The 60948-nt window shown below is 41.4% G+C and overlaps 3 protein-coding genes across 4 annotated transcripts; 2 read left to right on the forward strand and 1 right to left on the reverse strand.

Moving 5' to 3' along the window:
- Nucleotides 1–15188: 15188 nt before the first annotated feature.
- LOC119740428 (monocarboxylate transporter 12-like) lies at nucleotides 15189–18519 on the forward strand. Its single transcript, XM_038215736.1, has 4 exons — nucleotides 15189–15225; nucleotides 15372–16024; nucleotides 16314–16482; nucleotides 18392–18519. The coding sequence occupies exons 1-4, from the start codon at nucleotides 15189–15191 to the stop codon at nucleotides 18517–18519; spliced, it is 987 nt and encodes a 328-aa protein (XP_038071664.1).
- Nucleotides 18520–24148: 5629 nt separating this feature from the next.
- Nucleotides 24149–31293, reverse strand: LOC119736398 (serine/threonine-protein phosphatase 1 regulatory subunit 10-like). The gene is made up of 5 exons (XM_038210419.1): nucleotides 31153–31293; nucleotides 29311–29352; nucleotides 27479–27740; nucleotides 26625–26797; nucleotides 24149–25199 (listed from the first exon to the last, which is right to left on the reverse strand). The coding sequence occupies exons 1-5, from the start codon at nucleotides 31181–31183 to the stop codon at nucleotides 24625–24627; spliced, it is 1083 nt and encodes a 360-aa protein (XP_038066347.1). The 5' UTR covers nucleotides 31184–31293; the 3' UTR covers nucleotides 24149–24624.
- Nucleotides 31294–31501: 208 nt separating this feature from the next.
- Nucleotides 31502–60509, forward strand: LOC119736382 (neutral alpha-glucosidase AB-like). 2 transcript variants are annotated; one of them, XM_038210407.1, is made up of 26 exons: nucleotides 31502–31613; nucleotides 33642–33749; nucleotides 34749–34979; nucleotides 36763–36933; nucleotides 37162–37204; nucleotides 37861–37924; nucleotides 38574–38670; nucleotides 39945–40046; nucleotides 41520–41598; nucleotides 42384–42554; nucleotides 43390–43451; nucleotides 45201–45278; nucleotides 46079–46154; nucleotides 48139–48265; nucleotides 49058–49281; nucleotides 50405–50501; nucleotides 51791–51892; nucleotides 52409–52467; nucleotides 53666–53850; nucleotides 54244–54308; nucleotides 55329–55405; nucleotides 56160–56234; nucleotides 56924–57037; nucleotides 57685–57794; nucleotides 58586–58689; nucleotides 59720–60509. In XM_038210407.1, exons 1-26 carry the CDS (start codon nucleotides 31573–31575, stop codon nucleotides 59830–59832), a joined length of 2775 nt encoding a protein of 924 aa, XP_038066335.1. In that variant the 5' UTR covers nucleotides 31502–31572; the 3' UTR covers nucleotides 59833–60509. The 2 variants fall into 2 exon arrangements, with proteins under 2 accessions (XP_038066335.1, XP_038066328.1); XM_038210400.1 differs by lacking the exon at nucleotides 48139–48265 and adding an exon at nucleotides 47948–48074 and having other exon boundaries at nucleotides 59720–60508.
- The last annotated feature ends 439 nt before the right edge of the window (nucleotides 60510–60948 follow it).

The raw sequence follows: 60948 nt of genomic DNA on the forward strand, positions 1-60948 counted from the left end.
CATGATTTTAGATTCCTTGAGAGACCTATCGATTCTGCACTGCCTTAAGATTTGGAAAATACCTCCTCTTGATATTTTACAGTGTTGCTAGACGTTCGAAGCGCCGCGCTTAGCCGCGGCAAAACTAGAAACGAACCAAACGAAGGAGATATTTGTAGAGCAAGCAAAATCTTTAGCGTAACGGCGCAATTTTATCGTCCTTGAACACTGCTGGCTGGAACACATTACATTTTTTGCCCGGGAGAAGGGGGTGCTGAAGCATATTTCAGCACCCCAATCCAAAAAGTTGGGGGTGCTGCGGCACTCACAGCACCTCCCCCCCCCCCCCCCGTTCCCGCGGGTTTGCATTTTGGAGCTCCCTATGGCCAAGTAGTTAAGGTATAAGCAATGTCATCAAATAAAATTAACATTTCAACAAATATTAACATTGAGTAAAATAACACTGTCGGCAAAATGAATAAATCTTTAAAAAAAAAAGGAAAAAAAATAAATGTAATTGGTAAATTTTAAACAGTGACATCATTTTGACCTTTTCGTCTGTTGCATCTAGTACATATAAAGCTGATATGTCATTCCTGAGTCCAAGTGGCGGTCATTTAAAAAAAAAGCTGGCGGCCACCTTGAAAATTAGCCCCAACGGGCGGCCATTTTTGAAGAGAAAAAAGGGCCTCCTCCAGGACGCTAAATATGTTTTTTTTTTATTTGGCCTTAAAGGGAATGTACATCATTGGCTTTTGCTGTAATTTTCAGAAATGAAGTATTTGAGGGGTAAGTATAATAGATCAAATATTGTTACCCTGACATGTTTGAAGTTTTGTGTTCAAAAATGCTGGAAAAACCAAGAAAAACAAAAAATTTCAAGTAGTCTGGTTCCCTGACTCCACTGAGGATAAAATGGATCAATTTGTAGATGCCGGAAAATTGTAAGGTAAGGGAACCAGTGCAGCTGGCCTGCACCCGTTCATGACCATGTAACAAATAGCAAACAAAATTTGGACTGAAAAAATGGTAAATTTGGATCAGCTAAGTTGAAAAATAGTTAGGTTTTTCCAACGGTGGTCGGCCGACCATCGTAGGAAATGTATACAAAAATATCATTTTCTTGAAAATGACTTCACACCGTGTGCCATAATTTTACAGGATGCTTTAGACTGTCATTTACCATCATCCTAGTAAGGTATTTTGTAAAAACTTGATTGTTTTATCTTTCGATGTTTGCAAATGTTGTATATTCCCTTTAAAGGGAAAATACAACATTTGCAAACATCAAAAAATAAAACTAACAAATCATTTTGAAATACCTTGCTGGACTGTTAGTGAATGACAGTGTAAAGCATCCTGTAAAATCATGGCACCTGGTATACTGTCATTTTCAAGAAAAGTGGTATTTTTGTATCAATTTCCAACGCTGGTCGGCCGACCAGCGTTGGAAAAAACTGGCTTTTTTTCAAATACTGGCCCCAATTGACCATCGCACTTGTTTGCAATCGATTACACACCTATGAACGGGTACAAGCCAGCTAGACTGGTTCCCTGACCTTACAATTCCCCAATGTATGTAAACTGCTCTGTTTCTTCTTATATGGAGTCAGGAAACCAGACTACAGGAAAATGATTGTTTGTCTTGGTTTTTATAGCATTTTCGAACCCAAAACCTCAAAAAAGTCAGTGTAACTATATTTGCTATATATTTCCAACCCCCAAATCCATCCATTTCTGAAAATTACAGCAAAAGCAAATGATGTATTATTCCCTTTAAAGTAGTGAAAATAGTAGTACGTTGGAGACAGTAGAATCGGAATCGGAATGTAGAGTTGGAATGAGGGAGGAATCGGAATGTGAGCGGCGTCAGAATGTATGTGGTAGGGGGACTGGAAATGTGGGTGGAGTCGGAATATGTGGGTGGACAAAAATCTCATATCTACCAAACTCTTTTATAATTATGTCTACCAAATCTCAATAAGATCAACGACACTCTGACTTGCATTCAACAGCAAAACAACTTAACTACAAACCTCACTTTACGCATTGACTTCATGCGCAATCCTCATGAAGTGTTGCATGATGACACAAATGAATGGAAGCGATCCCCATTATGCCCTACTAACATTTTCAGCAAAGAGTGCAGTTCGTAGAGCCGAGGTGGGGAAACGAAAATATCAAAAACAACTCGTTCAGTTGAGGACATGAACGCAGTATTTATCCTTCAGTTATATGGCTGGATAGGCCTGCAAAACTATATTCTAACAATTGTAAAGTTCACAATAGATTCAATGGTGGATAGCCGGGTTACAGCCGGGTCAGAATATGACAAAACTGAGCAGCCTTTGAATTATTCCAAGTTATATGCACAATCAACGTGCATGCAGTACCCTTGGTCCAATAGAGCTGATTGGACTGCCATATAGTCCGCATACGCGAAGTTCAGCCCCAGTCACAAATTCACGGTTTGGAGCGCTACGCATATCCACGGTTTAAAATTCGTCAAACCATGGGAGTACCGTATTCATCCTTGGTACGGTACTCCCATGGTTTGACGAATTTTAAACCATGGATATGCGTAGCGTTCCAAACCGTGGTTATCCGACATCTTCCCGGGTATTTGTGGAGGGGCTACGGAAGTTTTCAACTGTTCCAAACTTCCGTGGTGAATCGTCATGAAAATCAATCCGTAGTGCAACCGTGGGACATCCGTAGGACAACCGTTCTGTTATTCGTGGCTACTCGTACATATTCTTGGAGATTCGTAGCTCATTCGTGGTAGAAATCTCAACGAATTCGCTACGAATGTCCTACAGGATACGGATATGCCCGAACTGCTAGGATTCTTCTAAGGTTGTAGGCATACTACGAATTATGTATGCTTTATTCGTAGGGGAACCCTGGTCATCCGTGGCCCAATCGCAGACAACCGTGGCGCTATAACGTCATTATTTAGTAATGCCGTCGATATCATTCACCAATCCGTCCATAATCTAGACAAACCGTGATGTATTCCGGTAGAGAAACCTTAGAACTGCCGTGGCTTATCCGTCCTGAAACCGTTAGTGCATTCTTTTAGAAAGTCGATTTGTCCAAGAAAGACTGATACGGTTCATCGTGATCGATTGATTCTTGGTTCGTAGCTCCCACCGTGAATGTGTCACTATGGCTTCAGTTAAGCCCCATGCAGTCACACACGGTTTGGAGCTACGGATATCCACGGTATATTCGTCATAAACTGTGGGAGTATATATGGAGGACGAAAAGTGGCCAGCTAGCAGAAAAGCAGAACAGCAGAGTTTACGTTTTTGTACAATGAATTTTTCGACTTTTCTACTTTTCTGCTACCTGAAAAGCACATTTTACTTTTCCTCCTTTTCCTGGCGGACGAAATGTAACCATCTGCTTTTCTGCTATCAGAAAAGTAGAAAAGTATTGAACGTTTTGTGACAATGCATTTTTCTGCTTTTCTGCCACCTAAAACGCAGATTTGACTTAGGTTGCCGAAAAGTGGCCATCTGCTTTTCTCCTTTCAGAAAAGCAGAAAAGTAGATCAAACCTTTTGACAACAACTGTGCATCCCACTTTTCTGCTTTTTGGATTCCGGAAAAGCAGATGTTACTAATAGGTGGCCGAAAAGTGGCCATCTGCTTTTCTGCTACAAACTGAGCAAATAATAACGTTCCCGAACGCATCTATGCCAGTCTAGTACCCACCAAACTGACTGCGTCTCCGTCGTACCGTACGTCATCACAGCTAGCGCCCGAATCTCCGTCCAAATTGCAGACCGTTTTACGCGCGACGAAGACAATGCTCACGCCTTACACATGGCAATTGTGATTGACACCATGGAGTTCAGGATACGGAACTCCACGGAGAAAGTCGGCTCACACAAAAGAAAACAAATTGGAGGGAAAATTCCTTTTGATTATGCGACTGCCGGTCCAGGCGAAGGAACACTTCCACGACTATATCTGGGACGGATGGGGATCGGAAAGATAAATCCCCCCTTTTTTAGGCTCAAAATCGGGAAGATTTCCCCAAACATGTAATTTTCAAGATAATACCTTCAAACTAACAAGCTGCCAATGGAAATTCCTCTAAAAGGGAAGCCACATATATCTTCTACATCATTCTCGACAGGCTTGTGGCATTGTTTTATGCTTAATTCAATAATACTTCTCTTTTATATGCAACTATTTTTTAAATTCTATTTTATTGGTGTTCATCGTATAATAGAAATAACATAACCAACCCCCAAAACAGTGAGGTTTTAAGCCTCAGGCTATGTAGACCGCGTATAGCCATTGTTCTCACCTTTGGGGGGGGGGGGGAGGGGCTGGATGTTACAATGGGCCGTGCCCATATTTCTGTTACGGCCGTTAATAAACCATGGTGAACAAAGGGGCGACTTGGGTGGGGACGATTTCTATGGGAGTGTAGAAAATCCACCCTTCCATTTTAGGGGGATTTGTATTTGCAGCTTGTAATATAATAAATGTTAGAATTGAAGGTATAATTATTGTGAAAATATGATTGGGAATTTTTTTCCTGTCTTTTCCGATTTCTTGAGCCTAATTAAGGGAGATTTTGTTCAATCTGATCCCCACCCGTTTCAGATTTATAGTCGTGGAAGATGTTCCTTCGCCTGGACAGCAGTAAATCTTAAGGAATTTTCCCTCCAATTTGGTATCATTTGTAAGCCCATTACTGGACCAAGCCCAGGGATTCCCGGGTTCGTATTTATGAGCCCCCTAGGTAAGCTACCTACATCTAAGCATGGAGGTCTAAGAAAGCCACATTAGACCGGGCTTGGTCCAGTAATGAGATGCAGCTTTATAACAAGGTCATCATAAGTTACCCACAATACCATCCCCACTTCCTTCACAAGATTCCGTGAAGCTCATCAGCCCACCCCTGCCCAGCGCCCTTGGGCCTGGTTGCAAGGGGGCCGCCGGAAGAGGTACCGGGTACCAGCGAAGCACCATACATAAAATAAAGATGGGCATGCATAAAACAGCGCCCCTAGTGTATTGGGCTGTCCTGGTTAATTTTGTTTTCGTCTACGTTTTATGTTGGTTTTTTTTTTAAATTAAGGATGAGAACGTACTGTTGACATTATTTTCCCATGAAAATACAGGCTGAAGATGGACTGTTGGGGACAGCGACGAACGTTGATTGCCGCAGGTGGTCCGCTGGCGGTTTTCGAGCGGTAGACTGCTTACCGCTGACTGCCGCTGATGGTCCGCCGGTGGTATACCGCTGACTGCCGCTGATGGTCCGCTGACAATTTTGGAGCGGCAGGCCACTTTCTGGCCTGGAGGCATGCCACTAGCCTACCACTGGCGGACCGCTAATGGTTTGGGTCGGCGTGCCGATGCCGACAAGCCGCTCCCCAGCCACCGGTGGTCCAACGTTGGCTTGCGGATTGGGGACTCCCACGGTTTTTTCACCCACAATATATTTATAATTATTATAACAATAACACGGTCCGCCTGTCTGCATCAATTGGATACAAACATCTGACGGGCCTGGACCCCCCCCCCTCCCCCCAGCAAAAGTTTTTGGATCTGCCCCTGAACGCACCTGATTCCTTTAAAAAAAATTAGCCTAATGGTGTTCCACACAGTGAATGTAATGCTTGTACACCATACGGGTACCCCCTATTGCCCCTCTTTTGTTTGTACTAACTTTTAAAGAAGACCTCCCATATGTTTTGTAAACGATCGCCAAATTTTGGACCTTCGGGAATTGGGGACCCTTGTCCTCTAATGTTTAACGTCCCCTGTTGAATGCAGAAACAATCTCACACTTGACACACATAATACTAATGTAGACCTTTGTTACACACACGTTTTGTGTTTATTTTCGATCAAGTTATGATTGCATTAAACAGAGGAGTAACAATGCAATATGTACTATCCAACTTGATGAATGAAAAGAATCAAATGTGACCTAACAAATATGATCTCTTTTGTGAGTCATGTAGATGTAATGTTATGCCATATACCACCTATCGTTGTCTGCCATAGACCTGAGACCTAATGACGTAACGGCTTTGTTTACATATGCGCTTTCCTATGGGAGCGAAGTCGGGACGCCAGACGAAGTAGGGACCGTTTACCACATAAACGCGCACATGTAAACAAAGCGTGACGTCATTAGGTCTCAGGCCTATAGATCAGTGGTGTATTTAGAATCCCGGGACATACCGTTATTTCGTTTTACCGTTTTGGATTTCCTCAAATGACGCACCGTTGACCGTTTTTTCGTTTTACAGTTTTGTAAAATGGTCAAATGGTATTAGGTCACAAAAAACAGTGACCTTTTTGTTGTTTTTCTTGATTGTTGAAAGCGATAAACGGTTAGTTGCTTCATTTCAGAGTGTTGTTTTACAAGAACATGACAATGAAAAACGGTCAATAGTCCTGTCGACCATTTTTTGATTTAGGCTCGGCAATTAAGCAATGCACCTAGGAATATTAATGCGTCCTCATGGGATCGAGTCATTGCCTGGGACCCAAATTACCCTCCTCACATTTCGTTCTCACGACATAGTTTTCGAACTGGCTATTGAAAAGCCGCGCCGAACTCCAATTTCCTTCAAATATCTGTAACTTCTTCAAACGTATTACCATCCTGTATCCATTGTAAAAAGTAATGTCCCCCCTTGAAGTTTTCCAGTGCCATTTTTGCTTGCAACCCTTAAGCCCCACCAACTGAATCGCGTGAGAAGGGTGTCAGGGTCACGCCAGGAATCACACCACGCATTATGCCGAGGTAACACTTTTTCATGTAAAGCATGGTCCCCCTCCATCCCCCTTGCCCAGCACCACAAAATGCACCACGGACTGCTCACTATGACACTGAAATAAAAAAAAAACAGTCTGTATTCAATACTGACCGTTTTGCTGTTTTTCAAAGTTATTTGTGTAAAACTGTAACACAAAAATCATTGATCGTTATGCTGTAATGAATTTTATTTAACTTATAAAACAGAGAAACCGTATTTTTCTTAATACCGTTTGACCGTTTACAAAACTGTAAAACGACAAAACGGTCAATGGTTTGTTTACTGTTTTTGTTTAGAGGAAATGCAAAACGGTAAAACGAAATAACGGTATGTCTCGGGATTGATATCGACGGCATTGCTAAATAATGACGTTATGGCGCCACGGTTGTCTGCATGCGATTGGGCCACGGATGACCAGGGTTCCCCTACGAAAAAAGCATACATATTCGTAGTAGGCCTACAACCTTAGAAGAATCCTTCGTAGCTACCACGAATGAGCTACGAATCTCCAAGAATAGGCCTATGTACGAATAGCCACGAATAACAGAACGGTTAAGGGCGATTTATAAAGGTTACTTAACACTTCATTTTGAATGAAACTACATGTGCCCACACATGTTCATGTTGGCGGGCGAAATCTTTGAAAATTGATTTCTCCCGTTTGGAAGACCGTATCTTCGTGCAACATATTAAGCTGAAATTCGGAATACTCAGATGATATAAGTGATTAACTACTCGTGAAATAACAATTTTGAGACATTCCTAGAAATAGATATGAATACAGAGATTTGGGGAAGTTTTGGAACGATTTCTTCCAGACTTGAAGGTCAGCTATACCAGTAACCAGTATTGACGTTTTGGCATTGATGACGGCGATTTTTTTCACTGACATGAAGCTAAGAATTTTCTTCTTCCGTAATAATTTAACTTTTCAATCATACTGTGCATATTTTCGGAGAAACCCAACGTTCAAAAGGCCATGTTTTTTGTGGTGCATGAATGTCACTGCTCTGCTATAGCATCTAAGTACGTAATCGGATTAGCTTTGCTTACAGGCGCGTACGCAGGGGGGGTGTTTTGGCTGTTAAACACCCCCCTTTGCCATGTAAAAATATGAGGGGAAAAGAGAGTTATGTGACCGAGCGCGGAACAATTACAAATTATGTGCATGTTCTCAACTTTAAGCTTTGAATACAGAAGACACTTAAGAGCAAGAGTATATAGGCCAATATGTATTTGAAACAAATGAAACAAAATATCCCCTTATAATTTAAAAAACTTCTGCTAAAAAAACAGGGGAAAGTGGCCAGAAAACGCCTCAGATTGCACCACAGATCATCTACGATCCAAAATTGCCCGGGGCCCTTAAGCGGGCCCCGGACCCCACGCCGTAAGTGCTTCGCGCTCCGCGCTCGCATTGGTCCTCCGGCCAAATTAATCACGGGACATACCGTTATTTCGTTTTACTGTTTTGGATTTCCTCAAAAACAAAAACAGTAAATGAACCATTGTCCGTTTTCTCGTTTTACAGTTTTGTAAAACGGTCAAACGGTATTAAGTCACACACACAAAATACTTTTTGTTGTTGTTTTTAATTGTAGAAAGCGATAAACGGTTAGTTGCTTTATTTTTAGAGTGTTGTTTTACAAAATCATGACAATGACAAAACGGTCAATAGTCTTACCGACCATTTTTTGATTTTAGGTTCGGCAATTAAGCAATGCACCGGAATGTTAATTAATGCGCCCTTGGGATCGACTCATTGCCTGGGCCCCGCTCCTTACATTTCGTTCTCACGACAAAATTTGCGAATTGGCTATTGAAGAGCCGCGTCGACTTGAACCCCAGTTTCCTTCAAAATGTCTGCAACTTCATCAAACGTCTTATTACCATCCTGTTTCCATTGTGAAAAGTAATGTCCTCCCTTGAAGTTTTCTAGCGCCATATTGCTTGGAACTCTTTAAGCCCCACCAACTTGACTGAATCGCATGAGAAAGGGGTCAGGGTCCGCGCCAGGAATCACATCACGCATTAATTATGCTGAGGTAACACTTCTTCGTGTAAAACATGTAATGGTCCCCCTCCACCCCCTTGCCCACCGCCACAAAATGCACCACGGACTGTTAACCATGACACTGGAATAAAAAAACAGTCTGTATTTGTGTAATCTGTAAAACAAAAATCATTGATCGTTATGCTATAATGAATTTTACTAAACTTATAAAACGGAGAAACCGTATTTATCTTAATACCGCTTGTCGTCTTATAACACTATAAAACGACAAAACGGTCGATGATTCGTTTACTGTTTTTGTTTTTGAGGAAATCCAAAACGGTAAAACGAAATAACGGTATGTCCCGGGATTCAAATTCCCTCTATGCTATAATTTCACCCTAGCGGTGCCCCCACCATTTTGTACCTTAAGTGGCATAAATCCCTTTCCAAAATAGAAAATTGTGAAAAAATACGGAGATGGAACATGGTTCTCAACTTTGAGTACGTAACAAACTTTATAAACAACAAAAAAAACATAACAAATTTAAATGGAATTTTCGATGTTTAAAACGTTTTCTAAACGGTGGAAGTGGCCAGGAATCGCCTCAGATTGCACCACAGAGCATCTAAAATCCCATTTTTTTCCCGGGGCCCTTAAGCGGGCCCCGGACCCCACGCCGTAAGGGCTTCGCAGGTCCTGGACCCTTCATTACAATAATTCTAGGCCCCCCGGCAAATGGCAGTCTGAATCCGCTCCTGTGACCAGAGCGCATATGTATCCTGTATCTGAAGTTTGGCCTTAGGGGTGGGGGCGGTTTACACAAAGATTCCCAACGGATGAGAATCATGAGATCCAGGGGACGAAGCTGAGTGATTTTAGACAATAACAAGAACAGATCCTAGCACTTCCGCAGCCCGTGTCACTTTTTTTCTTGAATTTCTTCTTTTTTTGGTTTAAATGCTGTTGAGGGAGGGGACTGCCCACATTGACCCCTTTACTCATATGTTCATCATACTCTAAAGACACAGAACATTTTTTTTCCCGATTTACTATGCTTTAGCTCAAAAAGATAACTGATGGTCGTGGGTTCCCGGCCCTTCGAGTTTAACCCGTCCAAATATACCCTCTTTTATTTCTGGCGCCAACACAAACTCCTGACTTTTATTTAAGCGTAAAGTTTAGCCCACTGATACTATTTTATATTTCTGGTGCCAACACAATTTACCATCTTCATTTCTAGCGTCATAAATGACGACATCCAATTTTGAAACACCCCCCTTGAAAAAATCCTGCGTACGCCACTGTTTGCTTAATAACGGCAGACGCTTTGCCTTAGCAACCACATGACTGTACGGATTGATTTTTAAGACGATTCACCACCAAAGTTTGGAACAGTTGAAAACTTCCGTAGCCCCTCCACGAATACCCAAGGAAGATGACGGATAACCACGGAGGTACTAAGGATGAATACGGTACTCCCATGGTTTGACGAATTTTAAACCGTGGATATGCGTAGCGCTCCAAACCGTGAATTTGTGACTGGGGCTTAACTTCGCGTATGCGGACAGTATGGCAGTCCAATCAGCTTTGGCCAAGTTCGGGCAAGGACCATTAGTCGACTAGTGGTTGATTTGTGACGTACCTTACGCCTGCGCACTGATAGCAACGTGCGAACGTCTCTAGTCAAACGCTGGTCAAAATGTCATCGCAAAACTTCTGGTTCCTGGCTCTCTGCTAGCGTTATGAATGCGCGCGGCTATTGGTTACCAGCGAAGCAACCAACCCCAGTAGGCTGGTTCCAAATAGTCGACTAGCGTAGTCAACCACCGTTGACCGTGAGACAGAGTTCGGGCAAACATTAGTTAACCATTGGTCAACTATAGTCCTTGCGCGAACTTGGCCATAATTGGTCCACGGGTACTGCATGCACGTTGATTGTGCATATAACTTGGCATAATTCCAAGGCTGCTCAGCTTTGTCATATTCTGACCCGGCTGTAATCCGGCTGTCCACTATTGAATCTATTGTGAACTTTACAATTGTTAGAATATAGTTATGCAGGCCAATCCAGCCACTTTACACAATAGCTGATCGCGGGGCGGGAGCTGATATAACTGAAGGATAAATACCTCATATGGACAGGTTGTTTTTGATGTTCTCGTTTCCCACCTCGGCTCTATGAACTTCACTCTTTGCTGAAATGTTAGTAGAACATGTACGTGGTTCGCTTCCATTCATTTTGTGTCATCATGCAACACTTCGTGAGGATTGCGCATGAAGTCAATGCGTAAAGTGAGGTTGGTAATTAAGTTGTTTTGCTGTTGAATGCAAGTCAGAGTGTCATTGATCTTATTGAGATTTGGTAGACATAATTATTAAAGAGTTTGTTAGATATGAGATTTTTGTCCACCCACATATTCCGACTCCACCAACATTTCCAGTCCCCCATCCACATACATTCTGACGCCACTCACATTCCGATTCCTCCCTCATTCCAACTCTACATTCCGATTCCGATTCTACTGTCTCCACTCTCCAACGTACTATCTTCATTTACACTACTTTAATGCCAAGTTAAAAAAAAAAAAAAAAGCATGTTAAGGCCAAAAAAAAAAGGCTCCGGTTTCTGGTATGCGCGCGTCGCCGTAGCCATGCGCGTCGGCAAAATGAAAAATTGTTTTTTCAATAAAAGATGATGTCTCAAAACCGCCAAACTCACTGGATTGACTGGAATCCTGCTGCTGCACAATTTTAACGTGTTTTTAGATGGGGTTATGATCGAGAATAACCTTTATGTGGCCTCTCCGGATTCCCATATATTTGCACTAGGTTTAGTCGGGCACCATTTGCAGTCATCAGCCGACATTTGAAGCAAAAAATAAAACAGGTAAAAAGAAAAAAGCCGCGTCGCCGCACCACTTTTTGGGCAAGCGCCATACCAGAAACCGGAGACTTTTTTTTGGCCTTAGCGTCCTGCCTTTTTTTAAAAAGGAAGGAGGAGGCCCTTTTTTCTCTTCCAAAATGGCCGCCCGTTGGGGCTGTTTTTCAAGGTGGCTGCCAGCTTTTTTTTTAAATGGCCGCCACTTGGACTCAGGAATGACATATCAGCTTTATATGTACTAGATGCAACAGACTAAGAGGTCAAAATGATGTCACTGTTTAAAATTTACCAATTAGTCTTCTTTTTTTTAAGATTTATTCATTTTGCCGACAGTGTTATTTTACTCGATGTTAATATTTGTTGAAATATTAATTTTATTTGATGACATTGCTTATACCTTAACTACTTGGCCATAGGGAGCTCCAAAATGAAAACCCGCTGGAACGGGGGGGGGGGGTGCTGTGAGCGCTGCAGCACCCCCAACTTTTTGGATTGGGGTGCTGAAATATGCTTCAGCACGCCCCCCCCCCCCTTTCTCCAGGGGAAAAAATGTGTTCCAGCCAGCAGTGTTCAATTTAAGGACGATGAAATTGCGCCGTCGTTACGCTAAACATTATGCTTGCTCTATAAATATCTCCTTCGTTTTGTTCGTTTCTAGTTTTGCCGCGGCTAAGCGGGGTGCTTTGAACGTCCAGCAACACTGTAAAATATCAAGAGGAGGTATTTTTCAAATCTTCAGGCAGTGCAGAATCGATAGGTCTCTCAAGGTATCTAAAATCATGACATGTCTATGATATTTCCGCATGGAAGCTTTGACCCGAAGCAATAATCTCGGCCATGACAATGGTGGCAAAGTTGATTATGCTTGCCAGGTTTTTTATTCATTCGATCTTTCAATAGGGGCAAATGTTCATACCTTTCCTCTGAAGGTTTTTTTTTTTCATTCAAAAGTTTCATTGACCTTGCTATCATTCTGTACTCAACATTAACAAATAGCAAGGTTCACACACATCCCAAACCTAATGGGGGGGGGGGACTGTTACCATATTTCAATAGTGGGCGCTGTTCAAATTCAACGATTATTCAATTTTTTCAATTTCAATTTCAAGAACATTTATTTCGATCTTTTCACAACATTTGATTATAATACAAAATAATGAAAAATTATACTGATGGAGGCATGCTAACAAAAGCCGAAGCTTATAACATATAACATGCCTGTACACAAACATAACAACTCACACGGTAGATGAACGTTTATAATAAAAAAACAAGCACAAACAAACAAACAATTCACTTTCTTAGAGTTTAGGCACTCTCCTGAAGACGGTCAGAGCATACTGACTGGAACGTCGAGTTTATACCTCTGGTTCTTTTCAGAACCATTCTCTTAGTTGAGAAATTATTCGCACATGGTGTTTCCGCAAACCTTTCATTATTTAGTATCTCCACCATGCAAAGCCTCAAATCTTATTTAACAAACAATTAGAGAAAAGGACAAACAAATGTGATAAACATTACAAAAGTGCAATAATAATAACGGAAGCGTATTGAACAATAGAGGAGCAGCGGCAGAGATGACAATTAAGATAAATAAAAAGCAAAGCAAAAGGTAAAAAGCAGGCAAATTAAACTGAGAGAAACGAAGAAGCGGAGAAGCTATGTAATATAATGGGCGAGCATGCAGATGCATCTTGTAATGATTTTTAAATCTGCCTACAGAGGATTGAGATTTGATAAGTGGGTCAAATCCATTCCAGAGACGTGGTCCATAGAAGCGTAGAGTATTCATCGAGTAGGAAGTGCGAGTGAATGGTACATACAGGTTTTAGTGAGATCTGGTGTGATATTGGTGAATATTATTAACAGAGGTAAAGTACGATGAGAATGTGCAGGGAAGGAGATTATTGGTAAATGTATACATTATGATACCTGTTTGAAGTTTATTAATATCGATGAGTGTTAGTGTGCGTAATTTGGCGAACAAAGGTGCAGTGTGGTCACGGGGGAGAGACAGGGTGCATATGCGAATTGCTCTTTTCTGGACTTTGATTAAAGAATGGAGTTTATTTGTAGATGTGCGTGCCCAAACGATGTTACAGTAGTTCAGATAGGAAAGGTGGTGGTGGTGGTCCTTCGGATCCGAAGAAGACGTCATAGTTTGGCAACTCCATGAACTCGAAGGTGGCTCCGCAATCCGAAGCTGGATTGACAGAGTCTGGAGCAATGGGGGCACTGGAAGTCAGTCGTTGTCGTCGGCCGGTTGTCTCGCTGGTGGCGTTTTTTCCTCGCTGCAATCAGATGTTGTCGACGGGCCTCCTCGAACCTGGAGCTGGCCTTGTGCACAAGCGATCGCCAAAGTGGTCTATTACTGGCGTGGGACTCAAGGTCCTTAGGATGTATGTCGCACATCCGGAGGTTGGATTTGATGCAGTCCTTGAACCTCTTCTTGGGCCGGCCCTGCTTTCGTCTGCCGCACGCCAATTCGCCGTACAGCAGGTGTCTTGGCATCCGGTGTTCCTCCATGCGAATGACGTGCCCCACCCATCTCAGCTGGGCATTGATGAGCACTGATTCTATGCTGTTAAACTTTGCACGGTCGAGAACCTCGAGGTTTGTGATGCGGTCATGCCACTGGATACCAAGGATGGAGCGGAGAGCACGCATGTGGAAGCTCTCCAGCTTTTTGATGTGCCTGCGATATAGTGTCCATGATTCACATCCATAGAGGAGAGAGGGGAGAACCACGGCATTGTAAACTTTGAGTTTGGTCATCAGGCGTATGTTGTGCTGGTTCAGGACTCTGTTGCGGAGCCTCCCTAGCGCTTGGCTTGCTTTGCTGATGCGGGTGTTGATCTCCTCATCAAGGGAGCCATCGTGTGAGATGATGCTACCCAGGTACCTGAAGCTCTGGATGTTGGAGAGCCGGGTGCCATCGATGGTGATGGTTGGAGGAGGGGAGTCATTGTTTAAGGCAGGCTGGTGGAGCACTTCGATCTTGCTGAGGCTGATTGTCAGGCCAAACAGCTTGCAGGCTTCTGAGAAGCGGTCCAGCATGAGCTGCAGGTCGGAGTCTGTGTGGGCCATCAGTGCGCAGTCATCGGAAAAAAGCGCTTCTTGGATGAGGTCGTAACGACACTTGGTTTTGGCGGTGAGGCGACGGAGGTTGAAGAGGGCGCCATCCAGGCGATAACGGATGGAAACTCCTTTCTCCAGGTCTTGGTCGGCGTGGGATAGCATGTGGGCGAAAAAGATGTTAAACAGGACCGGCGCCAAGACGCAGCCCTGTTTCACACCATTGCTGATTGCAAACTCTTCGGTCACTTCGCCGCTAGTGAGGACCTGACCGGTCATGCCGTTGTGAAAGAGCCGTATCACTTTGATGAACTTCTTCGGGCATCCAATGCGTTCAAGCACAGTCCAGAGAGCTTCTCTGTTGACCGTGTCGAACGCCTTGGTCAGGTCAATGAACACTGAATAGAGGGGCATTTTCTGTTCTGTACACTTTTCCTGTAGTTGTCTCACAGCAAAAATCATGTCCACCGTGCTTCTGGCGAATCTAAAGCCGCATTGTGCTTCGGGAAGAATTCGCTCAGAGACGGTGACCAGCCTGTTGAGGATGACCCTTGCAAAGATTTTCCCGGCAATGGAGAGAAGCGAGATGCCCCTGTAGCAAATATACTTCAAAAAGCTGAGAATGGATTTTTTTTTTTTTCAGGTTTTGGTCTAAGTCTTGCGTACATTCCACAACTGGTGCTCCTGCTGGTGGCTTTCCCTGAGCGTTTCTCCCTAATGTTTGGCCTCGCTGGAATGGGCGGCTCGCTTGGTATGATGGTCTGTCCACCAATTGTCGACCTTCTGACGATGACGTATGGGTGGCGTGGCGCCATGCTAATCATGGCTGCCGCCAGTTTCAACGTCACCGCCTTTGGAGCCATGCAGCGGCTGCCGTCGTCAGGCTATGAGAAACTGAAAAAAGAAGACATCGAAAGTTTATCTGATGACAGACCGAGAGACATCCGTTCCAAGCTTAGTGCCTTCGCCTCTGCATTGGTCCAATGGCTCTCAATGCATCTCTGCATTGAACATCCCAAGGTGCTGCTTCATTTAACCGCATGGCCCCTTCTGGGGGCCATTTTCGCGGCATGGATGGTGTTCCTGGTTCCACACGCCATAGCGAGGGGTATACCTAGCTTTGAGGCTGCCTTCCTGTCGACTTTTGTAGGGGGGATTGGACATCTCCTCGGTCGGGCTATTCACCCATTCATCCTGGACCGCAAGCTCATGAGTGCGTTCTGGATGTTTGTGATACTTAATCTCGTTAACACTGTCTCCTTTTTCCTGGACTATGCGGCTGCAGATAACTGTTTGGTAAGTTTGCAATAAAACAGCATGGATGACATTTCCTGGAATGATATCGTTGCAAAGGAAAACGGAAATCTACAAAAGGTCAAAATAAAAGAAAGGAAGAATGTTGCCAATTTTGATCCAGATTGTTATACTCCGACAACCGCATCACATCCCGGGTAAAAACAAAAAATATTAAAGTAAAACCCGTCCATTATACTTTCAAACGAGATAGTGAGCGTTTTTCAAAATAAAGAAAAAAATATGTATAATTAATGAATTAGACTCTTTTTTGTTGCGTGCTACCCTGCAGGCTCTGATGTTGTTGGCCAGCATAAATGGGGCCGCAGAAGGAATCGTCAATTGGATTATTCCCTCGGTCTCAAAAGAACTCTACGAGGAATCTGGCTATGTCATGGACATTTGCATCATAGGTACCTGCTTATTCGGCGCTGGGGAGATCTTGGGCGGTTTTCTGGCGGGTAAGATTTCGTGTTAAACACGTAGTGCTGGCAGCAAGATATTAATCTAGTTGAGTGCGGTTTAAGAGGTCACATCCAAAGTTAACAAATCTGATATGATTTGTGGCTTCCTTTGTGGACAGTGGAATAATGTTCCACTCTGGTATTGTACGTGGAATGAGGGAATATTTGTAGCAATCAAGGCTTGTTGGTGTGAATTTAGTGGAACTCAACGAAGAGTCAGATGTGCAGCCCCTATAGTTGACCCATGTTAGATGTTTTGGGTAGTTTGTCATCCTGGAAAGCTACCATGTTATTTATGGCCTAGTATATGGGAAAGTTAACCTACTAACTGTCCTGCGTTCTTCCAGAATTAACCTCAGTCAATTTTTCTTTTACAAATGTCCGTAACACTGGCGTCCCTCTTGTAGTTCCCAGTTTTGTCAGAGTTTGTGCGTAGGTCCCAAATGTTTGCACAATATTGCAACCGGAAGCGAACTAATGTCTTATAATGTCGATTCTTTCACTTGTTCGCTGCAATCGTGTATGTCTTTGAGAAGTAGGACCTAGCCCACGTAGCGTAGACGGCTTACTGAAGCTGCCAGTCGAACTAACACAGCCATGTGGTTGCGAAGACCTAACTGAAGCGTCGCCGTTGTGAAACAAAGTTAATCTGATTACGTACCGGTACTTGAACGCTATTACAGAGCAGTGCAATTTATGCACCCCAAAAAACATGGCTTTTTGAACGCTGTGTTTCTCAGAGAATATGCTCAGTATGATTGAAATGTTAAATTATAAAAGAAGAAGAAATTCTAAACTTCATGTCAGTGAACAAAATCGCCGTCATCGATGTCGAAACGTCAATACTGGTTACTGGTAAAGCTGACCTTAAAGTCGGGAAGAAATCGTTCGAGAACGTCCCCAAATCTATGTATTTATCTCCATTTCTAGGTATCCCCTCAAATTGTTATTTCACGAGTAGTTGAACACTTATATCATCTAAATATATTCCGAATTTCAGCTTAATATGTTGTCGCAAACGCTTGCGTTACATTTTGAACTATCTCAAAGGAAAATTCGAAGAGGATTTTTTGCCTACCAAACTCACGTGCATTTCAGGTTGGCCGATTTTGGGACAACAAAGCTTTATTATCATATCCATTAGCGTGACTCGGCGTGACTTCGCGTGGGTCTCGGTATAGACCAATGGAAGCCGGCAATAAGGGTGATATTTATTAATTAATAACTCGTGAAGGAGGCGATACTGCAAAATTTTACTGCACACCATAATGCATAGGAACCTTATAAATATTCGCAAGGCTTAAAAAGATCGACAGGTATTGCAAACACCAGTGTTACAACTTTTAAAAATGGTCCCATGGTCAATTTGACCTTTCTAGGAAAATTACTCATAACTATGTCACAAATTATCAGATTTTGACGTTTGATGTCTCATGTTATAAAAGTGGAAAGGCTTATCTTTCAAACCATACCTATATTATCTGTGTTGGTAACACATTTGATGTCCGGCATTCCGTTATATTTTGTTTGCATTTTTTTGAGACACACTGCACAGCCGATCTGTGACAAGGAGGTTGCTATCACAAGATGAATCAAATCCAATCTTGGCCATATTAGCAACGCTACCAATGAGATTCCGAGCATACCTCACGCGCGCTGTATTGAAGCTAATGCATGCGCGCGAGGTATGCTCAGAATTTTCCTGGGTAGTGCTGCCAATATTGCCAAGACATGGATTCGATTCATCTTGTTGATAGACAATTAAAGGCAACTTAAATACCAGGTTTGTCACGGGACTGGCTGCAAAACAGGGGAGTTAAACTTCAATCCAGTCTGGGACAAAACAACCACTCACCCCAATCGTTCCTGTCCTGTGATTTCATTTCTTTCATTTGTTTCGATTCAGGGGCGTTATACGACATGACACAGAGCTACAGTGCTTCGTTCTTCTCGCTTGGTTTCATGGCTGCTGTAACGACGACAATGTGCCTCATTGATCGGCTCGCGTCCAAGTGTTTCAATGAAACTAACTGATAACCATTGGCTTTTATTTCCAAGAAAATTTTCCTTTTTTCGCGAGTGGCTGTTTATTGTAACGTCCCTTGGAAAGCGAATCGCGGTAGTTATTGTGTAATGTAGCCATGGTATACGTTTTGAATAGCGCCCCCTTTGGAAGATGGTGTTAAGCCCCCAAGGCGAAAGTAGGCATTGTAAGTAGGCTAACTCATTCACTGTAAAAACCTACACTCTAAAAACTGTGTTAAGCAGTTAAACACAATCTTGCTATCAGGCTTTGTAAACATGTTTAGCAGCTAAACATTATGTGTTCAATTCCTAAACATCAATGTTCAATTGCTAAACAGTATCCATCCTTACACTAAACATGCTTAGTATTTACAAAAAAGTTTACAAACTATAGCTAGAAAGTGTTTGGAAAAGTGTTCAATTGCTTAACACAGTGTTTTGCAGTGTAGTGTTTAAATTTGAACACATTATAAGTTTGTTGGGGCAACAGTTTATAAACATTGTAACGCGTTTTAAGGTATAGTCCATCATTTGTAATTTGCGCATTTTGTTCGTTTGAAGCAACAAAAGTACTCAAGATCTAAAGAAGGGTACTAAACAACTAACCTGATGAAGTTTCAGCTCAGCTTTAGCTTTATATTTTTGTTGGGGCAACAGTTTATAAACATTGTAACGCGTTTAAAGGTATAGTCCATCATTTGTAATTTGTGCATTTTGTTCGTTTGAAGCAACAAAAGTACTCAAGATCTAAAGAAGGGTACTAAACTACTAACCTGATGAAGTTTCAGCTCAGCTTTAGCTTTATATTTTGAGACAAACAACATTCTAGGATCTCAATTTCAAATCAAAAGTTGCTGAATTATGTTTTGAATTGGGCCTGAATTCAGCGTCCGAGACACGTTCTCACTGAGCCGATTGCAGCTACGCGATGTCACGCACTGATCCGACGAATTGTAGCAACCGAGGGCGCGTGTGCGTCGTGCCAATGCTTGCGCGCGCTTCGCCGAACAACAAAACGAACTACTAATTTGAATTTCCTACGGTGCTTCTTAAGAAGCCGGCACCGTTGGAAAGGCCTTATTTTGTTGATTTCTTCAAAATGACAGCTTGCCAGAAAGAATAATTTCACAGGGAGTTTAGTCCCCTTACTATCTTTCAACCAAGTATGTTTTTCAACAATAATTACGCCTGCACTTACTTTTTGGATAGCTGCAAATGATGGACTCTGGCTTTAAGGGAGATAACGTAAAAGGCCTGGGCTCAATTTTGAGTCGGATTATTTGCAGGTATCCTTGTACCAACAACAAAGCCTCAAACGTTTCGTTTACAAATTTGCCTCATCAACGGTTCTGCTTTGAAACACTAAACATCACGTCATGGCATTAAACTTTTACACACTTAAAAAAATTATAAGCGTTTAAAAGTTAATCACGATATAATGTTTCTAAACATAACCGGTCACGAGGCGGGCAATGTAAACGGAATGTTTATAATTTGTTTTTCTGAAAGTTATCAATTAAGTTTTTTTTTTTCTCAAGCCAAAAAAAAAAAATCATATTAGGAGCATACATTTTTGCATTTTATAGATGCGTACCCGTGTTAATTTGGTATTTTGACCTCGAAAAATAGATTTGTTGTGTTCAAATTGCTATTTTCCTAGCAATATAAAAGTTATTCAATTTTGAGTGAAACATCGAACGAAAAAAAATCCACAGTCCTTTAGTTATTGATTTATATCTTTCAAAATTTTTGGCTGCCAGGCAATCATTAGACTCTCGCAGGACGGGTTCTTGTGTGCGCAAAATGAAAGCCCCTTTTCAGAGGGTTGCAGATGCCCCAAGTTAAAATAAAGTAGTTATTCCGTTGAAACGAATCAAACCAATTTAAAGTTCGTTACGAGAAAATAAGTACAGTTTTTGAAGAGCACAGGGTTTGCAACTTCTAACAGCTATTTATTGTTGGTCATTTACACGTAACCAAAAAAGAAAGTCCCCCCCCCCTCATTACTTTTGTTGTCTAACTCAAAAACTCCTGGGCACATCTTGCATGCTCAAACTACAACAGATCAGTACGAAAATTCCTTAGCAACCCAGCCATACTCTTTGTTGGCCCAAAACAGTGATAATATGTACACAATTATGCAATTTATGACAAATAGTACAGAAAAAAGTTGCACTTTTGTATGCGTGCAAGGTGAGGGTGAACCACAACTTGCACGTATACAAAATGTGCAACTGTTTTTGGTATTATTTGTCATAAATTGCATAAATTCGTACACATTATCACTGTTTTGGGCCAAATAGAGAGTATGGCCTGATTGTTAAGGAATGTCTGTACTGATTAGTCGTTATTTCAGCGAGAGGTATTCAGTAGTGTTTGAGTTAGACATTCCTTAACAATCCGGCCATACTCTCTATTTGGCCCAAAACAGTGGTTAGCAACCCCCCCCCCCCCCCCCCCCACCTTGGAGAGTTGAGTATTTTTTTAAATAATTTTGGGAAGTGCTTGTATTTATCACCGAGGTCTGCAGTCTATTTACTGGTCTGCAACCGTTTTTACTCCAACTTATCCTCTCCAAATAGCGCCTTCTTTACGCTAGCCTTGGTTGGAGTCAAATGCGGCCCGCAACGAGGGAAGGTCAATAGGTTAAGAAGACACGACAAAACTCAGCCCATTTCTACATTTTATTTACATGGGAATGTTTATTCAACCTTTGTCAGTTTCTGTAAACTCTTAGACAATAATGACACACTATGAAAGGCACTGCAATACGCACACACAACACATTATAAATAGGAAATGTTTAAAAAGGAAAAAAGTATAGAAATACTAAATAAATGTTCTATGAATAGTTTCACAAATAGTTCCATTCATTCATCAGCCTTTGGTCTGTTAAGATATCTATTGTCATGTTTATGATATAAATAAACCGATATTGCACACTATCCGAATAAAACACACACACAAACTAACCAATGGTAGTAACTCTATTACTTGATCGCAATGAGTGAATCAGTGCCATTTAAGCGTCAGAACATTAAAAACCTTTTACGACCATTTTCAAACGTTTATCATTCGAAATCACCGTTTCTAATATTCAAATACGTCCATCAACATCGATTAAGTGCACTTCCAATGTTTAATTTAGTCCTTTGTCGGACAATTTCAAATTCAGTTCAAGCAAATTCAAACAATGAGCACACGTTTTCGTACCGGAGTATTCCATTTCGTCTCATCTATGCGAAACCTTGTTATTCAGAAATCAAATTCGTATAAGTGATTCATATAAGACGAATTCGATCTCTGAATGCTGCCATTCGGTAACAGTTTAGACGAATTTGATCTGTAATGACAAGTATTCTCGACCCGGCGACTAAAGAGGACGACCAAACTTTAAAATTGAATGGTAAATCACTAAATTGGTTTTTCTTAAAAGCGTGTGAAATTTTTCGTGGACGAAATTGAATGAAAGAGTTGGTGTTTGAATGAACAATCTTTTAAAATAGCCGGGTAAAACCTATATTATATGATGGATGGCATAAAATGAGCTGTGGCAATCTATAGAGACCGTTGAATCAATGCGAGATAAAAAAAAAAAAAAATAGTTATCATTGTACTCCAATCACTGAAGCACACATTCCCCAGATGGAATATTTTGGAGGACCACCAACCAAGTACCACACATGACAAGATGCTATGTGACATCTTAACCCAATAAGACATTTCTTTGCTCATTGTGTTAAATTTGCATCAACTGCCACAGGCTTACCTCCTAATTAAAACCCTCCTATTGTTTGATCAGTCACAGACAGTCAAAAAGTTCTTCCACTTCCCCTGCCATGCATTTGTATACAGGCTAGTAAAAAAAACACGTCGATCACATTCATGTAAACACTGTGACAGTCACATTCCATCAACAGACGAACGAGGTAACTGGTAGATACAGCTGGCATATCAATCACCTCCAGTCAAAGCCTGGCTATTTTAAATTAACTAGGGAATTCCTAACCATTAAAAACAGTCACTTGATTGATTTTGACTACTACGATGGCCTAGCTGAATTTTTCAGCCAGAGAGGGAGGGTTTACTTTACACCATTAACACTCTACATTGACGATGATTACTAAATTGAATATTGTTATATTACACAGATTTGTATAAAGCTGCTTACAGGCAAAGTCGGTAAATTGAAGGAAAAAAGGCATTTGTGTCATCCAATTCTTGCCAGGTAATATTTACTTTCTGTGCTTTCCAAGCCATGCGATCAAAGTTTGTACTTTTTTGGGAAGGTTTCACATCAGAGGAACATCATTAAACTAAAGTGTGTAGCACATATTTATGTACAATTGAGAGAAAATACTTTAAAATGGGAAAGTCATTTTTGGGAAGGTTTCATATCAAATAGGGCACTCCCGTATATCAACTTAATACAGGGTGTATACAAAAAAAAGGAAACTCAAATGTAAATGTCAATTATAAAAAAAATCTAATAAATATTTTCAAATAAATTTAAGATCATGTGAAACGCCAACGGTCCTCTTTCCAATGGTAACCTTGATTGTGTGTCTGTGGCCACGGATGACTGAGCATTCGTTGTTATCCTGTCGGCCAAAACCTGCACTGGGTCAAATTTGTGCTAAAGGGTAGCTGGTATTCTGGGCATGTTGAACGGCTCAATTCAAAGAAAGATATCCTATTCTTTAACACAATTCATTCAATTTTGACACGGTGATTTAACCACTCTCATTGTTGAAGTTCACCCCTCATGGCCCAATGCCTTCAACGTGGCCACGGGCCGCCTCTTTCCACACAACAAACCAGCCAGCAATCTTAGCCAGGTAAAACTTGGCCCAGTACAGGTTTTGACCCACTGACTGAATAACAACGAATACTCAGTCAACCATGGCCACAGACACACAATCACGGATACTTTGGCGCTTCACATGGTATATTAACAAATGTGATGACTAGTTTAGAAAAATAAACTGTATTAATTATCTACAAGTATCATTAAACAAAAACAATGTGTAAGTACGCTGCAGTTTAAGGTTTTCTCACAAAATTGTGAACTCTCCGCCCCCCCCCCTTCTTTTTTGGCATTTTCATGGGTCTTCTTCTCATTTGTCCATAGTAAAAGAAAGCCTCAAGGAATAAAAGAAACGAAATAAGAAACACTGCTTTGTCACATTTATGTAAAAAAGCCTCTTATATATCTAGATTCAGAGGTAACATTCATGCCAGAAAATGGACAATTTTGGACAAAGTCAAATCTAATCACAAATAATTTAGCAAAGAATGACCTCATTTATGTCCCTACTCATCTCAAGCTAAAACAAACTTCAGTGTATAGGGTGAGTAAAAAAAAAAATAAAAAAAAAACGAAACCAAAATGTCGAGACCATTGTCTTGGTGAAATTCTGCATTCAGAGCCTTCTAAATCTAGGATATGAAAACCCAGTTCATAAGCAATCTTTTAGTACAAGAATCATTCAAATCACTTGTGTAATTTCAGGTTATGGAATTTTAAACACAACCACCGTTTAAAGTTCTGTCCACTGATCACAAAAAAGTAAGGGTTCTTTCAGCAAATTGAAAACGAGTCACAAGTGAATTGTTTTCGTTTTGCTGAAAGAATGCACACCTTTTTTGTGATCCGTGGACAGAACTTTAAAACAGTAGTGTGTGTTTAAAATTCCATGACTTGAAAAGTGCATCGTATGTTGAAAAGCACACAAATGATTTGACTAAAAGAAAGCTTATGAATTTGGCTTTCATATACTAGATTTTGAAAATGCTACATGCAGAACTTCACTGAAACAATAGTCCCAACATTTGGGTATCGTTTTTTTGACTCGCCTTGTATGTGCCACGATAAACATGTGATTCAGCCTGTGATTCTTTGACATCACAGTGTTACTTTTCCCATACCATGGAGTATTTACCGAAAATCAACCCCACCCAGCCCCCTTCCCCTCTCGACAAATACTCCACATAATTCACATTGAAAGTGACTGGTCAGAGAATTTTGTGTAGATTTCAGCAATGACAAGTAGGTTTTGTATTACACGTTCCCCCCCCCCCCTGTGAGGTTTGCCATTTACACCACTCAATACCCTAAAAATCCCCGCCCATATCACCACCGAAGTCACCGCCCATGTCCCCTCCAAAGTCCCCACCCATGTCCCCACCAAAATCCCCACCCATGTCGCCACCATAATCCCCACCCATGTCCCCACCATAATCTCCACCATAATCCCCGCCATGGTCCCCACCATAGTCGTGGTGGTCATGGTGGTGATCATGGTGGTGATGGTGATCATGAAACCCATGGTGGTGATCGTGAAACCCGTGGTGGTGATGGCCGAAGCCCCACCCTCCCCCGTAGCCCCATCCTCCGCCATAGCCGTAGCCGTGTCCCCATCCATGTCCGTAGCCGCCGAGCAGGGCACCGGTCAACACGCCTGTTGCGAACCCATCATTGGCCGGTCTCTGGTTCACGATGACCGTTCTAGTGTGTTGCGGCTGCTGCACCACCCTCGTTTGGCCGTAACCTGCCTGCTGGGGGAACTGCTGTGGGTACTGCTGCGGGTACTGTTGATATTGCCCCTGGGGTGGTGCATGGCCCTGAGGTGGTGCATAGCCCTGGGGTGGGTAGGGTGAACTTTGTGGGTATGGTGGAGGAGGTTGCCCTGTTTCAGTGAGTAAAAAAATATGGTAATAATAGTGGTAAACATTTCAAAAATAATTTCATGTTGACTTAGGTAAACAATCAATATTATTGTGAACTCTCTAAAATCTGATACTGTAATAATTTTGCTTTCCAATTTCAAATACCAAGCAGGCACGCGAGGTTTCATGCACAGATTAAATACACATGCGTAGTGGACTATCGTACTGGTTACCAGTGCGCTAGTCTACTACGCATGCGTTTTACGAAGCAATCGTGGAACTAGCCCATGGGGGTAGTGTGCACACGCGAACACTGCCTTAGCAGCATGCAGCAGCTTACATGTACATGAAAAGATGGGGCACACACAACAACATTTTGACAAAAAACCTTATGCGTAACTTTGTGAAATTTTTGTGACTACATGTATTTATGAGGTATAGTACAACAAATAATATATGGTTTGAGGGTTGGAAGTTGGTATTAGTTCCCAGAGGTATTTGCAATACTGGCTATAATCTTGGCCCAAAACATCAGTGATCAAGAGCGATAGTTGCATTGTTGTGTAGCCCCCTTGCATAATTCGGGCGATTCACAATGCAGTGCGCCACCAAGAGTTTGCCACGGAGAGTTCATTTCCCCCAGTGCATTGTGGGAGATGGTCGACAAATTCGCAGCGCGGGATATTTGAAATTGTTAGTTTTTCCGGTCAGTAGTTTCGTAAGCGTATGATTCGAGGATCTGTTTGCCCTTTTCTTTTCTTATCAATATGGTGTTTTTTGTAAGGCGGCAGAACGCTATGCTCCAATCCATAACATATTTGATCAACTTGTCTAATGACACTCATTCAAATGGGCAATGTTTTGTCGACTGTAAAAACTTGAAATAATATACTCTCCATGGCAAACTCTTGGTGGCGCACTGCCTTGTGAATCACCCAAATGGATGCTTTACTTTCTCGCACTATCGTCTTGGTCGTTTCGTAACAATGGGGGCGTGGCCATTTTATGTAAATAGGACGTCTGCATAAATTTGAACAACACGGCAGTTCCCATTTGCCACAGACGTCGCGCCCTCCCCACCAAACCATTTCTTGATCGCTGATTGGTGCCCTAGGAAAGCGATGATGTTGATCACCGCACATATAGCGCAAATATTTACAACCGTCGGGCCGGCAAGCCATTGAACCATTTCTCAATCGCTGATTGGTTCCCTAGGAAAGCCTAGGGAGAAAATAAAGAAAAATTAAACCGCTGATACGAAATGGCCAAGACGTTAGTGCGAGTAGGCGCGCTGGTCTAATTGTTGCGCCAATAGAGGGCGCACTATGCATGATCCACTATCGATCACTAGCATCTTGGGCCAAGACTATACTGGCTACAGGCTACAGCCCCTCCCTTTCTTTTGAAAAATCTTGTAAATGTTGAAATGAAAGCTGTTTTCTTACCTGTAACGTTCGGGATGAATCCTGGTGGGGGTGGGCCCTGTGGCATGGGTGGCCCCTGGGGCATGGGAGGCCCCTGGGGCATGGGTGGCCCCTGGGGTGCTGAGCCTGCTTGCTGGCCCTGGGGATTACCTGGCTGGATACCCTTGACTTCGTACAGGGCCTTCAGCCATCCTCTGTATCAAGGGTAAAGTCAAAGAAGAACACAGAATATTATGTTCGATTAGAATCTTCTAATGGTGGAATGGATGAAAGAATGACTTTAACCTGTGAAGGATTGCTGGCTCTGAAATATTATGCGGATGTTTTGTGATCCTTTTAATGGTAAATACCTTGAGCGAAATAGAAACAAATGACGTGGTTTCTCAATCACTTGACAAACTACATTACAGTGAAATCTTTACTCCTCAGAAAACTCAATGAGCATACGTAGCTCAGCAAAATGTAAGCAAAATGTAAACAGATTTGGAGGAGAATTTTTAATTTATGCATTAATGAGGCTTCCCCTAGCCCGCTACACGGGGGAGGCAGCTTTCCGCCTGTACCCGCTTCGCGGTCGAGCAACTCTTGGAAAAACACACATACACATACACACAGTCTTGTTTTTATATACACTCGAGGACATGGCTTTGCGTTTCCCTTTGTCCCTGTAATATAACACTCTGCCATACAAGTGCATGATCGAGGACCATTTTCAACAAAAGATAAATGCTCGAGGACAACAAAGAATCTTTTGTTCTGCCTTTGTCCGTCTGTCCTCGGGGTATTACACTCACACATAAACCTTTTAGCGATGATTCTAATACATAGGCCCTAAATATTACATTTCATACAGAGAGTCCAGCGGACATTCTTACACCAGTGTCTCCTCGCCATCAGCCTGGAAGAAGTGATTCTTCTTGTTGATGGTCAAGGCGAAGATGTGGAGAACGTTGGCCCCCGTCTCTGGCCTGGGAGCGATGCGGGTGCACTGCTGGCCCACCCTCAGGCTCTGGCACTCCGTCTTGACGTCCCAGGAGCTCTTGACGCTGGAGTCTGATTGCGAGGATTTGATGACCAGCTCCCCGTCGTTGTAGATGCAAAGGTAGCGCCTGCTCCACCCTTTGAAGATGAGGCCGCCTGTACATGCAGAAAAATACCGTGTGTTGGAGGTAGCATTTCAAGTGATAAGTCAAGCGGGTCCATTGATGTTGTTACACCCAAACTACAGCATCTAACAAAGTTGTGACTGATGCTTGCATGATTAGGGCGTAACAATATAGGTGCTCGTACAATACTGACAGAGGTTACGGTTTATTACTTTGACCAATTTAAAACACAGGAATAAACACTGCTGATTCAAAGGCGGATCCAGCGAGGGATGGGGGGGGGGGGGCTGAGGGTATGCCGGGATGGATTGGCTTTCTCAAGTGAAAGGAGGGAGGGGGGGGGTGGGGATGGCTGAGGGGGAGGGGGTGGGGGATGGCTGAGGGTATGCCTGGGTGGAATGGCTTTCTCAAGTGAAAGGAGGGAGGGGGAGGGGGTGGGGATGGCTGAGGGGGAGGGGGTGGGGGATGGCTGAGGGTATGCCTGGGTGGAATGGCTTTCTCAAGTGAAAGGAGGGAGGGGGGGGTGGGGATGGCTGAGGGGGAGGGGGTGGGGGATGGCTGAGGGTATGCCTGGGTGGAATGGCTTTCTCAAGTGAAAGGAGGGAGGGGGGGTGGGGATGGCTGAGGGGGAGGGGGTGGGGGATGGCTGAGGGTATGCCTGGGTGGAATGGCTTTCTCAAGTGAAAGGAGGGAGGGGGAGGGGGTGGGGATGGCTGACGGGGAGGGGGTGGGGGATGGCTGAGGGTATGCCTAGGTGGAATGGCTTTCTCAAGTAAAAGGAGGGAGGGGGAGGGGGGATGGCTGAGGGGGAGGGGGTGGGGGATGGCTGAGGGTATGCCTGGGTGGAATGGTTTTCTCAAGTGAAAGGGGGGATGGGGATTGGCTGAAAGAGTGCTAGGGCGGAATGGCTCTCTCAAGTGAAAAATGGCATTATTTGAGAACATTTTGGTCCCTGCTGGGGGGGGGGGGGGGGTGTGCCCCCTCCGCACTCCCCTGGATCCCCCACTGTGATTAAGTCCCTTGTACCGTGCTAAACCACCTGGCTGTTTCTCCGGCTCAAACCATCCAGCTGTGTATTGCTTTCCTTTATCACAAAATGAATACAATGTAATACGCTAATGGTTTCCACAATTAGTGCAAGTGATGCATTCATAACCTGCCATAATTCAACATTTGGTTATGTAGGCCTACTTTATGTTAATAGATTTAGGACCCCACAACTGGATTCTGGTAACATGTATTGTAGCAAAATCATCAGAAATGGGAAAATAGACTACTGTAATACAGTGTTCAAATTTTGGTCGATTCAGGAAAGTTTGAACTTGAAGCAAGGGAATTTGAAAAAAAAGTCACTTCCTCAGTCCTTCTGATTTGAGGCGTGCGATCGCACTCCCACGCCATCGCACGCCTAAAAGCTTCCCGAGAGGTGTGAATAATTGCACGCCTGAATTTCCCTGGACCACAGAATCACACACCTAGAAAATGACACACCTAGAAAAACCACACGCCTAGAAAAATCCAGGTGTGCCTTTTTCCACACGCCTGTGATTTTCAAATCAGAAGGACTGCTTCCTGCAATGTTTACCTAATCAGGTACTTACAGTAATACTTCAAATATCCATCATGCTTTCTCCCCGAGTTATCTGAAACAAAAGATAAAAGGAAATCAGCGAATGCGAGAAAATAAGCGAGCCAGAGTATACTATTGCTTTTTATATATATTTTGTTTGTATTTATTGCTCAATGTTTGGGTTGCTGTCTTGTGTCATTATTGTGTGCTGTTCTGTGTTGTCTTGTCTTTTGTTGTCTCGACTCGTTTTTACTTTTAGTTGTTTTATAAAATGTGCAATGTTTAATTTTAATTTTTACATCTGGATGTTGTATGACAGGTCCTCGACCACTTTTATTAGGACTACTTTTGTTTTCCTAATATGTTTGCCCTTCTTGATTGTGAATGTGATATATGTATGTTTATATTTTTTTATGTGGCATGGATAAATAACAATGATGATCGTGTTTCTTCAGTATAAAACTTGAGTAACTCCAGCTCTGTCCAATGCTTATCGCATTGCTTTGTTTAGATTATACTAGATAGTAGATAGGCCCTACGCAAACGCAATTCTACAAAAGCCCATTAGCGCCACTGCAAGTATATGTTATTACGGATTATTAATTTGTTATTACGGATTATTCATTCATTATTACGGATTATTTAATTAGTTATTACGGATTATTAATTCGTTATTACGGATTATTTAATTCGTTATTACGGATTATTAATTCGTTATTACGGATTATTTAATTCGTTATTACGGATTATTAATTCGTTATTACGGATTATTTAATTATTTATTTCGGATTATTAATTCGTTATTACGGATTATTAATTCGTTATTACGGATTATTAATTCGTTATTACGGATTATTATTTTTTTATTACGGATTATTAATTCGTTATTACGAATTATTAATTCGTTATTATGGATTATTTAATTTGTTATTACGGATTATTAATTGCCAACCCCCTCCATGTACATTGTACATTTTTTTTCCTTATATTGTCGCAATGCACTTTTTAAATCCCGCCAAGTTTCTCTGACAGTTGTTCGGATGTCCTGTGGTTATTTTGACACAAAGTTTACATAAATTATAGGGCATACCTTCGTCGAAAAAATGTCCATTTACCAAAACAGGTCGATTTAAAATAATGTTAACTTATCCCATCACATTGACCATGTTTAATTAACATGTACAGAGAATGCCAAGATGTATAGAGAATATGTTGAGAGAGTATGTTGAGAAATATGTTTTGCCCCCCTTGAAATTTTTTTTTATCCCTAATAACGAATTAATAATCCGTAATACCGAATTAAACAATCCGTAATAACTAATCAATAATCCGCAATAACAAATTAAATAATCCGTAATAACGAATTAGTAATCCGTAATAACGAATTAATAATCCGTAGTTTAAACAAATTAATAATCTGTAATATAACAAATTAAATAATCTGTAATAACGAATTAATAATCCGTAATAACTAATTAAATACTTCTTAATAACAAATTAATTACCCGTAATAACGAATTAAATAATCCGTGATAACAAATTAATAATCCGTAATAACGAATTAAACAATCTGTAATAACAAATTAATAATCCGACTAATAGTAATAGGCCCCCCCATAAAATTAAATAATCTGTAATAATGAATTAATAATCCGTAATAACGAATTAAATAATCCGTAATAACGAATCAATAATCCGTAATAACGAATTAAATAATCCGTAATAACGAATTAATAATCCGTAATAACGAATTAATAATCCGTAATAACAGTAACGCTCCGCGCTAATGAATGGGCTTTCGTACAATTCAATGTGAATTGCATTGAACAAAATGTTGGAGCTGGAAGCTAGTAATACCACAACAGAAACTCACTTGCGACTTGGGCTCCTCCTCCACACGACATTATTTTCTTTTTTTTCAAAACAAATGAAGATTTATGCCTTCAAATACCGATAGAAGTGCATTTCTGCAATTTTTCTGTGCATCTGTTAATGTTATCACCGTCGAATGTTTATTGTGTTGCGGAGCGCTCCTTGACTTCCCTGGTTCTCAGACTCAGCTAGCCACACGCGATTTGAAATCCCAAGAATTTCGATCATATTTTAGGTATATTCTGGCATTTACATTGACACGATTGGATGAAAGGGATAGGACCCCCGCGGAGTTCCACTTCGCCGCTGCTTCACCCACAATCATTTGTGTTAGTTTAAGTCGTGCTTGTGGATTAGCCTGTATTGCTGTATTTGAGATCGATGCGCTCGAGTGGATACCAGCGAAATTTCAGAGAAAAACATGGCGGCCTCCTGTGCACGCAAAACGACGTGGACTTTTTCGTAAGTGTTGAAGGTTTGAAGATTTACGGTTATTAGATCAATGGAATACTAATCGTTTTGGTAATTCTTTAATTAAACATCAGAGGGTGAAATCGGTTTAGGTTGGGCCTTTTTATAATGATTTTTGCCATAAAATAGCCAGGACAATCCCGAAAAACTGAATGTTCGGGCGTCATGAATCATCGTGATACCAAATCGCCCCACGTAAATTGTATGTCACTGTATCAGTGTATGTTAACATGTCAGTGTACATGGAACAATGTGGCCAATTTACTGGACTACCTCCGTAAATAAAGGCCACACTTCCACCATGTACAAAAACATGTCAAACTTTGTCAAATTTTGATTTTTACATTTAGGCTTAGTTTGTTGTTTATTTTTGCTTTAGAGTTAGACATGATGTTACTTGTTACTACTACTAGTGTTACAGTGTTAGAAGCATACTCACCCAGTTAATAATAATAGGCTAATCAGAAAGTGCTGCCTTTTTTCAGATGTCTAATTTTTGTGAAATTTCATGTTGAAATTTTGATACACAAACGTGTGCAAACGAATCTGGAAATTTCACGAAAAGTACATATCTGAAAAAGGAGGGACCGTTCTAGCCGAATTTCGACTAAATTTGACAGAATATTTGCATACAAAAATGAGTTGCACCACAGAGAATTCAGAAAAACATTTTTTTTTCAACAAGTTTCAGCAAGTAGGGGAGATGGGGGTTAGTTGGAACACGGGGTTAGTTGAAACAATGAATTTTTCTTGATCATCTTAATTAAATTTTATAAAATGTTGCCCTCAAGAGATGTCCCTTAGCAACAGCCATCCACCATATTGCCTGCAGCCACACTGCAACAATAGTGCTCAAGTGGGAAAGATAAGTTTGTTTTTTCACCTTTTGAGTAATTTTTTCACCATTCAAAAAATGTGTACTTTCTTAATGATGTTTATAGATAACAGTGACTAGTTTGGGGGTATTATATGCTCGAGTACTAAGCTACAAAATAAGGTTAAAAAGATATGTTATTGGAGCCCCTGTTTTGTAGAGTGAGCAAACAAATGTCACATGGGCCACTGGGGCTAGTTGGAACATTTTGATGGGGGCTAGTTGGAACATAATGATGATAATTGAGGAAATATTCTGACTTAGCAAACAATTTTGAAAGCACATAGACAGGTCACGTTGGCCTTACCTCAATTTTATGCAAGCTTTTCATGTTATTTTTGGGAGTTAAATTTCCCATTTTGATGTTTTCTGTTTATGATCAGGCTTGTAGCTGACTCTTGCCTCGCAATTTTCCTGTGTTTTTTTGTCTTGGTGCTGTTTGTGCCATTTCTTGCCAGTTTGTTAATTAAAAAAAATGTTAGGAGCATCACCAGTGCTTGGAACAATTATTTTATTTGAAACTCAAATATAAATGCAGTTTTTAAGTAATTGTAGTATACTTTCAGATTAACAGCATACCAAGTTCCAACTTACCCCATACCATGTTCCAACTAACCCCATAGGAGGGGTTAGTTGGAACGCATGTCATAGTTGTGATCAAGATGGATTTTTTAAATAACCATCAACAATTCTGAGAAGTTTATATGCTACATTTGCAACACACATGTGTATGAATAAATTGGCATAGTTGTTGTTTCTTGAAGAAAACCTGTTTGTGTTATGGATAGGTTTTTGTGAAAATCGTTCCAACTAACCCCCGTCTCCCCTACTGTCACTAGCCACTAGGGACTAGTCAAATTCAGTCAACATACAAGATCAGGCAAGTGGTAGGCGCAGCTGTCTTGAATCACCTACACTGGCTACAGTCAAAGCATAGCTGTAGTATTACAGTCACAGCCAGTCAGTCCTGCGGTATTCAGGCTGGGAGCTCTTAACTCTGGCCACTTGATTGATTTTGACTGAAAGGACAACTTTGCACAGAATGTATGTTTTACGTGTTGGATTTGTGGCATTTTACAAAACACTGTGGAAATAAAAATATTGATTTTATTCATACTGACATTAATGTCTTCTTTTTGTTTCAGGATGATGGAGGGATCTCTATTTATTCTATATCTGCTGGTTGGGATCGCTTTGGTCTCTGCTGTTGATAGGAACAACTTCAAAACATGTAGCCAAAGTAGTTTTTGCAAGTAAGTTAAAAAGATACATGGAATTCAATTTCGGTGACTTTGCAAGTATTTTTCCTGTAATTTATATAATAAGAAGTACTGGCCGTGAAAAAACGGAAAAATATGGGCGCCTTCACAATGCAATATTTCGATTTATCTTCAGGCAAACTTGAATCCTCAAACTTAATTGGTCGAACCATAGCAACAAACTGTGCTACATTTTCCCATATACCACGGTCGGTACATCATGCCACATATCGGGCTATTCCAAGATTCGCACACTATTTCTGCTGCATGCGTGCTTGTTCCAACTTTACTTTGCGTCAAGTTTGCTTGAAGATAATGAAATGAAAATACAGTGATAAGGCCACAAAAAAAAAAGTCGGTCTCTGGTCAGCGCGCTCGTCGAATTTAATCATGCGCGTCGATCTTTTTCTTTTTTCAAAATGTTCCGCGGTAGCTTCAACAGCGCCCTCTATTTCCGCACTTCCTCAATTTTTTTTACCAAAGAGCACCAAGGAATGGGAAATTGCACCAAGGCAAATGATCGAAAGCACCAAGGCAAATTATGGAGGACACCAATGTACATGAGGACACCAAAAAAGCAACATAGTACCCCACCTTGTCTGTACAATCCAAGCTTGAAGAAAAAAAAAAAGAAGCCGCGTGGCCGCGTCAATTCCGGAACTTTGGTCTGACCAGAGACCGAATATTTTTTTTTTGGCCTAATGAAAATGTAGTGCGTCTGCATCCCAAATACCACTCGGCCTTGGGCCTCGTGGTATGTAGAACACAGATGTACGACATTATTCTGTGTTTCACTCGTGCTTGTTTGATAACTAATAATATTTAAACTTTTTTGGAACATTACACATTTACATATTTGCAATATTTCTCCTTTTTATACTGGGAGGAATGCAGTGTACAAATTCTAAAAACCTGCAGTTTGAAATTTGATTCAGTGTTTGAAACGGCATTTTTAGAACTTAAAAAGAAATCCTATGTCCATCCATTTCCCAGACGAAACCGTGACTTGGATTCGGGCAACTCTCCCTATGAAGCCTTGATGGGCACCCTCCTGATTTCGGACGATCTGGTCCAACTGGCCGTCCTCAACTCCGCCACCGGGATCAGGCTTCAGCTGGAACTGCACGGCCTGGATCAGAGCACGGTCCGGCTACGGATCAAAGATCCCGTCAACAGACGATACGAGGTACCAGACGTGGTGCAGCCGAATCTGCAGAAAAGCAGGTGAGGAAAGAACACAGAGCTCGGATTCCATGACGACTTGGCCCTTACCCTCTCACACAAGTCACTGCCAAGATTTTTATCAACGGGGATATTTAAAATGGTGGGAGACATTTAAAAAAAAAAAAGAAGGTTTAGATTTGATTCAGTTTAAATATGAAATGGCATCTCGCAAATAAACAAAAAATATACAAATTTGGCACCTGGCCAGAGAATAAGTGCATCTTTTCTTTTTTCATCTCAGGGTTTTTTCAAATTCTTCCAGTCATTCTTATTAGCATGCTTTTTGAGACCGTTGCCCTTTCATATCCTTCAAAATTCATAAGGAGGTTTTAAAGGGAATATACATCATTTGCTTTTGCTGTAATTTTCAGAAATGGGTGGAATTGGGGGGTCGGAAATATAAAGCAAATATAGTTACACTAACTTTTTGGAGGTTTTGGGTTCGAAAATGCTATAAAAACCAAGAAAAACGATCATTTTCCTGTAGTCTGGTTCCCTGACTCCATATAAGAAGAAACAGAGCAGTTTACATACATTGGGGGAATTGTAAGGTCAGGGAACCAGTCTAGCTGGCTCGTACCCGTTTATAGGTTTGTAATCGATTGCAAACAAGTGCAATGGTCAATTGGGGCCAGTATTTGATAAAGAGCCAGTTGTTTCCAACGCTGATCGGCCGATCAGCGTTGGAAATTGATACAAAAATACCACTTTTCTTGAAAATGACAGTATACCAGGTGCCATAATTTTACAGGATGCTTTAGACTGTCATTTACCAACATCCTATTAAGGTATTTCGCAAAAACTTGATAGTTTTATTTTTCGTTGTTTGCAAATGTTGTATATTCCCTTTAATGATAGGATTGCAAAAGCTAGAGCCGTGACACTTTCCATAGACTAATGTCACATGAGGTTTCTGTGTAATAATAATAATACCGGAGTCTTAGCACACACATCTACCAACTATTAAGTACTCAAGGCGCTAATTAATATGAATTCATTTTAAAGACTGGTAAATGGAGTATTTGAAATGAGACCCATTATGTAGCACCTTATAAGGGTTGAAAAGGTGCTGCGGCGCATTAAGCAGCCACTGCCAGAAACACGTGGGCAAACCTCTTCTCTTAGCGATACGTGTTACTGGGTTCTTTTTACGTGCATTATACAGCGCACGGGACCTACGGCTTTACGTCCTATCCGAAGGACGAAGCAATAATGGTTAAGTGTCTTGCTTAAGGACACAAGTGTCAAGACCGGGACTTGAACCCACACTCTGCTGATCAGAAACACCAGAGCTTAAGTGCGGTGCTCTTAAGCGCTCGGCCATGACACTCCACAATATATTTATACCTATACCCCATAAGGAAATTCATGAGATTTTACCCTTGCTTAAAGAGTGTTTTCTTGTTTCAGAATTATCTGGTTCGATGGCAAGAACATCTGTAACAAATAATAATAATAATTGTGCTTATATAGCGCTTTCCATCGTATCAACAATCTCAAAGCACTTTACAATTATCACCCCGTTCATCAGGCCATGGGACCACGCGGCAGCCGATATCAGCGCTCAATCGGTCCTCGACCCTCACAGGTACCCATTTATACTCCTGGGTGGAGAGAGGCAATTGTAGTTAAGTGTCATACCCAAGAGCACAAACACCATGTTCCTGGCAGGGTTCGAACCCAGGCACCTTCGTACATGAGTCAAACACCGTAACCACTGGACCATGGCGTTCTACTGAACTCCTCTCTGATGTTGTGTGTATTATTTTCTTCCGATGTGCAGGTGGACTGTCGTTCAGTCGAGCGGTTCGTTTGAGGCCACGCTTGCCAGTGACGTCACCGTCCGTCTGACGGCCAAACCCCTGCGTCTGGACGTCTTGCAGAATGGCTACATCATCATCTCGGTCAACTCCAGGGGGCTCATGAACTATGAACAGCAGCGAGAAAAGAAGAGGTACTTCTTAAATCTGTGATGGAACTGATAATAAAAAAGCAGTTTCAGTATTAATACGAAACCCTACTTCTGATACAAATCTAAAAATCATCTTGCTCGTTTGCTGTGATTTGAGTTTTTTATTTGAAGGATTCATGACGGTTCCAAGCAAAAATGCCAACACTGAGTGTATCATTAGCTTCTTTCCCACATTGCCAAAATTATATATATATTTTTAATTCCATGCAGCCCTAAGTCACCAGAGGAGGAAGGTGAAGAAGCAGTGGACGAGGTAGGCAGTAACACACATTTTCAGGGGGAGGGGTTGGGGTCCCGGGGAGGGGGGGAGGGGGATTCCTGAGAGAGTGCCACTCTCTATAATTTTCAGAGGGGGGGGGGGGGGGGGGAGTGGCAACATAGAAAGGGGGGGGGGAGAGATACCAGAGACAGTGCCACTAACATGTGATACATGAACTACTGATGATCCTGTGTCTGCAATTACAGACTTAGGTTCAAAATTGCATTGGTTGGGGAATCTCCGTTGCATTTATTCAAGAAAGACGAAAATGATCTGCAGAGGTAAAAAGCTTATATCTGGATGGCATTACTCCACATTTTTTGACTGAGTTTTACCCTTAGGTTTCATTGACCAGTTGACATGAAATAATTTCGGAGCTGTAAAGACATTTCCACATGGGCATCGCCAGACCAATTTCAATGGCGGAAGTGACAAGAAAATTACTGACGGACCACTCTGTCATGGGAGTTAGCCAGGAATTTCATATTGAGGGGGTGGATGGTTATGATACCCCCCCCTTCCCCCCCCCCCCCCCCCCCCCAGCGATGCCCCTGTATATCCAGAACGTTGGCAGAATCGCTGAGTTTAAGTAAGCAAAATATGTCGAGAAGTTGAGGACTGATCTTTGCCATATCTTCTGCCTCCTCAAGGAACCAGAGGAACCAGGCATGTGGGAAGAAACCTTCAAGACGCACAAGGACAGCAAACCTAAAGGTAAGCCTTCATGTATAAAATAAGATTACAAAACTGCAAGAAACGCTGTCAACGAATTTGTTTATATCTTTACCCTAACCACCCCAACTCCATCCGAATCCATCCCCCCATTTTATGGTAGATTTTGGGGGACTTGGTCCAGAAGGCCTGAAGTGACTAAATATTGATGGAGTATGATGGACTTGGGCTTAATGGCCTGAAGCAGTGCTAGGGGTATCCGATTGATTTCGCCTGGCTTCCTGTACTGCTATTGTGATAAAAGCCATGTGTAGCAAGTCCATGAATGTCAACCAGTGCGTAGGTGGTGAATTCCATTATGTCGTATACAGTTTTGTATTGGACGCACAGTGATTGATGGATTTTGATGGACTTGGTCCAGTTCCTAGTCAAAGACGCTAGGGAGTTAGGGTTAATATAAACCAAACGGGGCTGGATAGCTCAGTTGGTTGAGCACCGGTACGGTTACCAGAGGTTGGAGATTCAAATCCTGCTCCAGTCAGTCTTTCGAATTATTAAACCTAAAATTTGTTACAATCCATCTGCTGAATGAAATTAGAGAAAAAAAAATTAGCTTCCACTTCTTTTCATCATATTATTTTGTTTGTTTGGCAAACTGATTTATCATTGTTACTTATCGATTGAACGCTAGGTCCTGAATCGGTTGGGGTAGACTTCTCCTTTCCCGGCTTTGCACACGTGTACGGCATACCTGAACATGCAGATACCTTTGCACTTAAGACAACTGTGTAAGTATGTTTATGACTTGATCTGTAGAATAGAATTGCCAGTTTTGTGTTCAGAAAATAGGATTTTTTTCAACTGCAACCTTGGCAATTGCGACAAGTTGCAACAGGCGTTGAAGGCATATAGGATCATTAGCTTTTCATGCGTTTTGTACGTTTCCCGTTATAACACAACTCAACATCCAAAAGAAGAATGCTCAAAACCTAACCTGATGAAGTTCCAGCTTTACACTATACTATACATTTTGAGAAAACAGTGAAAAAAAACCATTTACAACCTTTTGATCACAAAAAAACCCAACAATTTTGGTAAATGCTACTCTTTATTTCCAACGATCAGTCAATTGACCGACCTTTGGAAATCCCCTTCATTTCTTGATTTCTTCTAAATGACGGCAAGCCAGACGGAATAATTTCACTGGGTCCTAGCACAGTGCAGGTTTTGGAGGATTCAGGAAAGTTACAAAAAAAATACCATGGAATTCAAGGCTGAGTAAAAAAATTGAAATAAACAGTTTCTCGTTGGGGCTTTTTCAAAAAAATGAAGGAGGCGCCCCCTTTTTTCCCCCAAAGATGGCAGTTTTTCTAAGATAGCAGATGGATTCTTGCAACTTCTCGACTCTTTTGCCGATACAAAATTGTGTCCAAAGGAGCCGTCATCCTTTTCTACATGCATGTAGCCACAATTTTGGTGGAAACAAGTAAAAAGATAATTAACTGCAAATATATTTGCAAAATATAAACAATGGAGGCAGTTGGGAAACTTGGCGGGGACAAGAAACGTATAGTTTTTTAATTTGGGCGATTCACTATGCTGTGCACCACCAAGAGTTTGCCATGGAGAGTCCATTTTTCAGGTTTACGGTAGACAAAACATGACCCATTTGAATGAGTGTCAGTAGACAACTTGAGCTAATTTGTTATAGATTGGGGCATAGCGTTCTGCCGCCTTACCAAAAAAAAACACATTGATAAAAAGAAAAGGAAAGGGCAAACAGATACTCGAATCATACGCTTACAAAACTACTGACTGGAAAAATAAACAATTTCAAATTTCCCGTGCTGCAAATTAGTCGACCATCTCCCACAATGCACTGGGAAACATGAACTCTCCGTGGCAAACTCTTGGTGGCGCACTGCATTGTGAATCATCCCGAATTGGCTTGTAACACACATCACTGAAACATTGGAATGCAGATGTTTCTTGCTCACTTGATGTTGCTCAAAATACTTGCTTTTTTAAAGCCAGTCTTTTGGATTTTTTTTTTGTACAACAGGAGTACTGACCCCTATCGTCTATACAACCTGGACGTGTTTGAGTATGAGCTGTACAATCCTATGGCATTGTACGGCTCTGTTCCGTACATGTTGGCACACAAGTAAGTTAATTAGGAACATATGTGACCTGTTCTGTCAAAATCAGACTTTTCTAGGCATAAGGTTCAAAATGAGATGTTTGCATATTGTTAAAATATGTACATTTTCCTTGTAATAGGTGGTTTAATTTTTTGAAACCTGTAATTCCTGGGCAAAGTTATGCTATTTTGAAGTTCATTGTGTCGAAAAGTAGAAAACGGAGAAAATGGCCACGAACGTCACAAAACAGTAATTTCTTTAACTGATATACCTCAACAAATCATCAAAAATAGTATATGTAGAGTTCAAATTAGGGTTTCAAACTTTTATAGTATATTTTAGACATGTTCAGGATTACAAATATGCAAAAAATTGAAAATCGATAAAAATCACCCCCACAGTGTTTTTTGGCCCTATCTCAATTTCAACATCTGCCCAGAAGCGTCTGCTTTTGACAGAACATATTTGCAATGTGTTGATTGTTCAGTTGGTCTTAGTCAGTCTAGTAGGAACTATCTTTGCTTGGAGCTGGTAGTGAGAGTAAACACAAAGAAATTTAAGTGACTGTTTAAGTTACTGAAATTTGAATGACTCCAATTAATTGGAAGTTAACATCTGAAGAGGGATTTTTATAGATCAGTGTAATTTTAGAATAAAAGAAACGATTATCTGTACTTATTTTTGATCGGACATCATAAAGAGTGCACCGTAATGGAATTTACACGAAACGGTTAGAATAGGCAAACACTTTTTTGTATGTACAGGGTATCTAAAAAAACTGAACCCTTAAAGCGTTCTCTTTTTCACAGCTTTAAAAAAATATGTCGCAAATATCTATACATATTTATAGAGAGTATAATTTATTAGCTTTTTAACAACGGAAAACTCTTTCCAATCGAGTAAATATTTTTGGGGTTATGGGCAAATGAAAACAAGTGCGGCTTTGTCATTTTGTCCACGGCGACTGATATTTTGACTGCCGCAATAAGAACACGGGTCGAAACTTGCATCCGTCAAAAAGGCTACCAAGTAGAGGACAGAGGCAGAGCAGCACAGTAAATATCTAAAAAGTTAACCAAACAGTCCTTTTCTGGACTACCATTACTTCCAAAAGGATAAATGACCATTGTTGCAAATATAAGAAATAAAAAAGAACCAAATATAGAAAGAAAAATTAAACATTAAAGAAAGCAAAACTACCCTCACCCCTAATCCATTACATTTTTGACAAATGACAATTGAGACCGTGGATGGATTAAAAAATCGGCGCTTATATTTAATTGGCCATATCTCAATAAATATGTAGCCGATTGGAAATATTTTGTCTTTGTTGAGAAGCTAATGAGCTATGCTCTCCAAAAATGTATGGATATTTGCAATTTATATATTTTAAAAAGCTGTGAAAAAGAGAAAGCTTAGAGTGTTCAGTTTTTTTAGGCACCCTGTGTGTGTGCTCTTTTGTCAATTTTCATTTGGGTTTGCGATTTGTCTCACAGCTCTGAAAGGACAGTGGGCCTACTTTGGCTGAATGCTGCAGAAACGTGGATTGACATCAGCTCCAATACTGCTGACAAGGTAACTGATGTCTGAACACATTGAGCATTAGTTCAATTTTTTAATGTGGCATGTTCTTGATGGGGACTTGGTGTGTTTCCATCGTGTTTGTAACCAGTCCAGTTAAAACGGACCTGATTTTCTTGAAGCAAAAATGTTCTAGCATGTAGCGTTCCATTCATTCGATATTTATTAGAGTAATAAAACTTCATGCACAAAATCATTAGATTAGATACAGTAATATTTGCCCCCATTTGCCCATAAGGGCACGTGTGGTCTATCGGTAGGGCACAGGATTCACGATCGTGAGATCGTGAGACCATTATCATGTTGCGGCCATCTTGATTTTTTTCCCAGTCAAATCAACGTAACAAAAGTGAGGCTGGAAGGAAATATAGTCTGGTTCCTTTTTGCACAAAAAAAATATCATTCTGTACTGTTATTGGATACAGGGAACATGACTGAAATGGTGGCAGCATGATAAAGGTCTATTGTTGGTTTGTGCCCCACCGTGGCCATGCGTGTTGTGCCCTTGAGTATTAAAAGGCACTTTACCTCAATTACTCCTCTCAACCCAGGTGTTAAATGGGTACCGGCATTATTCAATGCTAGGAAAGTAACAGACTCGCTGTGGAGGAGGTGTGGCGATCCCCCCACAGCAGCATATGAGTCTGGCCCAGTCGCTAAAGAAAGAGAGATGGGCACTCCGTTCCTGTGAACACAGGTTCATCACCCTTTTTTGCCCCCAGTCTCAAAATTGCTGCCCATATATTGAAGTTGTACATTTTCTTCTTTTTTTCCCACAGTCCATGTTCAACAGGATGCTGGACTTGGTCCGAGACATGGAGGTGCCTCAGGTGGACACCCACTGGTTCTCAGAGAGCGGTATCATGGACGTCTTCTTCTTCATGGGACCCACGGCTGAGCAGGTCATGTACCAGTATGCTACGGTCACCGGCATGCCGCAACTACCACCGGTCAGTTAGCAATCTCAGCTCTGCCCCCACAAAACAAAGATATTATGCACAATTGATCACTGTAGATTTGTTATATTCATCTGCAAGCATCTTTGAATCCTCTCTCCTGATTGGTCAATCCACAGCTACGTGTTTGTGTTCAAAATTCCTTAACCCGTCGAGCTTCAAGCCCAAAAACTTTACACGGAATGGCCACGGGGAGAATTTTATCACCACACATGTTTCTAGGTCAATAACCCCTGCATGCCTGGACATGCACAAGATATATGTCATTCACATCGTCTGGGAATGTTTACAACCTGTCTGAGCTCTGGGCGGCACGAGGGGTTGACACAAAGAGATCGGCGGCACTTAAGGGTTGGCCACAGAGATCTCCAATTACTGCACAAAGGCATTAGGGCACCATCTTGGCTTCTGTCTTTCAACACTCCTTACTCCGGAGTGGCTAGGGTCTGGCCAATGGGAGTCTACAGGCTTGTGGTGTATAGTAGGGGTGAAGATTACATGGAAGCGTGGCCTAATTGACCCATTGAAAAAGAAAATGCCCATATTTGGAAACTTTGGGGAGTTTTACCATCTGCTCGCTGCGCGAAGGATTAAAATGAAAAGTGCATGAGTGATTCTTGTACTAAAAGAAAGCTCATTGATTGGGCTTTCATATTCTAGAGTTTGAAAGTGCTACAGGCAAAACTTCATTTAAATTTTGGCCCTGCCATTTACGTTGCGATTTGTTTTACTCACCCTGTGCTGTTTCTTCAGAAAACTTTTGCATTGTTTGTGAGTAGTGATGTTTGTTGTTTTCTAATCCTTTGTCAAACCTCTTTTTTTTCTGCAGCTGTTTGCTGTTGCATACCACCAGAGTCGCTGGAACTACAATGATGAGGATGATGTTAAAAAGTTAGTCACTCACACACACAAATGTAGTTACTGTTTATATTAACAGTTTGGTTTTTAAAGGTATAGTCCATCATTTGTAATTTGTGCATTTTGTTCGTTTGAAGCAACAAAAGTGTTCAAAATCTAATGAAGGATACTGAACAACTATTAACCTGATGAAGTTTCAGCTCAGCTTCAGCTGTATATTCCGAGAAAAACAGCATTCTAGGATCTCAATTTCAAATCAAAAGTTGCTGAATTATGTTTTGAATTTGTTTTGAATTGCAGCTATACGCGGTGTCGCGCACTGATCCGACGAATTATAGCAACTGCCCGTGCCTGTGCGTCGTGCCAATGCTTGCGCACGCTGCGCCGAATAACGAAACGAACACCGTTGCAATGGCCTTCTTTCGTTGATTACTTCAAAATGACAGCTTGCCAGAATGAATAATTTCACAGGGAGTTTAGTCCCCTTACTCTCTTTCAACCATGTTCAAATATGTTGATGATTTATCGATTGTTGAGTGTAGACCATCTTCGCAGAATTCTTGCTTGCAGGATGCCATTGACGGCCTAACAAATTGGTCTATGCAAAATAGCATGAAATTAAATCCTAGTAAGTGCTTTCAAATGAATATTGATTTCTCTAGAAATAGCCCTGTAATGCCTGTTATTTCTGTTGATGATTATGAACTCTGTATTACATCACATATCAAGGTTTTGGGGGTTACTATCCAAAGTGATCTCAAATGGGACAAAAATGTGGACAGCATTGTCAAACGTGCTAATGGTAAAATCCACATGTTAAGGGTTCTCAAAAGTTACGGTTTGCCTCACAGTGATCTCATAACCCTCTATAAGAGCTTCATCAGACCATTGGTGGAGTATGCAGCCCCTGTGTGGAACGGAGCACTTACCCAGCATCAGGTGACTCTGCTTGAAAAAGTACAGAAACGTGCCTTGAAGATTATTCTTGGGGTCGAGTATTTGTCATACACCCAAGCTTTATCGCATTTCAGCTTAGATTCTTTGGCAAACAGACGTAATCAAATATCATTATCCTTTTTCAACAAAACCCTTAAACACACTGATCTTTTTCGTGAATTCTTTCCGCCTCAACATACTAGAATGCTGCGGAATAAACCATCCATCCCTGAAATCCGTTGCCGAACAAAACGTTATTATACCAGTGCGCTTCCTACCTTAATCAGATTGCATAACCAATAATAATAATTTTAATTTTTCGATATGTAAATTGTAATGGACATGTTTTTAACAGTATGCTTTGTACACGTGAACTGTAAAAGTCATTGTTCGTTTTTTAATGGTTTTTTGTTTGTGTGTGTAATTGTAATGGTGATTGTTGTCAAATAATTTGTTGATTTGGTGTTAAATAATTTATTATTTTGTTAAATCCATTGCAATTCAGTTTTTAACTGCGATAATGGATTGAAATAAACCAATATGAATGAATGAATGAATGAATGAATGAATGAACCAAGTATGTTTTTCAACAATAATTACGCCAGTTACTTTCCGGATAGCTGCAAATGATGGACTATAGCTTTAACTTCATTGCAAGAGTTTGATCAAGACAATCTGCATATCAGTTCACAAGTCAGGTCACCAGTGACAGGTGAAAATTCACAAAGGTTTTATCGCTTCACTTTAGAGTGGACTTGCGGTATGACGACTTGTTATGCCTCATTCAAATTTTTTTCAAAAAGAAATTTCAAAATGTTAATTCTAAATTAAATTCTTGCTTTACAGTGTGGATGCTAAGTTTGATGAGCACGATATTCCCTGCGATGTCATCTGGCTTGATATTGAGCACACCGATGGCAAAAGGTAAGGACTAGTTGGTATACTTATCCCAAAATTAATCTGAACATGTTTTGGATGTTCTGCTTTCTTTGCCGGGTATTTCTATGGTGAGCCTTTATGAGTTTAACTGAATTTTTTTTTCTTCAAATATTGCACCACTTTGCCAAATTTAGTCAGTCCTCATTCTGTTTGCAATCGGTTACACATCCGTGAACGGATGCAAGCCAGCTTGACAGGTTCCCTGACCAGATAATTCCCCGACATCTTAAAATTGCTCCATTTCGTCTGAAGTAGGGTCAGGGAACCAGACCACCAGAACATCATTTTTTTCTTGTTTTTTTGTGTTTTCAGCATCAAGGAACACCAATTTTTAACAGTGTAGCATTATTTGCTATAAAATAGTTATCCCAAAATCCATCCATTTCTGAAGAGTACAGCAGAATCAAGTGTTGTATATCGTCGTGTCCGTGCAGCAAGGTCGTATCTCCTAAAATGGCGTGTGACGTCATGTACGTGAACGCAAGTTTTCAAAATCAAAAGGTCGTATCTCGCTTAGAATAACCCTGATGTACACACAGAGTCAATGGACGTCGCGATACGCGAGATACGACCTTGTTGCACGGAGCGTATTCGTGCGAGATGCAACTTCGTTGCAGAATGGAGTTACGACCTTGTTGCACTGACGCGACGATATTACCTTTAAACCTGAAAGGTAAACTTCAAAGTATGTGCTCTCATTATGTTTCGCTAACATCGTCTGTGGTCTACATAGTTCTCTCTGGCATCACAACGGTGCACTCTTTGATCATGTGTCATCTTCCCAGGTACATGACGTGGGACTCGCACAAGTTCTCCCACCCAGAGGACATGCAGAACCAAGTGGCCGCCAAGGGGCGAAAGGTACAGCTGAAAGATCAAAACAGATTGTTGATAACATATTGACTAAGAACAAACACCGTTACACTATTATTGTTATTATTTATATATTTCTGGTAATGAAACCAAGGATTCCTCAAAAGTGCTCTGGACACTGTAGCCCGAAATCCTGAAGAAAGCCTGTAGAGAGAAGACATCAAGAAAAAATTGCAGTTTTAGAGGTGGGAGGAAAACCCCAGGAGAATATTCCGGGGAAACCCACGGAATCAGGTATGGGCTGAAAACCCAGTCCACATGTGAACCGGGGCAGGATTTGAACCCGGGTCACAGCGGTGGAAGGCGAGGAAAGAACCGCTACGCCAACCTGACTCCTAACTATAACGATCCTCTGTAGCTCCAACGTTTATGTACATTTATATCAAGTACTGGTGGCGTTAATCCCTATATGAGGAGCAAAGGCTACGCAAACCATTGTCTGTGATTCCAACTGTGTCCAGTATACAATTAATTTCTTCCAGTGTAACTCACAAGTCATGATCAGGTCACAAGAAAAAGGAAAAACAGTTATGAAGGCACGCATGCAAGCTTTCCTTAGATTAACACCTTTGGTTGTAAATTCCCTTCTCTGCCATGAAAATGTAACAACATTGTAGATAGCCTCATGCAGCTTGGAATTTCATTCTATAGACCATCATCATGTTGCAGCCATCTTGATTTTTTTCCCATTCAAATCAACGTAACCAAAGCAAGGCTGAAAGGAAAAATAATCTGGTTCCTGTTTGCACAAAAAAAACATCATTCAGTACTGTTATTGCATACAGGGTACATGACTGAAATGGTGGCAGCATGATAAAGGTCACAATTCATTCAAATAGCTTGTTATTTCTCTTACGACTGGATGATTTCTAATGAACTTGTGTAGACTTGATTAAAACTCTTACGCATAAAACTCTTGCACAATTCATTCAAATAGCTTGTCATTGCACTTACGACTGGATGATTTCGGATGAACTTGTGTTTTCTTGATTATTCTTACGCATAATGTTGAACAAAGCATGCATGAAAACAGCTGATTACACCTCATTGTTAATTTCACCTCACATTGTCGCTGTTGTAGTTGAGCCCATCACAAGTCCGTTTGCAAGAAATGTTATGAATAGTAAAAAAAGGAACGCCTTTGTCCACAGGCCACTGGAAAAGCTTGTGACTTTATTTGGGACTGGGTGACGTGTGATTAACTTGCCATCATGAACTTCTAATTATTTCCTGTAATAAAACCAAGGATTTTGCAAAACGTGCTCCCGGCACGGTGGCTCGCAGGCCTGAAGAAACCTGTTGAGAGAAGACAGTGAGAAGAAATTACAGTTTCAGAGGTGGGAAGAAAAGCCCAGAAGAATATTCTGGGGAAAACCCACGGAATCAGGTAGGGACTGAAAACCCAACCCACATGTCAGGCATGCAACTTTTCCTCGGATCTGCTGATTTCCTCGTTTTTTACTTCTCATGATTGCCATTACAAATTGAAAAACATTGTAAAAAGTCTTGTTGGGTTTGGAGTTTCCTTCTTTTTTCTAAATTCCCGGTTGCATGCCTGACATGTGGACCGGTGCAGGAATCGAACCCGGAACACAGAAGTGGAAGGCAAGAAAATTGTGAGGATTTGTGTAGGTCTCAACTACAATCATGACAAGGCAGGCAGAGGTTACTGACAAAAATGCATGGACGAGGGTATATTCCTGGTGTAACTAACACTAAGTTTCCAATGGTATTGGTGGTGTTCATGTAGATAGAAGCTTAAATTTGTACTCTGTTCCTAGATGGTGACCATAGTCGACCCCCACCTCAAGAAGGATTCTGGATTTCACTTGCACAAACAAGCCGTAGACAATGGTTTCTTAGTAAAGACACACGACGGCACAGACTATGAGGGGTGGTGTTGGCCAGGTACGTATCGTAAGGTTTGGTTTCAAGCCTTTGAATTCCTCACTTTTTATCCCCCCCTCGTTAGTTTGTAGCCTCGGCTGATCCGCATCTCAAAAGGGATGACAATTACAGGATGTACCGAGAAGCCAGGGAACTAGACCTGATGATTAAGAAGCCCGACGGCAGTGATTACGAAGGCTGGTGCTGGCCTGGTAGGTACATGTGTGACGGGTTTGTGGTTGGGGACCGATGATGCATGGAGAGACAGGGGGACCGAGGTGATGGGGACCGGTTACTGGTCAATCTTGTGATTGGTTTGTGAATGGCGGTACTTGATGTTGACGCTGCATGGTGGAGTTGGAGACTTTGTAGACTATCCCAGACGAAATCAACTGTTCTTTGTTTTCTTATCTTTGTACTGTTTTATGTACTATGTGTATGTGATGCGATCAAGCTAAATGAGTTGTTTGTCGACCCTGGTCAATTTTTTTATTTTTAACAGATTTGAAAAGAGCACAATCTCGGCATTACTGCTGTGAAAACCACATGCTTGTACCATCTTTAGTTCAAAAATTATGAAGTCGGAACATCAAGAGATGTGATGAAGTGATGTGATCATGAAGTGGCCCTATTTTGGCCTGAATCTACAAATGAAAGTTCCCGACAAACGTCTCATTTAGCTTGATCGCATCACATATGTTGATGTTGATTTGATCTGAATAAAATCAAAATCAAACGTAAAGCTTGGGCTGTGTTTACCCACATGCGCATAACATTGGACCAAACCATTGGACAATGGATTGTGAGTTTCGGTACTAAGGCAGATATCGTGAAAATGCACCCATGTTTATTTCAAGTGCAGATATGCAGGAGTTTTACTGAACTTTGATTTTGATAAAGGTTTGTACACAAACATGGATGCACCTAGTAGGTTTACATTGTCTACAGCAACTTAACTCTCCAATGTCAGTTTTATAAACCTGTGTATGCCCTTGCCACACCAGGCTCGTCCAGCTACCCGGACTTCACCAGGACCGACACTCGCAACTGGTGGGCCGAGCAACTCTCCCTGGAGAACTACAAGGGTTCCACCCCGAACCTCTTCACCTGGAATGACATGAACGAGCCCTCGGTCTTCAATGGTCCCGAGGTCACCATGCACAAGGATGCCAAACATCAAGATGGTTGGGAGCACAGGGACGTGCACAACTTGTATGGTCTATATGTGGTAGGTCAGACATGTCAATAGGGATCTCTCACGACCCGGCCTACACCCGGGTACCAGAAAGTCAGTGTCGCCATTGTCTTAGGCAAAGATCGTATAGCGCACCGCCCAGTAGGTACAGTAAGCCTTCAAAGCCGTGATGGATGGCAAAAACTGTGAGAAAAACGTGGAGCCAACACCCAGTGACGAGTTGACACGTTTATGACAACTGTACACTGCACAAGTAGTGACCATTATGCCATTATGATACACTGAAGTCTCAATAAGTCAAACCTCAGGGGAATGGACTCAAATTTTGAGTTAAGCTGAGTTTGGAGTTAGCAAATGGATTTTCTATTCATAAGATGGAATTTTTGCGTCGGGTGATGTAAATCAATATTAGGTTTTGCCCTTCACCGACGAATAAACACTGTATACTCAGTAGGTAACACATTGAGTATGCAATGTTTATACGTTGGTGAAGGACAAAAACTAATATTGATCAAATGGATTTTCTTTTCAACAACAATTGATAGGAGTAAGTTCTTACTTTGAGTTAGATGGGAGTAAGTTCTTACTTTGAGTTAGAAGGGTTTTCGAGTTAGCAGGTTTTGACTTTTCGTGATTTCACTGTATTTTACATGAAATAAGCCGTGCTTACTTGCTTATTTCGGGTAGTCTTCCCGAGTCACGACAGTACACCAGTATCTTCTGTCCTGCATGGCAGTCCCCAGATCTGATGCTTCAAGCCCTGTGTCCTGTTTCAGTATGTCGATGTATGTGGTGGGAGGTCTACCTTTGCTCCTGCGGCCGTGATTCGGTGTCCAAACTATCAGCTTTGCTAGGGGTTCGTTCTTGCTCCTGTAGCAGTGACTAGCGAAGTGTGTTCTTCTTTTGCGAACTTTTGAAATAAGCTGAACTGTCCAGTTTAGAACCTTTGTCAATTGCAATAGTCTGTTTTTCACAGATCAAATTTATTGCCCTTGACCAAATAAGTCCAGTCAGGGAGCAACATACATGTGTAGATCCAAAAAGTAGTGCCTTGTAGATAGCTCACTTGGTATATTACTGGTACGATGCTCCAAATTTTGTAGGTCGAGCTCAATCACATATTAAATTAGTTTACATTTATGATTTGTTTTTGAAGCACATGGCAACTGTGGATGGTCAGCACAAACGATCCAATGGGAAGGAACGATCGTTCGTCTTGTCAAGGGCATTCTTTACTGGAAGCCAAAAGTATGGTAAGAAATCATTCTTTTGCAAAGAATCTTTATGCCAAGTACAATAAGGTTTGGAGTATTTATCATTGACTGTCAGTCAATTGCTAGTCTGTAAAGATGTTTCCTCAGATATAAAACATTTTCAATTCTTTCGGAAAACCTAGTGTTGATTTTTCAAACAATTGCATATATCACTGGCATAAATTTGTGCCGGTATGAACTACTGTGTGTTCACTGTAGCGTTGTACTGCATACCTTCAATAATGTATTCATAAATTTCAAATGGTTTTTTGACAGTATGTTTACATAATCAAACAAGTGCGAGTGCACAATAAGCTCTGGGGAAAAATGCGACTATATGGAACACCATACTTTTCGTCAATGTTCATTTTTCCCTTCTAGATACCGTCCAACCACTACACAAAATACCACATGACTATAACAATCCTACACATATCTTGCCTTCGTTTACACAATTTTCATATACAACTTCTCAAATTGTGACAAACAATTTTTAGAGCGCATTTACAGACAACGGCATGGCATTTGCTCAATTTTTGTAAAATATTTTTGGTCGATTTTTCGGCGACTGAACGACCGACACCAAAGTGACTTGTAGAAGCTACTGCCAGAGCTTGAAAAAAAATGATGGACAAGCATATTAGAAGATAATAATACTTTAATACCATGTTGCAAGAGCCAAAATCTATACATTTCTCGTATCATATCGTTCTGTTTCTCTGTATTGTTGGAACCTTGTTCAACCTGGTAATATTGTAGTTACTTTGAATACTGCACAGTTTTGGTTTTGGATGGGTTTAGAAAAGTTCTTAGCAAAAAAAGCCCTGGATTTAAAGGCCTGTAGGATCAGTTGCTCTTATTCTGAATTCAGAAGTAACCAGCAAAGTATTATCAAAAAGCTTATTTGCATGAAAGATTGTACTGGTACTAAACACCCTGTGAAATTATTCCGTCTGGCTTGCTGTCATTTAGAAGAAATCAAGAAATGTATGCGATTTTCAACGATCAGTCATTTGACCGATCGTTGGAAATATAGAGTTGTATTGATGAAATAATATTTCGTGATCAAAAGTTCGTGAGTGATTTCTCACCGTTTTCTCGAAAAGTGTGATATCCACTCAGCTGAAACTCCAACAGGTTTAATAGTTTTGAACATTCTTCTTTGGATTTTGAGTGGTGTTATTATTGGAAACGAACACAATGAATGAAAAGCAAATGATCCTATATGCCTGATCAGTGTGGATAAAGTAACTCCTTGCCTCCTCATTACCATTTCCTTTCTGTTGCAGGTGCTATCTGGACCGGTGACAATGAGGCAAGTTGGGAGCACCTCAAGATTAGCATGCCCATGTTGCTGTCTATCAGCGTAGCTGGTATCCCATTCATAGGCGGTAAGCAAAAATGAAACGCTGCAACAATTCTTCGTAAACCATTTTGCTTTTTGCATCTCACTTTAACGAGCTGTTATATACTAGTGTTGCTGTGCGAGATCACAATCCGACATAAAAAAAAAGACAAATTGTAAGAGAACATGATTCTGAAAGCTGTTTTTGGAGAAGTTTTACAAAGCCACATTGAATTGAAGCCATTTGAGACACATGAAGAAAGTGACAGTATTTTTATCCCATTCTGGGGAACCCATGGATCACAAAGTTCAAACCTGTTTTCAAAAGCCAGTTAGAGAAGGAGCGAACAGTTTTATTATTGTAATCTACTGAAAGTTAGGAAAATTGATTGTTCTACCAGATAAATTTACAAATTGATTTTAACTTTAATATAAAATATAATTAAGAAGAATTGAAATGGACCTTCTGTCCATGTTTTTGAACAAGTTTTGTTTTGAAGGATTTTGCTGTTCTTTTCTTTAATAATCTTTTTTTTTTTGCCATCTCACTTTTGACCAATAGCTGATGTGGGAGGTTTCTTCAAGAACCCGGAACCAGAACTACTGACCAGATGGTACCAGGTAAGTGGAAATAGTCCAACATCTGGACAAGAATGCCAAGACCCTACATGTTAAGGAACTCTCAGATGAATAATAAGCCTCCAGACTCCAAACCATTTGTACCAATGGACCCTTCCTGCCTGTCCATCAAATATTGGGTATGGACCATTTCAGGCGATTCACAGTGCAGTGCGCCACCAAGAGTTTGCTGTGGAGAGTCCATTTTTCAAGTGTACAGTCGACAGAACACTGCCGTTTGAATGAGTGTCAGTAAACAACTTGAGCAAATTTGTTATAGATTAGGGCATAGCATTCCACCGCCTTATAAAAAACCACCATATTGATAAAAAGAAAAGAAAAGGGCAAACAGATACTCAAATCATACGCTTACGAAACTACTGACCGGAAAAACTAAAAATTTCAAATGTCCCGTACTGTGAATTGTCGACCATTTCCTACAATACACTGGGAAAATGAACTCTCAAACTCTTGGTGGTGCAATGCATTGTGAAACTGCGCTGTGGTTCTTGTTAGAGGGGCTGGGGTTTGGCTAGGATATTCATGGTCGATAGTTAAACGCAGGTAAAAGGGACACTCAGCACATTATTTGGCTATGTTTGAATGAGGAACTTGTAAAATGTTCGACCAAAAAATGTTGGAGAATTAAAAAATTAATCAAATCAAACTTTAATAAAGAGCACAATCTTCAAGGGGAGGGTTTTAAGCTATTTCACCCTAACTCCCTAGTCCTTTTTGCTAGGATGTAGCCTCAATCCTGGAAACTCCTCCGATTGGCCTCGTGGAAAAATAGCATAGCCTCAATACTGCAACTTCCTCCATTATTTCTTGAATATGGTCCGTGGAGGGGTGACCACTGCCTGAATCCTGCAAAATCCTGCGGCAGTGACTGTCAGTATGTTGAGACTTGGCCAGTGACATCCTGGAATAGTACGGAGGATTTCAAGCATAATCCAGGCCTGTATTTATGCACGGCCGAGCAAAAACAACACAAGGTCCGGCCCGAGACCTTGACAAAGTGCAACCTACGAAATCAGTTACGCACTTTTGCCATTTAACCTCAATCCTCCAAATTCCTCCACTTTGTCAAAGAGGATTTTGAAGGATGCAGGGCGGTTAGGGTTAAAAAAGAAACAGGTGAATAAGGTGTGATTGATAAGACTGTTGAAACCTAAATTGTTCTTTTCCTTCCTCACACCAGGCTGCTGCTTTCCAACCATTCTTCCGAGCCCACGCCCATCTTGACACCAAGCGGCGCGAGCCTTGGCTCCTCCCACCCAACATGATGGACATTGTGAGGACCGCGATCCGAACCCGCTACGCCTTGCTGCCGTTCTGGTACACGGCGTTCTACAAGGCGTCCAAAACGGGCATCCCTGTGATGAGGTGAGCACAATGCTATGTTGTTACTACATAAATGCTCAATTTTATCCGTACCCTTCTCAAAAGTGGAAAAAAGGCTTGGGAAACTCAAACAATCGCTTGTCCTCATATGGTTCATGAATATGTATAAGATGTAACAATGTCAGATCTTTGAAATGTCGGGAGAACACAGAATTGTGATGAGTTTAACAAAAACACTTTGTGTCACTGGAAGGACATACTATCAAATGATATCTTGAAACAATACTCTTATTGCCTGGGACAAAGAGGTCAAAAGCAACACTTTCTTTCTCATTCAGTGTCTGAATTTTTTCAACACACTTCTCCCCACTTGCTAATTCATTTCATCTGATAAAGATTAAGGATCTGTACTTCTTATTACCCAATTCTTTCTAGACCGATGTGGCAGGGATTTCCTGATGATGAAGAGACCTTTGCCATGGAGGACCAGTTCATGATAGGTAGGCTGATTTTGTTTAGTCATTCTTAAGAAGAATTTTCAAGTTCTCACTACCGTCTAGCAGGCCTAGAATTTCATTCTGTTAGGAGCAAGGTAATATTCCATTTGGAAAGGGCTCTTGTGGTTTAATTGACGGCAGAATACAGCAAAAGTAGAGGGGGCACTTCAGAATCAACAGCTCTGAAATGTACCAGCTGGGAAACATTTTCAAAACCGGGTTTGGGGGTTGTTTTTCATCGGACATTGTCATGGATATTAAAGGTACAGTCCATCATTTGCAGGTATCCAAAAAGTAACTGACGTAATTATTGTTGAAAAGCGTACTTGGTTTATAGATAGTAATGGCACTATAAACTCCCTGTGAAATTATTCTCTCTGGCCAGCTGTTATTTTGAAGAAATTGCAAGAAGGCCATTTCCTAAAGACACATCGTTGGAAATTTCCGTTAGTAGTTTGTGATTCGGCAAAGCACAAGCAAGCGTTGACACGACACGCGTGCGCGTGGTTCCTGTAATTCGTCGGTTCAGAGTGCGACATCGCGTAGCTGTTACCGGCTCAGTGAGAACGTGTCCCAGACGCTGAATTCAGGCCCAGTTCAAAACGTGACTCGGCAACTTTTGATTTGAAATTGAGATCCGAGAATATTGTTTTCTGCGAACACACAGCATTCACTGAACTGAAACTTCATCAGGTTAGTTGTTCGGCACCCTTCTTTAGATTTTGAGCACGTTTGTTGCTTCAAACGAACAAAATGCAGAAATTACAAATGATGGACTTTAAACCAAAGTTAAGGGATTCCCATCTGACATTGTCATGAATAAAATGTATTACCTCCACATTGTTATTGCGAAACTTGAGGAGTCCCACAGGTGAATACAAGCATGTGTGTATGGATTGATAGATTCATTGTTTCTCTACTTTTACCTTAAAATAATTTGTCTATTGTCAACCGTGTATAGCTTTTGTAGTTTTCCTTTTAGTAAATGTTTTCCCAATTGTGTCCTTGTTTTCCCTCCTGAAGGTGATTCCCTGCTTGTTAAGCCTGTGACTGACAAAGGCGCCACCTCTGTCAGTGTTTACTTCCCGGGCCAAGACATGGTAAGAATAATCAATCCTTATCATAGTATACAAGAAAGTCCTTACAACGAGAGAGCATTAAAAAATTGGAATGTTGCTGCTTTTTCCAGATTGTTCCTTAAGGAACATTGCACAATTGGAGTGTCATGGCCTACCGCACCGGACCCATGCTCTGGTGTTTCAGAGGCAGCAGAATGTGGGTTGGAGCCCGGGTCTGGACACTTGTGCCCTTAAGCAAGGCACTTCACCATTATTGCTTATTTCTTCGGATAGGACGTAAAGCCATAGGTCCCGTGTGTTGTGTAATGCATGTAAAAGAACCCAGTAACACTTATCGCTAAGAGAAGGGGTTTGCCCCAGTGTTTCTGGCCTCCTCTTAAAACTCCCCTGCGGAGTTCTTAGGAGAAGAACCAACTAAGTACCAAGTACAATTCGGATTGGTGCAAGAAGTGTTTTAGATGTGTTCCCTGTTGGAAACTGGGCTTATACTAATATCAAGTGTGGATGTCTGTTCTACACAAGTTTTTTAGAAAACACAAATGGCCTTTTTGATTTTATTAACACTTTGACTGCTGCACAGGAATATTTTCGGGATTGCTTTACACCCCGGCCATGCCAGCAGGTTCTATGCCCGAGTATACTCGGGCATAGCACCTGCCGGGGTGTAAAGCTATCCCGAGTATATTCGGGCGCAGCAGTCAAAGTGTTAAATGGCAGGAATGAAATTTTGTTGAACGGAATTGCATTGAAGAAAATTTCACCCGTTTTTCTACAGGTCTGGTATGATGTCAACACGGTTCAGAAATACACGGGTGCCAGTACACAGTCTGTCTACGTCAATCTGGAAAAGGTATGCGCAGGCTTATGACCAGATCCCGAATGGTCCATTGGGCCAAGGTTTAGAGGATATTTGATGGGCCTGTGACCCTCTTGTGCCAATGGAGCTACTGTACTAAGCAGAAAATAGTTAATAGCAAAGTTCCTAGCTCAGCAAAGATCAGCTCCATTGAAGAGTCGCCCCAATTTTTAGCATTGCGGACATTTCTGCTCATAACCTGCTTTTGCTTATCGAAATGTTTCTGTCAGGGTTGAGATTTGTCCGGATTTTTCCTGATTTCAGCTATATTTCCCTGGATTTTAGGATTTTTAAAGAATCTCTTTTGAAATCTGGAATTTGTGAGATTTTACCATAAACTTGTTTTTACCTAAGTAAGATTTGAGGCTTTGCATGGTGGAGATACTAATGAATGAAAGGTTTGCAGAAACGTCATGTGGGAATTTCTACTTAAAAGTTTATACAGAACAAAAGAAATGGTTAGGTGCCGTGTACTACTGTGACCCATGTTACTCTGGGCCCTCCGCAACCCTGAAACACTCTGTTGATTATACTGTGGATTTTTCAGTTTCCCTTAAACTCACCTCTGTTCTATTTGCGCTTAGCCAATTTCTTTGATTATTAGCAGCTACATGATATACCCCCTGGCATATAGCCATAGAGCTGGAATAATATTCCTTTGATTTGCTCTTCTTGTCTACCAGATCCCCGTCTACCAGCGTGGAGGCACCATCATCCCCCGCAAGGAGCGAGTCCGTCGCTGCTCGGCCCTGGGTCTGGACGATCCTTACACGCTCATCGTTGCCTTGGATACTAAGGTAAACATTACAATGGGTTTTAGGTTTTGTTTTGCAGTAGCACCATGTGGTAATAACTTCTGTCGCTCAGTAGATATTTAGTTCTGATAAGAACTTGCCCTGTTATATGTCTCCAAACTGGAGACATACGTGTTAAAGATTTTCACTGCACTTCTTTGCTGAACATTTTTGAAAAAAACCCACAAAAACACAGAGAGAACTCTTATGGAGTTTCACTTCGCTTCTTTGAGAGGGCATGCCTTATATCTCCAAGACCAAAATGGTCGGAGATTACACGTTGGATGATGATAATCCCGAATGTTGAAGAAGTTTTTAGAAAGAAACAATTAGATGGAAATTCTGACAATGAAATGTGGGGTCAATTTCTCCGCTGTCCGGCCGCCATATTTGTCCGTTTCTTGGAATGAACAACGCAAGCGTGTGACGTATTTCCACCAGTGACTCTGCTCCAAGAGCAGGGTCTGTGGTGGCTGACCCAGGTGAGCCCCAAGAATGATGTCAGAGCTAAATAAACGGCACGGGCTAAACCGAGTCAACCCCGGTGAGCTAATCGAACGCATCCCTTGTACAATGTAGTACGGGCGATAATGATTTAAGTTCTAATTTGAATGAATTTTAACACTGGACGTTTGTTTGATGCTTTACAGCAACAGGCATCTGGGCAGCTTTACATGGATGATGGACATTCCTTCGACTTCCAATCAGGTCTCTACCAGTACAAACAAATCACCTTCCAAAACAATGTCATTCAATCAAGGTAAGTACCCAAAGGAGCTGGGATTAACTGTCAATTTTGCTGGTACCCAGTGCCCACAAATCCAAGTGTCTTGGTACGGGCTAAATTTTGAAGTGCACTCATTGGCTGAGTTTGGGTCTCTGGCAGGTTTTTTTCTTAACTGATTTCATTGGGGTTTGGCAAGTGCTTTGGAAAATGAACACAATTATTGTGCGGCATTCTGGTAAAATGAGATGAAACTGGGCACCGACTGAAGTGGAGAAAAATGCAAACAACTGAATGGGGGTGATTTTGCTTGTTTTTTTTTTTTTAATTTTCAATTTAATTGATTTTTGTAATCTTTGAAGTGTCAACTACACATATTGTAAAAAAAGGAGTATAAAAATTGTTGAATAAAAGTGTTTTTAGGGAAAAACAATTGACATCTCTCCTTTTCATGACTGTATTAAAATCAGTCGAAACTAACCCTAACTCACTAGGGTGATTTACTAGGAACTTTCCTCATCCTTGCAAATCCCAACACCATAATGGTAAACTGTGCACCTAAACAGTTGGACTCTGTTTATTTGTGGTATGCCTAATCCCACGTAAAGCATAGTCAGTTTACCAGTGCAGTGCTCATCCTAACAGATTCCAACAAACCCTGGTGTTGGAGTTTGGCTGGTTGGGGATCGTTAGGGTTAAAGGTCATTTTCTCAGTATTTCACCTTTTTGGCATCGATAAACGCAAGCTTTAAACAGCCGTAACTTGTCAACGGAATGTCCGATTGAAGTTGCACTGATACAACTCAATGTATTTCACCACTGTTCAGGTCCATAGACATGAATGGAAGGTACCAGACTAAATCCTGGTTGGAGAGAGTGGTGGTTATAGGACTGGAAAAATCACCAAGTTCTATTGAACTATCTGGAGATTGTAAGTACTTTTTCCTTGCTTGTAAAGTTAACACTTTGGTCACCGTAGCGCCCCAAACTGCCCTGCCTATTACTCCCTGTAGCGCCCCAAACTGCCCCGCCAATTACTCACTGTAGCGCCCAGAACTGCCCTGCCTATTACTCCCTGTAGCGCCCCAAACCGCCCTGCCTATTACTCACTGTAGCGCCCAAAACCGCTGCCTATTACTCACTGTACCACCCAAAACCTCCCTACCTATTACTCACTGCAGTGCCCCAGACCGCCCTGCCTATTACTCACTGTAGCGCCCGAAACCTCCCTATTTACTCACTGTAGCGCCCAAAACCTCCCTATTACTCACTGAAGCGCCCACACCGCCCTGCCTATTACTCACTGTAGCGCCCAAAACTGCCCTGCCTGTTACTCACTGTAGCACCCAAAACCACCCTGCCTATTACTCCCTGTAGCGCCCAAAACCGCCCTGCCTATTACTCCCTGTAGCGCCTGAAACCGCCCTGCCAATTACTCACTGAAGCGCCTGAAACCGCCTTGCCTATTACTCACTGTACCACCCAAAACCTCCCTGCCTATTACTCACTGCAGTGCCCCAGACCGCCCTGCCTATTACTCACTGTAGCGCCCAAAACTGCCCTGCCTATTACTCCCTGTAACACCCAAAACCTCCCTGCCTGTTACTCACTGTAGCACCCAAAACCGCCCTGCCTATTACTCACTGTAGCGCCCGAAACCTCCCTATTACTCACTGAAGCGCCCAAACCGCCCTGCCTATTACTCACTGTAACACCCAAAACCTCCCTACCTGAAAATATGCTTCAGCCGAGACGACATCACAGTTCTTCTTCTCAATATTAATGGAAATATAATTTATTTTCACAAAAACCAATTTTAGCAGTTCGGAGACTGAAAAATAAGACTGACACACAAGGGTCTATTTCAAAAACCGATAACTTGGGCACTTGAACTGTTTAGGACAATTTTAAAAATCTGAATTATATGTAAATTATTTTTCAATGTCTTCATTTCTTTGCAGTTATATCAACCCACAATGTGGAGTTTAGCTTTAACGAAGAGAACAAAGTACTCGTTATAAGGAAACCGGAAGTCAACATGGGCATCGACTGGGTCATGGCATTCAAGAAATAAACCAGATCTTATTTATTCCGCTCAGTTCTTCAATAGTACCCAGAACAGTCTCGGTAGAGTGCAAATGTTTTCTAGCCAAACACCCATTTAAAATAGTTGTTCCAAATTTGCGCCCTTTATACAAAAAGCATTAGATGTGACTCAGCACAGACCCAACTAGATTCTGGTTTCGAGATAAACACCGCAAAAAAAATGGTTTCGAGATAAACACCGCAAAAAAGAAAGTCCACACGCATTGGAGGAGTCATAATTTTGAATCTGATCGTCTTATGATGACGTCATTTATATAGACCTTTGGGGAATGTTATCTACATTTCGATACCCTGTTTGCTACCAAAGAGTACAAATTGTCCAAGATTGACAAGGGTTTATAAAAATTATGCAGTTTCTAAAGTGTAGATTTAACAATTACGCGAGGAGAAATTGCTTAACGCAAACACACATGTCCGTAATTTGCCCCTGTGGACTGCACAGTGCCATAATAAAGCGCAGGTAATTCAATTTCGCACGCTCCCATGCATACAAGAACTGTGCGATCGGTATTCCCTGCCGTTCGTTTCGGGCAGTGTGACATAATTGTCATGCAGCACTTTCCATTCCTGTACTCTTTAAATTTGCAACTTTTCAAACAGCGTCATTTTTCATAAACCGCTGTCAATCTTGGACGATTTACATTCTTTGGTAGCAAACGGGGTATCAAATGTAGCTAACAACATTCCCCAAAGCTCTATATGAATGACGTTATCATAAGACGATCAGATTCAACATTGTGATAACAGTAGTGCTGTACAAAACATGTACATTTTCCGAATAATTTTATATTTGATTACGGTAGTTTAATATTTTCATGAGCTAAACCTGTTTGTCCACGGATGGCGTTATTCCATCCGTTTGACTGAGCTCCGGAGCTTGATTTGAAGACAATTTTAGTGTCCATCATGAAAATAACACAATCAGACTATTAAAGACTAAGGCCCAAAAAAAAGGTCTCCGGTTTCTGGTATGCGCGCGTGTCGCCGTAGCCATGCGCGTCGGCAAAATGAAAAAGGGTTTTTTTCAATGAAAGATGATGTCTCAAAACCGCCAAACTCACTGGTTTGACTGGAATCCTGCTGC

This window comes from Patiria miniata, unplaced genomic scaffold, assembly GCF_015706575.1.
Source record: "Patiria miniata isolate m_02_andy unplaced genomic scaffold, ASM1570657v1 HiC_scaffold_10, whole genome shotgun sequence".
NCBI lineage: Eukaryota > Metazoa > Echinodermata > Asteroidea > Valvatida > Asterinidae > Patiria > Patiria miniata.

What these genes read in the sequence shown, in the direction of transcription:
- LOC119740428 (XM_038215736.1), top strand. Translation starts at nt 15,189, where the DNA reads ATGTCCACCGTGCTTCTGGCGAATCTAAAGCCGCATT. An exon ending in GGCGAATCTAAAGCCGCATT is followed by an intron (nt 15,226 to 15,371) that starts GTGCTTCGGGAA and finishes TTTTTTTTTCAG; the next exon opens with GTTTTGGTCTAAGTCTTGCG. An exon ending in CTTGGGCGGTTTTCTGGCGG is followed by an intron (nt 16,483 to 18,391) that starts GTAAGATTTCGT and finishes GTTTCGATTCAG; the next exon opens with GGGCGTTATACGACATGACA.
- LOC119736398 (XM_038210419.1), bottom strand. Translation starts at nt 31,183, where the DNA reads ATGTCGTGTGGAGGAGGAGCCCAAGTCGCAA. An exon ending in AGGAGGAGCCCAAGTCGCAA is followed by an intron (nt 29,353 to 31,152) that starts GTGAGTTTCTGT and finishes CTTTTGTTTCAG; the next exon opens with ATAACTCGGGGAGAAAGCAT. An exon ending in GATGGCGAGGAGACACTGGT is followed by an intron (nt 26,798 to 27,478) that starts GTAAGAATGTCC and finishes CCCTTGATACAG; the next exon opens with AGGATGGCTGAAGGCCCTGT.
- LOC119736382 (XM_038210407.1), top strand. Translation starts at nt 31,573, where the DNA reads ATGGCGGCCTCCTGTGCACGCAAAACGACGTGGACTTTTTC. An exon ending in AGCCAAAGTAGTTTTTGCAA is followed by an intron (nt 33,750 to 34,748) that starts GTAAGTTAAAAA and finishes TCCATTTCCCAG; the next exon opens with ACGAAACCGTGACTTGGATT. An exon ending in CCGAATCTGCAGAAAAGCAG is followed by an intron (nt 34,980 to 36,762) that starts GTGAGGAAAGAA and finishes TCCGATGTGCAG; the next exon opens with GTGGACTGTCGTTCAGTCGA.